The following is a 72,089-nucleotide window of genomic DNA, read 5'->3' as shown; positions in this document are numbered from 1 at the left end:
TGCACTTCATAACCCTTCACTTTCTTGCCTTTTAAAAATTAACTGTATCATTTCGAAATACATGTCTTTAGGGTAAATTTTTTCTATGACCGTCAAACCAACACGGTGTTTGTCCGTTGACAAGTCGTAATGATTATGTTTGGTGCATGCAATATGGGCACACTAAATTACCATGAGTGCTCCATCCGGACAACATTGCATAAGCAGGGAAGTCACTAACTGTCCATAGAAGTACAACCTTCATTTGAAAATTGGTCATTCGATGAGCATCATAAGTTTTAATGCCATCTATGAGCAACATCTTCAACTCTTCCACCAGAGGTTGTAAAAAAACATCCAAATTTTTCCCGGGACTCTTCTTCCCAAGAATGATCAATGGAATTTGTATGTAGTGATGTTTAAAAGCCAACCAAAGGGGTAGGTTGTAAACAATGATAAACACTAGCCAACATGAATAGGGAGTTGTGTTTGAATTATTACGACTAAACCCATTAGTGCACAACCCGAGACGAATGTTGCGCGTCTCATTTGCAAAATCAGGATATGCTGTGTCAAAATGATTCCAAGTTTTACCTTCACTGGGATGTATCATCTTTTTTGGATCTATTGAATGATTTGCATGCCAAGTTAAATGTTTGGTCGTTTTCCTTGAATAGAAGAGCCTTTGAAGTCTCTATCCAATCGGTATGTAAGTCAAGACCAAATTAGGAACTTTCCTCCCTCTATCTTTGTATCTATTTTCACCACCTACTACACACTACACACTGATCCAGATCAGCAAACTGGCCCCTAAATAACATGCAATGGTTTATACACACATGAATCGTTTTGAAGGCAATTTTAGTGGCTTCAACATTTTCTTGGTCTCATAGAAGCTATTAGGAAGCTTCTCGTCAGATGGTAGAATGTCTTTAACAATCGAAAGTAGTTTATCAAAAGACGTGTCTGAAATATTAGATTGTGATTCCAGTCCAATAATCTAGTGGTGGCGGCGAGTGTGGAAGTTTTTGTACACCCGTCCCATAAAGGCTCACTCGCTCGTTTCAAAATTTTATAAAAATTTTGGGCTTCAAGATTTTGGTGGTGTGGTGTTTGTTGATAATAAGAAGCCTCAGGTTGATGCATGCTTTCAATGACCATATCCTCGTATCTACGATAATCACCAAAAGGCTGACCCATTTCAGGATTTGAACTTTGAACCACATGTTGAGCTGATATTAGGTTTGAACATTGACCAATCTCTAGTGTTGGATATTTTTCGCCATGTAAATACCATAGTGAATAACCATTCATGAATCCTTGGGCAATAAGATGGTTAAAAACTAATTCTCTCGGGTGGTAATAAATATTTTTGCATTTCACACACGGACATCTAATTTCAAAAACTTCCACCCCTTCCCTAATACTACGTTAGATGTTTGTTGTGTTCGTGTAAGCAAAATCCAAAAACAAATTGACATAATGTGGCCATTGCGGACTAAAGAAACGACGACTATCGAGTCTCTTCGTATACATCCATTCTCTATTAGACAACATTTTGATCTAAAACTACATTTTGATTTAAAAATGATAGAACACTAACATTTCAATATAATAGTGTAACATCTCATTTAATCTAATATGTATAACTAACGATACATAACATACTACACATTTCAAGTTACAAAAATCCATAAAAAAAATTCATAACATACTATAAGCCTAACATTTCAACAAATTATCAATATCATAATATGCATTTTAAATTAACTAAAAATCCATATATAAACATTTAACTAACATTTTTAACAAATTAACTTAATATTTTTTATATAACATATATATCATATTGAACAAATCTAAAACCTCAAATTCAACCTATATTTCATAGTTAACAAATCTGTAACCACACATTCAACAAAGTGCAGGAGGAAGTAATTTTAACAAATCTTAAACACCAAAATCAACCTAAAACCTCAAATTCAACAAAAAAAATCAACCTAAAACCTTACATTCAACAAAAAAATCAACCTTACCAACTCACATTCAACAAAATCAACCTAAAACAAAGTAATTTTTAAAAAGAAACAAAAAAGAAAAAAACTAGGGTTTACGTTTGTTGGCGTTGACGACAGGAAAATGCAGCATGGAAGAAGCATCGGCAATGGCAGTGCCGTCGACGACGGAAAAGTGCAGGAGGAAGGAGCATCGCCACAAGGGGAAGAGCTTGTCGGCCACTAGAGAGAGAGAGAGAGCAGTTCGTGTTTTTTGTGTTGTTGTCTTAACAGATAGCTACGAGAGGGGGAAGACAGAAAAGGCAGGGACACGTTTTTCATTTAAAAGACACCTACGACGTAGCTACGAATTAGCTACGGCCAGCAAAAAAATGGTGCAGCAGGAATCGAACTCTAGTCTCACGCGCATCTAACCAACATTCTTACAACATGGCCGTGTATGCCACATCCTTAATAAGTTGGACTCCAATTAGTTTTATTTTGTTTCTAGAAAATAATGAAAAACGGGGTGGGGTAAGAATCAAACTCGCATCGCGGGCATAACAAACAACACACTTACCATCCGGCTGGACATGCCACATCCTTGCTGAGTTAGTCTCCTATTAGTTCTACACGCTTTCTTTTTTCGATTATTATTATTATTATTATTATTATTATTATTATTATTATTATTATTATTATTATTATTATTATAAGAACAACCACCATTCCAGTATCGATATGCCACCTTTTGAGCTTCTTTATGGGAGGAGGTGTCAGACCCCCATCTGTTGGGGAGAGGTGGGGCAGCGAGTGATCAGTAGCACTGAGATAGTGTTAAAGACGATTGAGCAGATTCAACAGGCAGCGAGTGATCAGTAGCACTTAGAGTCGCCAGAAGAGTTATGCGGATAGGCGACGATCCGAGCTTGAGTTTCAGGTTGGAGATTTCGTTCTCCTGAGGGTATCCCCGTGGAAAGGGGTGATACGGTTCAGGAAGAGGGGAAAGCTGGGGCCCCGCTACATCGACCCTATCAGGGTGACCGTTAGAGTGCGTAAGGTAGCTTATCCTTTAGAGCTACCTGCGGAGTTGAGCCAGATCCATGACACTGTAACACCCCGTTCTAAGAGTAACTATTCCTGGATCCCCGAGACCAAAAGTAAGGGCGTTTCGGTCTTTTATGGGAAATGGGTTTTATTCGGGAAGGCTTCGGGTCCGGGAGTGTTGCTAGAAGCGCAAGACTTCTCGCCACCTTTTCGTGGATATAAAGTCTGTCGGAAACAGACTTAGAATAAAGGAGTTATGGCACTTTGAAGATAGTGTCAATATAGGCCCCTTAATGGAAAAGTTGTCAAAGGAAGGCCATGCATGCATTTGGGACATGCGTGGGTACGCCCAACGTAATGGAGTAAATGAAACGCAGAGTTCCTCGACGTACGCCCAGCGTACGTCCAGTGCCCAGAAACCCTAATTTTAGGGCGAGCCACTATATAAGGAACATTATGGTTCCAACCCTAGCCACCATATATGCCCTCTTACCCTCAGTAGCTGTTCTTCTTCCATTGTTGTGGATATTTGACCTTGGGGAGCTTGGTTTGGCAAAGGAGAGCCTAGAAGAAGAAAGAAGCAGTTGTCAAGGAAGAAGTTGGGTGGCAGGAGCTCATAGATCTGGGAAGCCATCATCTTCTGGAGCCCTTTTGAGGTATAAAGTCTCTTGCTTGACAATTAAATTGTGTAGATCTAAGTGTTATGAAGTTTTGACACCATTTCTTGTCCTAAAACCCCCAAATTAATGCATGATGCGAGTCGGTTGAGATTAGTTGTCCTTTCAGACCTTAGGAGAGGTCTTGAGTGAGAAAAATGAGGTCTTAATGGCTTTGGTTATCTCATGTGTGATGTAGGTAGGTCTTAATGGATTAAGACCTTGAGTTAAGAGCTTTATTGACGTCCCAAGTAATAAAGTTTGAGACTTTATGAATCCTAGGAATATTTGGTCAATGGATCTGAAGTTTGGGCTTAAGAGCTTAAGCCATTAAGAACTTATGAGGAATTTTAGTTCAGCGAGATTACGCCCAGCGTAATTTGATGTACGCCCAACGTAGTGGGTCAGTGTCCCGTTTCCAGTTCGCAAGAATCAAAGTATGCCCAGCGTACCAAGAGGGATACGCCAGCGTACTCCCTCTGTTGGGCTTTCAATCTTGGGCCTTAAGTGATTAGGCTGTTTATGGCCTAGCTGCGCTTGGGCCGTGACTGAATATTATGGATGAAGTATTTTGGACCCAATAATTATTATGTACCTTGGATCTAGGCCCGTTTGGAAAGGTGGGCGCAATTTAGTAAATTTGGCCAATATTGGGCTTTGCATGAGGATTTGGTTTTAGGTCTTGACCCAATAAGAGGAGGATGGACTTAATGAGTGTTGTGGGCCCTTGGCCTAGGAAATCATGATGGTTTCTAATGTAATGATTTTTCATGTGATAGTTGGGATTTCCGGCGAGTCAGCAGTCAAAGAATTGCAGGATTCCAGCAGTTGCAAGGTGAGTTATCCTCACTGTACCCAAGGGTCTAAGGCACCAAGTCCGGCCCTTTGATTTGTTGTTTAGAGCTTATTATGGTGTGTGATGATATGCTTGCTAGTATCCTAGTATATAGGATGAATACATGAGGATATGCCTTGTTAGCTTAGTATCCTAGAGAAATGGATAGTTGTGTGATGGCTAGTTCTGTTAGATCAGCGCCCTGGTAGTTGGGTAGTGGTTATTTATAGACTGATAGTTGATCTTTCTTTATATACGCTGGTAGGAGGCTACCTGCGGGTTCTGTATGTTGACCTGTAATAGAGGGTATTCCATCCCGAAAGGATGATAGGGCCCTAGCATGTTGGTTCTGTAGAGTATTATGTGGTTGTATGTTATGTGTGCATCTTTCTTAGTATAGATTGGCATTCCAACTCGGTGGTTGTGGGCCAGGAGTATTCCATCCAGATAGGATGATTGGACTCATAGCATGTCGGCATTCCAACCCGATGGTTGAGGGGCCTGGGGTATTCCATCCCGAGGGATGATTGGACCCATAGTAGTTGTAGTAGTTACCGTATGTATTGGAGGTGGGGCATTCCAACCCGATGGTTGTGGGCCAGGAGTATTCCATCCCGATAGGATGATTGGACTCATAGTATGTTGGCATTCCAACCCGATGGTTCAGGGGCCTGGGGTATTCCATCCTGAGGGATTATTGGACTCGTAGTAATTATTGTTGTACGTATAGGTGTATGGGCATACCAACCCGATGGTTGAGGGCCAGGGGTATTCCAACCGGAAGGTTGATTGGACCCGTAGTATGTTGTTATTTGTTGTAGGCGTATGTTTATTTGTGTATGGGTACTTTGGGGGAATTCACTAAGCTTTCGGGCTTACAGTTGTGGTTTATTGTTTCAGGTGTTTCAGGAGATCGTGGCAAGGCGAAGGCGTGATCGTACCGCTCCTCATATTTTATGATTTGTGTGATATGGTTCTGGGGAAATACTCTGATGTTTAAACTATTTTGAAAACAAGATGTATGATTTTAATCGTTTTTGAATGAATTAAAATGTTAAAATTTGGTCGAAATTTTTGGTCGTTACAAGTTGGTATCAGAGCCTTGGTTTGAGTGAATTGGAGGAACATTCGTGTGAATCTAGTCTCAAATCAAGGAGAGGTTTTCAAATATGGTTTTCAAAATAAGTAAAGGAGGACGCAGAGGGTACGATCAGTCGGAGCCAGTAAGTTACCCCAAAATACCATACAAGTTATTTGTTTTTGAGATATGTTAGAACAACATGCTAGTACTAGGCTAGGGATCTTCAGGAATTGCATGATAGAATTTCCTGATTTGTGATGCCTGCTAGCCTAGGGTTTCCTTGTTATGAGCTATTTGGTATTCCTCTAGGGAAGAGGATTGAGTGCTTGCTATGTATGTTTGTGCTTAGGGTGTTGTGGTGATACTTGAGACAAATATGGGTAGGTGTGGAAGTTAGTATGTGCCCGTACTACTTAAAGCACATGACCCATATGCGTGTCAAGGAAGTCACAACCCCTAGGTTGTTGATTTGAGATTAGTTCTCGGTGGTTATGCGAGGAATCTGAGATTTTTGATGGTTCATTTCATTATGGCGGATGCGAGATGTTTGGAGGCAGGATCCGGTTTGGGATTGGGATCGGGAGAGGGTGGCCAGGATGGACCAGTATCACCCGAAGTCATTGGTCAGATGAGTATGGATGCTAGGATTCATGATATCCTGCATGATGAGGTTGCTGCTATGTTCCGAGCTGAGTTGTCGGAACTGTTTGGGTCGATCAAGACCGTCATGGCTGAGTATTTTGATGAGCGCTATGCAGCTCTTGCAGAGACAGCGGCCGCGGTAGCCGCAGCGGCTGTGGCAGCGGCAGGGGGAGGAGCCAGTCGGGGTTTTCAGTATCGGGATTTCGACAATACGAAGCCCCCTACTTTTGATGGATTTCAGGATCCGATTGTTGCTATAAGGTGGTTATTAGATGTGGAGGGTTTCTTTTTCACATGTTCATGCCCTGCGGATCAGGGGGTGAGGTGTGCAATGAAACTTTTAAGGCTCGGGGCGAAGGATTGGTGGAGGTTGACCACGGGATCTTATTCTGATGTACAGCGGGTTGCGGTTTCGTGGGATCAGTTCCGAGAAATGTTCAGTACTCATTATGTTCCGCAGGTTGAGAGAGAGAGAAAGAGAGGTTTGCTCAGAAGCTCCTGGAACTAAAGCAGGATTCAGAGTCAGTGACGGAGATCACCAGGATGTTCACTGAGATGGCGATGTTTTGCCCGGAGTTTGCTTCGGAAAAGGCTCAGATGTCTTGATATCTGAGTATGCTCAAGAGGGACATCAGGCAGTTTGTATCCACGTAGAGGTGTAGTACCTTATTGGAGTTACAGGAAGCCGCTAGGCGGCGCGAGTTAGAGCTTGAGCTCCAGTTAAGAGAGCAGAGGCAGGCTCCGGTGCAGTCGCAGCCTGCACCGAAGCGGATGAGGCCCGCTGATTATCTACAGAGAGGTTAGAGGAGTCCCACTTGCGGGAAGTGCGGCAAGGTGCACGAGGGTAGTTTCCGTTCTTCTTCAGGGTGCCACAAGTGTGGCAAGGAGGGCCACATAGCCAGGGATTGCAGGCAGTCGACTCTAGTGGCAGGAGTCCGACTTTGTTATTATTGTGATCAGGTAGGCCATATGAAGGCCCAGTGTCCTCTACTGGCTGCCAGGTCAGTGCAGGACCCAGCGCCATCCACTTTGAGACTTACTGACGGAGGTCAGGGTCAAAAAGAGCCTCCGAAGGCTCCGGGGCATGCTTATCAGCTTGTGACCAAGGAGATCAGATCTAAGCCAGAGGTTTCAGTCGGTATGTTTTCTGCCCTATCTTGTTTATTTTGTGATTATGAGATGTTGTTTCTTGCATGAGATGTTTTTAGTGTTTTATGTATTAGAGGAGAGCGAGTATTGAAGGTTCTTAGAGGGTTAGCATCCAGTGTGGAATTCGTGAGAAAGAAAGGTTATAGTTCGAGAATTTGAGAACATTCAGTAGGAACTTAGTTTCCTTGAAGTTCGGTGTATTAGTGGGTTTGATTGAGCAGCATGTTAGCTTCGCCGACAGCGAATGGTGGTTAGTGGCCTAAGAGGGGGAGAATTAGAAATTCTCGGTTAAGATGTTGGTTGTAAAAGGTTTCCTGGCGTGGCTTGAATGTCGATTATTGGGGTGGTGAGATGAGGCGGTTCAATTATAGTAAGGGCTTGCATGTGTCGAGGAAATGTGGCAGGCTATGTATGGGCTGTTGGTTATGCGATCAGTCTCTGAGTACTTATGAATGATATGAGATAGCGGTGGGCACCGCTAAGGGGTGTGGTATAGCAAGGATCTGTCGCTGTGACAATGTTGGATGATGCATGGGCATGTTTTCAGCCTCCTTAGAAAAGGAGGGGTATAGTGGATCCAGGTTGGAGGTTTGGACAGAGGAAAGTGAGATAACAGGTTAACAGACTCGAGAGCAATCTGGACCGGTGATGAGGACTGTGTAAAAATATTGTAGTTGGAGGGCAAGGACCTAGAGATTGTGATAGGGAGGTATAAGTGGGGTTACACTCAGATGTGGTGAACCGAAGGGTTCAAGGGTGACGCAAGGACAAAGTCCTTGGTTCCGAGTATGGTGATCAGTTTGAGTTAGGTATATGAAGGTATTCCAATCTAGGGTATTCCATCATGAGGATGATCAGACCCTATGATTGATTGGACCTGATGTTTTTGGTATTCCAACCCGAGGGTTGATTGGGACAAACATGTGTAGGGATATGAGGGTATTCCATCCTAGGGATGAGCGGACCCTTCCTAGACATGCCTGGTATTCCAGCACGAGGCTGATTGGGCCAGGCGTGAGTATTGGTTTTGGTACGAGTATCGATGTATGTTCGTTTGAATATGAGTTAAGAGAGAGAACAAGTGTGGCCGACAGCAGAGTATGACTCGTGGTTCGGTTTTCAGGTTGGGAATTCAGGTTCCCACGGTTGAGTAGTTTTTCATAGCAATAGGAAAGGGGATGGTTAGTTTGGACGACCTGTCTGGGAGGCGGATCCAATCTAACTCTCCGACTTCAGGGCCTTCCGGAGAGGTAAGTATTGAGACTGCATGAGAAGAAGTAGGTATCTCTTCGAGGAGGAGTTCCAGTGGGGCTAACCTCCCTTAGTGGTCGTCACGCTTGAGAGGCGTGAATGTGCTTTTCACGGTTATGGATAGCCAGAGTTGGCAATTGGTGATTACGAGGGCAAAATCATATTTAAGTGTGGGAGAATTGTAACACCCCGAGTAACTATTCCTGGATCCCCGAGACCAAAAGTAGGGGCGTTTCGGTCTTTTATGGGCAATAAGTTTTATACGGGAAGGCTTCAGGTCAGGGAGTGTTGCTAGAAGCACAAGGCTTCTTGCCAAATTTTCGTGGATATAAAGTCTGTCGGAAACGGACTTAGAATAAAGGAGTTATGACACTTTGAAGATAGTGTCAATATTGACCCCTTAATGGAAAAGTTGTCAAAGGAAGTGTTAGGGCTTAAACCTTGTAATAGTCGAAGAGTCAGTTAGATTGTTTCAAAGTATCTTTTGTCTTCGTAAGAAGGAGTCTTCGGATGTAATGTTATTTTTACTAAGGCATTATAAAGAATAGTCTTTACGTCTAGTCCTTAATATTGTTATGCTTTTGTTCTCCTATAAATAGGGGTCTGTACTAAGTGATAAATGATGAACTTTTCACACAGTCTTTACAGTTTATTCATTGTATTCTGTAAACACAAAGGCATAATATGAGCTGAACAAATATTCTACTTACTCTCGTATTCATCATTAATACTTTACTGAATTCATACTAGAATGTGATTCAAACTCGATTCCAAAATTCATCAATTGGTATCAGAGCAGGAATCCTTTCTGTGATCTGATTTTCATACGTTCAAAAAGATTTTTGAATTTACTGTTTGATTCAAAAAGTTTCTGTTCTTTTTGTGTGTGAAAATTTCTTCTTGATCTAGGTCTAGGATTTGATTCTGCGAACATATTTGTGAATCGAGTGTTCGTTGTGTGATTCTGATTTGAAATATACAATTTGATTTCAAAATTCTCAAAGTTTTCATATCATTCTTGAAGTTTTATTCCGTACAACAATGGCGTCATTCAATGTGAACTCCATGACATCATTTTCTCATTTGCTTGGTTCATCCACAAAGATTCCGATGCTAATTCCAGAATATTATGATCAGTGGGTTGATCATATGCAAGATTACTTGAACGGATTGGATGAGGAATTATGGAATTGCATTTCAGGTGAAATTAATCCACCTGCAACAGTTCAGCCAATCGATGTGTCTTCAAGCAGTTCAGAAGTTGACAATCAATCCAATCGTCTAAAACAACTGGAGAAGAAATGCATGAGGGAATTAAGAGGTGCTTTGCCTCCTGTTGTGTACAATTATGTCAGAACATGCACAACAGCTAAAGAAATCTAGAACAATCTCAAAGATAAATTTCAAGGCAGTGAAAAGACAAAGATCATGTCTGTGAAACAATGTCTAGTTGAACTCAAGGATTTCAAACAAAAAGAATCTGAATCCATTGAAGTATACTATGATCGATTTAACGAGTTAATCTACCGTTGTAATCGTTATGGTATCACAAGGTCATCAATGGAGTACAACTTGATATTTGTAATGGGACTTCGAAAGGAGTGGAGGAGTGTGAGTATGATGGTGAAAAACCAACAGAGTTTTGATACTTCGACTTTGAATGACTTATACAATCAATTGAAATCTCATGAAAATGAGGTTAATGAAATAGCTGAGGAAGCAATAGCAAGTCTTGGTGGACCATTGGCACTCGTTTCGAAGGTTTCAGAAAGAGAGAATGAAAAATCGAAGTCTGATGAAGAAGAAGGTTTTCTGATGAATTCTGATGATGAGGCTGTTGCATTTTACTCAAACAATTGAGTAAAGGAATTTTTTAAGAAACCTTTTAATCCAAACAACAAGTCATCAGATTCGAAGGGCAATCTTGAGAACAAAAATACAGTGGATGAAAAGAAGAAAGAAGTGAAGACAGATTCGAAGAGTGACATGGAGCAAATGAAAAGGATGTTGAAAGGTGATACAGGGATTAATTGCCATTATTGCAATGGTGCAAATCACTTGGCAGTAGATTGTTTGTTGAGAAAGAATGAGGAAAAGAAAAATAAAACAAAGGATGAAGCATATTACACTGAGAAGCTGGAGGAAGTAAAGTCGAAGGCAAAGAATTTGTCTTTGTTGGCTCATGGAGAAACTGAGTCAGATGGGACATATCAAATATGGTCCTCAGGCTCTGACGATGAAGAAATGAAGAATCCAACACACGGAGCCATGTATGCAAAAGTTGAAGAAGATTCGGATGAAGAACAGACTTACGAAGTGCGTGGGCAGTGCTTCGTATCGAAGTCTACCGACAGGTCGCCTATGACAACGAAGGTATGTAATATTCTTGAATCCTTTAATATTCCAGTTTCTGCATATAATTCTGAATTAATATCTCTTGATGAAATTGTTCCTTACTTTGATTCAATTGTCGTGTCTACTAGCAATGAAGCGAAAAAGTTAAGTGATCAATTACTAGAGACAAGAAAGAAGTTAGAATCAAAAGTCACTAGGATTGATTACTTAGAATTGCAAGTTTCGAATATTATGGCAGATAGGGAGAATTTATCGAAAGAAATAAACTTGTTGTTAGCACAGAGAAATATTTTCTGTAATTCTGCGAAAAGACTATATCGAAAATTAACTGAATTACATCATTCGAGTGAGATAAGTAAGGAAAAACACAGAAAATTGCTACCATTTTTAGCATATGATAGAGCTAAGGTAGATAGTGTTTCATATGATTGTGAAAAAGAAATTTCTAATTTTAACAAAGTTCCAGATGATAGGTATAGATATGGAATTGCTAAAGTTGAAGATTATCTTGATGCTAATGATTTAGTTAAAATTGTGAATGAGACTTTAACTAAATCAGAACATATTCGAATTTTGAAAAAGACTGAGAATTCTATATCTAATTTTCAATCTAATTTCGCTGATATTGAAGATGATTCTGATAATATTAGTGAAATTAGTGATTTAGAGGATGTAGATTGTTCTCAATTGTCTGTAATAATGTAGCAAATTCTTTAAAAGGGAAAGAAAAATATGAAGATTTATTGGTAAAAATTGACACTGATAAACCTTCAACTTTGAAAGATTGTGATATGGAATTTCTGGAAATACATGATAGTCAAACCGATGATAGTGATAATGAGGAAGAAAACACAAATTCGAAGATAAATAGAAGTTCGAAAGAAGTTGAAATTCCTCGAGTGGTTGTTGATCAAGTTTATATGGATACACAAGAATTTGAGAAAATTCTTAGTGAAAAAGGTGCTCATTATCTTGAATCGAATACTGTCGTTTATCCAATCTTCAAATGCACTGATATTGTGTTCCCAAACCAAGTCTTCGTAACAACAGGCAATGTTGAAAATATAAAGGCTGAATTCAAAAAGTTGGTTGAGGAAGACAATAAGCAAACTTCAAATGAAGGTTTCTTTTCGAATCAAAGCGCAGTTGAAAACAATCTAACAAAGAATTCATATATATTTCAACGTCAAAAACCAAAAAGAATATGGGTTAAAAAGTCGAAAGTTGAAAAGAAGATGGTTAACACAACTGAAAATCTGTTCGAAAAGCACGAAGGTGTTAAACCAGAGTTTAAAGAAGTCAACAAGGCAATTAAATTGAATTCAAAAGAGTTTAAAGCTCAAGTAGAAAAATTCTCGAAGGAAAATAATATTTCAAAACGTCAAGCAAGAACAACAATTTTTTGGCAAATTATTGAGTCATTAAATAAGAAATCAATAAATTTTTCAAAAGGAGGAAAAGTTTTTAGAAGAAAAACAAAGACTTAAATTTTTGAAAAGAAAAATGCTTCGTTTTCAAATATTAAAACAAACGTTTCAAATGCAACAAAAACAACACTTCCAAGAAAAAGTTTTCAGGAAAAGGTTGAAAAACAGATTTCAAAATCACAAATCAATACAACTTATCATGAATCTTATCTATCGAAACCAAAAGTGGATTATGTTCCAAGTTCAGCAAAATGTTATAATCCTCCGAAGAAGCAAGCTGACAAAATCTCAAATGCAAAAGGTATAACTACTAAAAGAAATATTGATCATTGGTTGGAAGGAAAGGGAAAAATGTATCAATCAAGTAAGTTTTCGAAAGAACAGATACATGAGGCATATGAAAAGTATGTAAATCCTTCCATGAATGGTAGTTCATCATCCAAAGAATCAAACATTTCAGTTAAAGTTTGGCAGCCGGTCACGAAAGCGAAAAGTGAAATATCACAAACTCAAAATGCAAAGGGTATTATCAGTGAAAATTTGAAAATAATAAAAACTCATATATCTGACCCTTCGAATGAAAATGTTAAATTTGTTAACAGTTTCAAAACAAAAGTTTGTGATTGGATTAATGGTTATACTTTACAATTGAAAAACAAATCTAATATGAAAGGACCCAACAACTCTTGGGTACCTAAATTTTTTCAATAATCGCAGGTACTTTGTGACGAGTAATATGATAACAAGTGGTATATCGATAGTGGTTGCTCACGTCACATGACTGGGAAGAAGGAAAACTTGTGTGATTTTCGAAGCTTAGAGAATGGAGGAGTGGTTAAATTTGGAAATAATCACAAATGCAAAGTCAAGGGTTATGGAAAGATAACGAATGGTACTTTCACTGTCAATCGAGTTGCATTTGTCGAAGGTTTACAACATAATTTGATAAGTGTTTCACAACTTGTTGTGGGCACTGGCAATCAAGTTCTTTTTAATGAAAAAGGAAGTGTCATTTCGAATGTTGAGACAAAAGAAGTTTTACTCAAGTTGAAACGAAAAGATCAAGCAATTGATGCAGAGAGAAATGCACCCGATAATCAACAATCAGAAAATTCGAAGCATGATAATGATTCAATTTCGTTTTCAAATCTAAACACAATTGAACAATCTGATGGTCCAGTGGAGGGGGAGCACTTGGATTCGAACAGTTTTGTTGAAGGCGAGCATTCTTGCGAAGGTGATAACATGTCAACTAATGTTAATGTTGAGGGGGAGCCAATTAACGAAGCAGAGCCTATACACGAAAAGGAGCCAATACTTGCGAAGGATCCAATTCTTGAAGAAGAACATTTCGATGATGTTGAGGATGCATGTTCCACAAATGGATCAGAAACAGATGCTATGTTCGAAGATGCACCTTTGGATTTTGATCCTGATTATCCACCATTGGATAAATGGACAAGAAATCATCCAAAAGAACAAATTCTTGGAGATCCACAAGCAGGAGTAATGACAAGGGCTCAACTTCATGCAAGAAATGAGGTATTGAATACTCATCAAGAGTTATGCATGTTTAATGTTTTCATTTCTAAAATCGAACCAAAGACAGTTAAGGTTGCAATGGAACACTCTGATTGGGTTGTTGCTATGCAAGCTGAATTGTCTGAATTCGAAAGAAATAAGGTTTGGAGATTAATTCCTAAACCTGTTGATGTGTCAATTGTTGGACTAAAATGGATTTATAAAAACAAAACTGACCAAGATGGAAACATTATTCGAAATAAGGCTATACTTGTTGTTAAAGGATATTCTCAACAAGAAGGAACTGATTACGAAGAAACATTTGCCCCTGTCGCAAGACTCGAGGCTGTTCGTATTTTTCTGGCTTATGCAGCTCATAAAGATTTCGACGTTTATCAAATGGATGTAAAATGTGCATTCTTAAACGGCGAACTCGAAGAAACGGTTTAGGTTTTGTAAATAACGAACATCCTGATCATGTGTATATTTTAGATAAAGCTGTGTATGGGTTAAAACAAGCACCACGAGCATGGTATGCAACATTAACATCATTTTTGAAACAATCTAAATTTAAACAAGGGTCAGTTGATCCTACTTTATTTCGAAAGAAAATTGGGAATCACCTGATGCTTGTTCAAATTTATGTTGATGATATAATTTTTGGCTCGACTGACCCTGCTTTATCTAAAGAATTCGAAGACTTGATGAAAAGCAAATTCGAAATGAGTATGATGGGCAAAATTAATAATTTTTTGGGTTTGAATATTCGTCAAAACATGGAAGGCATCTTCATTAATCAGGAGAAATATACGAAGAATTTGTTAGAAAAGTTTGGAATGACGAATAGCACAAAGTTACGAGTACCAATGGCAATGGGCATAAAGCTAACCCCTTCGTTAGAAAAATCCGCTGTTGATATCACTCTGTATAGAAGCATGATTGGGTCATTATTGTATTTAACTGCAAGTCGACTTGATATTATGTTTTCTGTTTTTAATTGTGCAAGGTATCAATCAAATCCACGTGAACCACATCTAACAGCGGTGAAGAATATTTTTTGATATTTGAAAGGCACTCCTTCGTTAGGTTTGTGGTATCCTTCGAAAACAGGGTTCTTTGTACAAGCTTATTCGGATGCGGATCTTGGAGGATGCAGTCTTGATCGCAAAAGCACAACTGGTGGGTGTCAATTACTAGATGGAAAATTGGTTAGTTGGCAGTCAAAGAAGCAAACATGTGTTTCGATATCTACGGCTGAAGCTGGATATGTTGCCGCAGCTGCGTGTACATCACAAATTATTTGGATTCAAAGTCAATTACGTGATTATGCTATTAATATGAAAAAGATTCATTTATATTGTGATTCACAAAGTGCAATACGAATTTGTCATAATCCTGTGCAACATTCGAAGACTAAGCACATTGCTCTCAGATATCATTTCATAAAAGATCATGTGGAAGAAGGAAATATCGAAGTTCATTTTGTGAAAACAACGGAACAATTGGCAGATATTTTCACAAACGCATTGGATGAAAAATCATTTCTTCGTATATTGGAAGGATTGGGTATGGTTGATGGAAATTCACTTACATGTGATCAAAGTGAAGGATGATGGGTTCGAATGTTTTGGTGTACTGAAAGTTACTGTTCATGGTCAACGCTTCGAATGCTTCGCATTCGGAAGATTTATTCCTTGTTGCAGTACATACTCCGAGATTACTGTTCAAGTCAACGGTTCGAATGCTTCGTGTTCGTATGCTTTGAAGGTATTTCTAATTCAATTCTTCGCATTCGTACACATCTCAACTAAGGTTAGAATTCTAATTGGAATATTTTTTTATTTTATTTCTTTTCGAAAAACCTGAAAAATCAAAAATATTTTCTTTTGTTATTTTTTTTGAAAAATTAAAAATCCAAAAAGATTTTATTTTTGTTTGTAATTTTAAAAAAAATAAAATTAAAAAAAATTAAAAATCCAAAAAGATTTTATTTTCGTTTGTTATTTTTTTTTTTGAAAAATTAAAAATTCAAAAAGATTTGATTTTGGTTTGTTATCTTGGTTTTAACATTTTGTGTATTGTGAGTTTTGTCAAGCCTTAACTACGAAGGGTTCATGTGTGTGTCTTCTATGGGAAGGTATGATCTCGATATACTTTGGATTAGTTAGGATGTCCCTAGAAGCATGATGTTGCATGTTGCCTTAAGCCTCATATGACTCTATGTGTGAGAAATGAAAGCTTTGATGAAATTATCTCATGAAAGTTTCTTCCCAACAAGGCTTGTACTCGCATAAGTCAACAGAGCTACCTTACTCTTCTCAAACAAGTTAAGAGTTGTCTGTTTGGTCCATATACAACAGAGGTACATTCGATTCGAAAACCAATCTTTTTCATCCTAAACTTCTTTACACCATTCACACACAATGACGTATGTCCAAGAGATTGTTGATCAAAACAACTTGCAATCTAGATATACAAAAACTCTGAGTTTATGAACTAACATCATGAGTCCGTGATGGAAGCGAAACCCTAAAAACCAACAAATCTAGGAATTGACGGAGAACTATGTTCCAAAACTTACGAAACATTTGTTTCAGTACCTTCTATACTCAAAATCATATTCATTTTTTTGAGTGGTCTTAATCAAGCATTCGAAACCTACGATGTTTGTTTCCAATAAGATCCAGCATAATATTTTTTTCATGGATATGATTTCTGTGTGAGTATATCTCGAAAATCCTTGTTACTTTGAATATCATTCGAAACCGATTTGTCACTGACTACATTGGTCATACAAATAATTTTGATTACAATTTATCACCTTATGTTAAGGTCGAAATGTAACGAAATTTTCGAAGCCACCCATTTGCCTTATAAAAGAAACCCTTTGAAACTTCTCTACAAGTTATCGATTGTAATTCACGGGAAACCAAGCAAGCTGTTAATTATCTCTCTTGATAATTTTCGAAGAAAGCTTTGCCCGGGATTAAACTGTTTGAGTCAAATTAAATTTTTGACATCACAAGTTTCCAAAAAAAAAAATTTCATTCGTTTCTCATCTAAATTTTTTGGAACGTAGCACACACGAAATCCTTGAGGTTTGAGTAATACCAACTTAAACTGATGATTTCAAAACTCTGGCATATGACTTCGATTTTTAAACCCCAAAAGTGAAAGAGCATTACCTCTATTCTGAAGGAATCCGACGGTTACAATTCTCTTGGGTAATACCAAACAGTCTTGTCTCTTGGTGACGTATGGTATACGATAAGCGTATAAGGCGTGCTGACAATTACGTTTGTTACTTTTTGATGAGTGAAATCCGTATTTCAAGGTGCCATGTCAGCAAGCATTTAATGCATCCCGCTTCAAATTCAAAATTCTAGGGTTACATATAAAAGGGGAACTCAGGAGTCCATAACACTTTACGTGTTCAAACATTCTCTGTTCTTATTTTCAACAATGGCGACTAATGTGAAAGACTCTGTTACATCTCACCAACCACAGACGAAGTTGTTAGTGTTCCGATTCTGAAAATCCAGGGTTCCAACTACCAAGTGGAATCTGATTTGTCAAAATATCTGGAGGAACTTCAAATGCTGGTGGTTGCTTTACAGAATTCGGTTCTGTCTAAAGCTATGTTCGATTCTTTTGCTGTTCCATGTCTTGGTTATCAAAGGCGGGTTCCACTACATCATACAACAAGGAGACAGGTTGTGTGGAATTCACTATGGTGAATGTCACACCCCCAAACCAGAAAGGCGGAAACGTTCGGGGGCGGAGGACGTCATATTCAGTATCATAACAGTTCATAGAAAGGAAAGTACACACCACCATATATAAATATATTTGAAAAGTTTACATAATTGTATGTGTTACATGTTTGCAAAAGACATCAAATACAATATGGTGATCCAAAATATGTTACTAACGCCAGCGCGTTAGTCTTCAAAAGTAGTTGCTACCTGGTCTAGCGGTTTCCTGATAATACAAGTTATTTCAAAGAAAAAGTGTCAACATTTAAGTTGGTGAGTTCATAAGTGGTGTTTTGAGAAAATGTATGCCATTCGAAAGTGAGTGTATGTTTTCCAGAAAATCCCTTATTTTCTATTAGATGTATGAAACGAGTTTGAAAGATTGTTGTATGTACTAAATGTATTTGAACCAGGAAAATCCCTTATTTTCCTAAAAGTGAAATGCAGTCTCAAATGACCAAGACTGTAAGCTATATGACATGCTCAAAAGAATGATGTTGTAAATCATTATTGTACAAAATGAATGTATTTGAACCAGGAAAATCCCTTATTTTCCTAAAAGTGAAATGCAGTCTCATTGTTAAGTAAAACTAGTTGTGGAAGTGTTTTAAACTGAGTTTTGATCATGCCGATAATACCCTAGAATATAGTTATTACCCCTCGAGCATGATTGAGTTAAGTATTACTACGTGCATGAGTCATTGTTTCCGCGTGTTGTGAGTTCCTCATAACCATACTAGACGTAGTACCTAATGTTGACATTTGTCACCCCAATGACGGACTGTAGCTAACAGTCAGGGTGCGGAGTTGTCAGCCCCGTATAGATCTATACACACTTGTCACGCTCTCCCTCCAAGAGACTCGGGTTATAGGTGGGGACTTTCGTTTGGTACAAACAAAGCCATATGCCATCACATGATTGCTAACAACAAGTTCACGAGTAATATGATGAAAATCGTTCGTATGAAATGATTTCGTTTTCTACCGTGTTACAAAAACGTGATGATGAGTTGAGTTTTCTTGTAAAAGCATCATGTTATAGTTGAAATGGTTGCTCTTGATATGACGTAGTATGCAAAAGTATAAATAAAACCTATTTCTATTTATAAAACATATTGTACCCTAAGAGGGTAAAGTGTGTTGTGAGGTGTTTTGCATAATAAAGACTTCATAAGACAGTTAAAACAACAGTATGAAAAGTATAGTAAAGATCGATGTTTCACACGATTTTAGTCATGTGTTTGCTTGTATTCCCCCCTAAAAGAGTATAAAAAGCATTTAAAAACGTATTTAAAGTGTGTTTGCAGGGGTATGAACTCACCTGAAAGTTTGAAGAAAGCGAGCAGAAAATCGGGCAGAGTTTCGTCTCGGGAAACGGATTTTTCTCAGGATTCTCGGGAATCTCGGGAGTAAAATCGACCCTCGGGATTTGAGCAAAAAGACCAGGGCTTCGGGTTTGAACGGGCACGGAAAACGAGGCAAAACGCAAGAGAAAAGAGGAGAATTGAGCAAATTTCCCGGAGACCCTCACATCCCTTTCATAGGGGTGCTGAACCGCCTCGGTACGCTGGGCATACGAGGGTACGCAGCGCGTACTGGGGCGTCATCGCTTACGCACTTCGGATGGGACAGCGGGTCGGACGGGTCGGTAGCTTCGCATAGGGCGACGTGGACGATCTGAGGCCTTTGATCTGAGTACGCGGGGCGTACGAGGGTACGCAGGGCGTACGAGGGTACGCAGGGCGTACTCCGGTCCTATCCGCTGACTCCCCTTCGGATAATACCGGGAGTTTTTATTTAAATTTATATTTAATTTAAATAAACTTCTAACATTCATATCTCTTTCATACAAACTCCGTTTTCGACGTTCTTTATATCCACGCGAAGGTGAGACTACGATCTACAACTTTCGTTTAGATTCCGTCGGCAAATTATGAAATTATTTTTATTATTTATTTATTAAAATGACGTGATTAAGGAATTTCTTTAAAAATTCATAACTTCTTTATCTGATGTCGGTTTTTGCCAGACTTTTTACCACTGAAATACCATTGTCGAGACCTTCGATTCTCGTTTAGGTCATTCTGGCCAAAAGTCGTTCGATCTCCGATTCGAGTTTTTACGTAACTTCGTATTGCCGGTTTTTGGTTGGAAAACTTAGAATGGTCATAACTTCTTCGTTATAACTCGGATCTTAGTGTCCTTTATATGTATGGAAATTGTTACAATATCTACCACTTAGTATACTTGATTACGGTTCTATAAAAGTTTAAATTTTGACCTGAATTTTTGTTGTTGTTACAGTGAATGATACTCGTATTAGGGTGTTCAAGCGTTTGTTTTGCAAAATTTTGGGGATTCCAAATTCTGTTCCGTATGATGAAATTTCTTCTTCTCAAGTGGTGTTCATGTTCAATGAAATGGGACATCAACCTCCATTGACACGTATCAGTGACTTTAAGAAGTCTAGATTACCTACGGTATGGAATTTTTTATTTGGAATTTTTCTTCGATGTCTTACTCGAAGAACCGTGGGTCTAGACAAAGGAAGGATGGAAGTATATGCAATGGTTGCTGGATTGTATTATGATCTGAAGGTGGATTACTCTGAACAGTTGTGGACAGAGTTTTTAACCAGTATTTCAAAGACGAATGCCAAGCAGGGAATTTCTTGTGCTCGATATTGGAGTCTGATTATTCAGTATGTTTACCACAAGGAAAGGGTCGATGTTCCGGAGTTCGAAGAAAAAGCAACATTTCACATGTATGGTAGTCCGAAGGAGGTTGCTGATGATCCGGATATCTTTACATCAATAGCTCGCATTCCGGATGCGATGCTCAAGAAGGTGGATCCGACGAATGCAGTTTTGGTGTCATATTTGCAATCCATTGACACAACTGTTGTTACAGGGGTGTTACATGAAGGTAAGAAGAAGAAATCTAAAAATACGAGGAAAACAGATGTTGGGTCTTCGGAAAAAGTGGTGAAGGAAGAGAAGAAGAAGAAATCTCTATTGGTTAAAGCTGATACAGTCGAAGAGGTATCTCCAATTTTAACCTCAGTGGTTGATACACCAATAATCGAAGCGTCTCCATCGAAAGAAACGGTTCCTTCGAAGACGGGTGTTTTTCGACGTATCAAAATAAAGAGAAAGTCTCAGCTTGTGAAGAAAACGCAAATTTCGCATCAGGGGGTAACAGTTCGGGAAATTCCAGCTCCGGTGTCACCATTGTCTGAAAAGAGAAGAGTTGAAGATCTTGCAAAGTTTCTCAAAAAGAATCAACGAATAGAAGAAGTCGATCAAGTTCTAGAGACACTAGAAATTCTAATTCAAGAAGAAGCGAAGACCAGTCCGCCTGTTGGTCTTTCGAAGCATGCCGATTCGAAGCCTCTTGAAACAATTTCTATACCCCAGGTTACATCGACTACTGATTCTCCCACATTTCAATCTATCATGGATCAACCATTCACCACCATATTTTCAACTCAATCAACTGATCCACCCCATCCATCCTCACCTATTGATGAAACTATGGCTGCTGATGCTGAAACCGATAACGAAGGCTTTGGAGGAATGTTCGAAGCTCTTCATTTTGATCAAGCTGAAGAAGATTTCCCAGACCACATGCTGATGACAATGAAGCAATTCAAGATTTTGAATTCGAAATTGAATTCTATCTTGCAATCACAAGCAGATGTGGGAAGTGGTGGGATTACAAGTTTGGAAGTGGATTCGTTAATGAAGATGATGGAAGGACGGGTGATTTCGAAGGCATCTGGGCTGATTAGGGATTCGGAGAGCTGTATTTTAGAAAAAGTTGATCAGAATGATATTTCTACAGAGAATCGAATCAATTTTCTAAGATCTGATTTTGTGGCGGAATTAAAAGATATGAAAATTGTTACGAAGGAGCGTCATGTGCTCTTCATACAGGAAGTCAAGAAAGTGCATGAAGATGTTAATTTGCAGATTCGAGAACGTCGTGAAGATATGACGAAGGAAGTTCAGACTGTTCAACAAGATTATGCTTCAGCAAATCAAAAAATCGATATTATTTGTGACGTTGTTGCCAAGTGTGTAAAATTGTTTGAGCAAATGAATCCTCAACTGACAACTCTTTCAGTTAAAGAAGAACAGAATTTTGGAGAGTTGGTCAGATTGTTGAAAGAATTACAAGACTTATCTTCGAAGTCTATGTCTTCAATCATTTCTCAAGAGTTTCTTTCTCAAAAAATTTCCCACTTCGAAGCTATCCTACACAAGAACTTAGCTCCACTACTTCGCATTTCCAGCCTTTTACCGCATGTTTTCGATGCCCCACCTGCTTTCACAGGGGTGCAAGGGGGAGAAAAGATTGATCAAACAAAGGCTGGGGAACAAATGAAGTCAACAGAAGATGCAAAGGTAGTTGGAAAACTTTATCCTTCGAAGGTGGTGGCAAAACCAAGTGTTGTTTCAGCAGGACCAGTCACTTCGACTGTGATCACAACAATTCCACTTCCAAAACCAAGTTCAAAAGGTGTTGTAATTGGGAAGCAAGCTGTTGTTTTTTCATCTGAAAAAAAGGTTTTGTCAAGCGTCAAAGACAAGGGGAAAGGAGTTTTGATTGAGAAGTCAAACGAAGAGAAGAAAGCTGAGGTGGAAAGAATGAGGCATGTACAAAGCATAATGAGACAAAGAGCTTTGGATGGATCGAATATTGACAAGGGTGATCCAACAAAAGTTTATAACTACGAAACTATTGAGTCCAGAGTGATGTTTGATTATATTTATTCATTTGAGAAGGTCCCTAAAAAGAGCTATGTGGTTACGAATACAGACTTTGGCCAACTCGATTTTCCGGTCAACGAAATGATGTTTGTTATGCCACAATTCAAAGCAGAAACAAAGTCATTGGATACCGAAGAGGAAAAGAAGATGAAAATAAGATTTCATGCAGTTTTAGCGAAGGCTCAAGAAGAAGTGTGGTTCTCGGAGAAGATTAAGAAGGTGATATCTATAAAAAGGGATGTCATATTCGAAGGGAAGTTTGAAAATTTGAAGTACACTGTAGTGAGAGCAAGTGGAAAGTTACAAGAATTCATAGTGGCAGACTTTCCTTTGATGAATACATATGATCTAATCAACATTGCCTTGATGCTCAAAGACAAATCATTTTCATTTCTCCAAGACACCAAACCGGATGTTTTTAGCCTTGGGTACAAGCACATAAAGATATTTTTGGAGAATTATTTTGAGTGCTTGGCTCAAACTGATGTCGAACTTGCAATTGTCAAAGGCATCGACATTACTGCACCAATGGCGCCATCGAAGAAGCAGAATGAGCTGAACAAATACGAAGATGGTGAAATTTATTTAAAGCCATTGGGAATCGTTTTTGTAGGAAAATACAAAGTTGGAAGAGCTAAACGGTTCTTATTTCAAACTTGCGAAGTGGAGAGATACACCAACTCGCAATACACGAACTTAATTATTCGTATGAACCACTGCAAGAAAAACTCGGAAGGAGATAAGAAAGAGATAAAGAAAGTTATATCTTGGTATATGGAGATCCAAAGAGTGCTGATGTATGCCGTTCAATCACTGACGACTTGAAGACTTCGACCTTGATTCCAAAGGGGGAGATTGTTAGGACTTAAATGTTGTAATAGTCGAAGAGTCAGTTAGATTGTTTCAAAGTATCTTTTGTCTTCGTAAGAAGGAGTCTTCAGATGTAATGTTATTTTTACTTAGGCATTATAAAGAATAGTCTTTACGTCTATTCCTTAGTATTGTTATGCTTTTGTTCTCCTATAAATAGGGGTCTGTACTAAGTGATCAATGATGAACTTTTCACACAGTCTTTACAGTTTATTCATTGTATTCTGTAAACACAAAGGCATAATATGAGCTGAACAAATATTCTATTTGCTCTCGTATTCATCATTAATACTTTACTGAATTCATACTAGAATGTGATTCAAACTCGATTCCAAAATTCATCAGGAAGGCCATGCATGCATTTGGGACACGCATGGGTACGCCCAGCGTAAAGGAGTAAATGAAATGCGGAGTTCCTCGATGTACGCCCAACGTATGTCCAGTGCCCAGAAACCCTAATTTTAGGGCCAGCCACTATATAAGGAACATTATGGTTCCAACCCTAGCCTCCATATCTGCCCTCTTACCCTTAGTAGCCATTCTTCTTCCATTGTTGTGGATATTTGACCTTGGTGAGCTTGGTTTGGCAAAGGAGAACCTAGAAGAAGAAAGAAGCAGTTGTCAAGGAAGGAATTAGGTGGCAGGAGCTCGTAGATCTGGGAAGCCATCATCTTCTAGAGCCTTTTTGAGGTATAAAGTCTCTTGCTTGACAATTATATTGTGTAGATCTAAGTGTTATGAAGTTTTTGACACCATTTCTTGTCCTAAAAACCCCAAAGTGATGCATGATGCGAGTCAGTTGAGATTAGGTGTCCTTTCAGACCTTAGGAGAGGTCTTGAGTGAGAAAAATGAGGTCCCAATGGCTTTGGTTGTCTCATGTGTGATGACGGTAGGTCTTAATCGATTAAGACCTTGAGTTAAGAGCTTTATGGACGTCCCAAGTAATAAAGTTTGAGAATTTATGAATCCTATGTTGGATTAGTGTCTAAGTCCATAACTATTTTGGTATGAACTTGACCCGATGGTGCATAGTCCTTTTGGGTTGCCTTCACCAAAGCAACTTGATAAGATGAATTAAGGAGAGATAGGATTAATTATGATTTATTAATATATTATGAGAATAATATATTAAAGGAGAAATCATATTGTTTAATTAATATTAGTCAATAATTAGTTAAGAATTAATTTTGTGGCTAAAAGACATTAATTAAAATTAAGGGACTAGAACTATCAATTGTATGATATTTGAATATTGGACTAATGGACTCCATATTAGAGGGGTGGACAAATTCTATGGGGAAACCCAATAGAAATCATCATAGGCCTCTAAGGTGGGAGTCCATGGGTTGCTTAGGGCCTAAGCAGTCAAATTAGGGTTTCATTGTTAGATAACCCTAATAGCCTCACTATTTAAGGATCCCTAGAGCACCAAAAACGTGGCTAAGAGTTTCCTTAGGGTTTCCACACATTTTTGGGTGCCTCCTCTCTTATCATTCTTCATCCTCTTCCTCTTGGTGTTTGTGAGCCATTAGAGTAGTGACATTTGTGACTCTAAGTTTTCTAAAGCCATTACAAGGAGGATTTGAGATTGTTATTGCTACATAACAATCAAGGTAAGATCTAAACCCCAATCTTATGTTAATATGATTAATTGTATGCTAGATCTAGGGTTTAAAGTTTTGGATGAATTACATGTACAATAGAGAAACCTAGATCCAAGCATTAGGGTTTGCATGAGCACATAGAATGTTCTTATGGCCAAAACCCATCAGTGGTATCAGAGCCTTGATTGGTTTCTATTGAATTGATGCCTAGTATATTCATTCTTGTTGCAAAATCAATTTTTTGGCCCCCTGACTGATGAACTCGACGAGTTCCAATGTGGACTCGGCGAGTAGCTCCAACTCGGCGAGTCCATAGAGGAACTCGGTGTGACATCCCCAAAATCTCGGCCAGAAAAGACCGATTTTCATTTATGCTTTTAAATAATTTCAGAGTAAATCCTTTTGATTTGAAAGAGTTGCGGAATTTGTTCCCAAAACAAAACATGATAAAATAATATTTATCAAGCATTTCATCAAGAGATGCATTTCATTATATAATCAAAACTCGGGATGTCATGTTCCGATACAGACCATAAAGCATAAACGATAAACATTACAAGTCATTCAACAAATATATACATATACAGACTTGTAAACAAAACAACAAGATGATCCATCCATCTTACGCCCTTGTGCCACTTCCTGTAATACAAATAAAACTGAGTGGGTCAGGCTTGGGAGCCTGGTGAGCATATAGGGTTTTCAACCCACAATAAATAAATTATATTTAATTTCACCAACCAATCACTATCCCGATTACTCATTCCCGTTATCCTCACTTTACGTCCCTAAAACAACAACTATCTCAAGGGACCTAATCTAGGATTTTCATCGGGACGGACATCACTGCGAAGGGGTTTCCTCAACAATAGATATCCTAAAGGCAACCATGAGGGGGATAGAGTACACCGGTGAACACATCGTTAACAACACCTATAGGTTATGAACCTGCTAGCGTTCCACTGGATTGTCTAGAAGGAGTCCGTGGTCGTTATCCATACTCTGCTGAATAACTAGATCAACAACAACAACATCGAGGCTCTCATCTGTTTATCACACACCAACTATCTACCCATGTTCTACCCAACATATTAGTAGATAAGAATATATATTTTCATACATAGTTAAAACATGCATATCGTTTTCATTCAATATATATTCCACATAACAGATGAGGCATACCACATAACACGTATTTCATAGAAAGCAATTCAGATCTATGAGATGGAATAAAGTGAATATCCATTCACGCATACAATCACAAAATATACACATAACAAGTATATCGTATAAAATACTTCATAGTTACTCGTTAGAAGAAAGTAACTGCACCCTCACACATATAAACCACAATTTACTTAATACACTCAAACCGCACTTGTATTATTATCGTGTTTATGAAAGGTAGTATACACTCACTTGATCAGAAGATGATCGGACAGCACTACGACTTGCAGAAGTAGTAATCCACAGCAGATCTGGAAGATCTCCTCAAAAATCGAACTTCTCGCGGGCAGAGCTTTGGCTCGGGAACCGCACTTATCGGGATCTTCGGGATCTCGGGACTTGCCTCGAGGCTAGAGTATGATACCGGGGCTTCGGGGTATTTCTGGCATGCAAAACGATGCAAAACGGGAGAGAGAAGAGAAAAAATTGGCAAAATAGCCGGCTGCCTTCGGATTCCTTTTATAGAGGCTGAGCCTCGCACGTACGCGGGGCGTACGCCAGTACGCGGGGCGTATTGGTTCGAGAAACGTCATCGCTTACGTATCCGACGCCACTTGCTGTGATGTCGACACCTTCAGAGTACGCGGGGCGTACTCGAGTACGCGGCGCGTACCTCGGATCAGATCGATGACTCGCATTCGGATAAGCCTTCCGAATTTTGATTTAAAAATAAATACAAATTAATTAATAAACTTCAGAAATTCATATCTTCTTCATACGAACTCCATTTTCGACGTTCTTTATATCCACGCGAAGGTGAGACTACGCTCTACAACTTTCGTTTAGACTCCGTTGGCTAATTACGAATTTATTTTTATTATTTATTTTTAATAGGCCGCGACAGAAAAACTTCGTTATAAATTCATAACTTCTTCGTTTGACGTCCGTTCTCGCCTAACTTTTTATCGCTTCGATACCAACAATGAGATCTTCGATTCTCATTTAGATTCCTTCGGCTAAAAACCGCTCGATCTCAAATCGAGTATTTCAGGCTGCACACCGCTAAGTCGAAACTTCGATAAATCATAACTTCCTCATACGAAGTCAGATTTGGGTGTTCTATATATATTCAGAAACCTCGTTTCAACTACTACAACATTAACCAAAGATATTAAGTTTATTTTACACTTAAATTTTGACGCTTATTTTTATTCTTAATTAATCAGACCACATAATTAAGCAATTAAGCACAAAACACATAATACTCAAATAATACATTCTTATTATTTCAAAATGGATTACAAAGGTTAACCTAGACTATTACATTGCTAAAACCGGCAAGCCCGGAAACACAGGCGTTACACTCGGCGAGTTCGAGCGTCAGTTAGGCAGATTTTGGGGATTTTTATCTATTTTGACTTAGGATAATTGCCATAATTGTTTAAAATTAATAAAATACGAATTTTATTGATCCCTTATGATTAACTTTGTCAAAATAAAAGATTTTGGTCATTTAATTAGATAATTGTTACCTTATTTGATAAATGTTAAATTATTTGAATTATTTGATCATTATCTTGCAAGAATTTGAACTAGATCTAATTAGATAACCACCAATTAATTGTTAATTGCCTTATTTGAATTATGTGATCTAGAATATTCTTGATAAAGTTTGGAAAAGTATCAAATTAAACCCCTTTAGGTTTTATAGTTTAAATTTGAGCTCAAAAGTTTTGTTTTTTTTAAATTTAAATAGTTGAAACCCTAATGTTTTGAAATGTTTCAAAACTTGCCCACAAGTTATAAAATTTAAAAGTTGATTAAAAGTTAATTTAGAAATGTGAAATTCTAAAACCCTAGTATTGTTTTGAAAAGTTCAAATCACACCCTTATGGTTTTATTAATTAATTAAAGTGTATAATTAAAAGAGGTTTAATAAATCCATAAAGTTTTGGTTTACAATTTAATTAAATTAAAAGTATAATTATTAAATTGACCTCCTAGTATTTTAAAAGTGTAAAATACACCCTATACTATATATAACATTAAAAGTCTAATATTATATATATATGTATGAGTAAAAGTCAGTCTTACCGTTAGTAGGCCTCATTCACGAAGCTGGTCTATAAGGGGTGTTTAAGGAAATTGCCTATAAAATGGCGATTGAATGGGTATCCATTCTTACCCACCGCACTCTTGACTAGTGGAGGGTCTTAGCCGAACGGGTAGGATAGGACAGAAACCTTCCATTATAAGTATAATGAAGTGCAAAAGTAACTAAATGCTTTTACAAATTCTCAATCTTAGTTACTTTAGGTAAAAGTGAATTGATGCAATTCCATGAAATTACACTTTGTACCCTTGCGAAGACGTTAGTGGAGCGTGTGTGGTTAACCGGCACACTAAATGGTTCTAAGCAAAGGTAGCAAAGGGTGACTCAATGTTTGTCATAGTTCGGTGGAGCGTGTGTGGTTAACTAGCACATCGAATTGGTAACTGTAACATGTGGGGGCACCATGTAAGTTTGCATGGTTATTCACACCCGCTTTGTGATCCTCGGTATCGAGATTTAAACATGCCATTGAAAAGTTCAATGAATCTCTAAGGATCTAGGAGTTTTCATAGATTTAAAACTTAAATTTCTTTTTCGTTTTTCATGGTGGAAATTGGTAAATCGTCATTTACCTACCTTCAAATATTCTGCAACTAGATTACGGCATCCCTTTTCTAGGTTGTAGCGTATTTTTTTGGGTCCTAGACTTAATATCTCATTTGGGTGATTTATTAAGGACTCAATCAATCAACTAACTTGAATCAGTTTTCTCCCGTTTTGTAGATGTCAAAGTATGACAACTATGGTATTCCCAAATCTCGTGGAACAAGCTTTCCACATGAAGATGATATTCCACTATTCGATCAAGGAACAAGAGATCATGCTTCACTTCCTCCACCTCCTCCAATTATTCTCCCTAACCCACAAGTTCAAAGGCTTGAAAAGTTCAAGCTCACTCAAGCCCTTTTGGCAAGTAAACATGAAGAAGGAAAGTCGGTGTGTGCACACGTTCTAGAGATAAAGTCACACATTGATAGAATAAGAATGTTGGGATCCGTTGTCTATGAGGAGCTGGCTGTTGATTGGGTTCTTCAGTCACTTCCTAACCCATATAATGAGTTCGTAAGAGAGTACTATATGATGAACCACGACGTGACCCTTATAGATCTCACCTACATGCTTATTACTGTTGAATCAACAATGGTTTGGCACACTGGAAAAGCAAAGTTGATTGGTGAATCTACCTTCGAGACCTCTATGGATATAGGCAATGGCAACGAAAGGCATGCCATGATCGAAAAGTTTGATCATAAGAGAAAGGCAAAGTCTGAAGTAGTTCCATGTGCTGTTCTAAAAGAGTCAATTTGCTTTTATTGCCAAGAGAAGGGGCATTGGAGACGAAGCTGCCCTATTTACCTAAGAGATCTAAGAGATGGGAGAGTCAAAACGTATGGCTCTACTTTAGGTAAATTCCATTAACTAACTCTTTTGAGTTCCTATTCTAGATTCTTAATACATGATGTGATAAGATTACAATTGTTGTTTTGTAGGATCGAAGAAAAGAGAGGAAGCTTAAGGGAAGAAGTGAGCGGAATCTAATCGTGAAGAAATGGATTTCGATCGCATTACTTGAAGATTAGATTCTTGAGCTACTACTTGGAGTTAGAACAAGATTGCTAAGAAATATGTATTAGCATAGTTTTTCAATGAATAGCATTGTAAGGACAAATTTTTCCGCAATAAAATAAATTTTGATTTTATATTATCCTTGCAATGACGTGTATGAAAAATTGATGTTTGAATGTTTCTATTATTAGCAATAATGGATTTGATTCTTAATTGTGTTATTTGTGGAAATGTCAAGAATCTACCAAATAGGGAGAGTTTCTCATCGCCCAAGTTTCAAGTGGACAGAAACTTGGAATCGTGCAACTTGGTTGCATGATGAATGAGAAATTTCATATTTGGAAATTAGACTAATTCGTTGACAAAGTGTCAAGTGAAGGACTAAGAGATCAAGTACACAAAGTTGTGTGTTGATCAAGTCCACCACAAAAGTAACAAAGATATTTGTCATGATTTACTAAAGGTTTAGTAAATATGATTATACTTATAAGATTAAGTGTAATTCTTAATTGATTGAAAGAGTTTAAATCAATAGCAGAATGAATAAGAAGAATCAAGTAGGCAGAAAGATAAAAGTTTCTCTATTCTAAGAAGAAGGGAGAGTACCTTTTATTATGTTTTATGATAGGTCTTAATGATTAAGAACCATATCTCAATTGATCCTCTAAGTGAGTCTTAGTACAATTGTATGTCTGAGAAGAGGAATCAAGAATTGAAGAAATGGTTAAATCAAGAAGTCAATCATACTTCATTCCAAAACAAGTCTTAGAGTCAAGATTGTGACATTGAGTGACAAGCCTTAAGAAGGTTTATAACATTCATCAAATGTGGAATTGAAAAAGGTTTTCTTATTCTCGCACATTTGAAATTGGAAAGTTGTGATGTCTTGGATAAGAAAAAGACCAACTAGGACTAATTTTGTGAAGTGTTTTGTCTTGATAAAAGCTACACTAACTCTTGAATATTTGTTTGTCGAGAAATGTTTATTGACAAGAGAATCTTATATGTCAAGGAGTCAGTGGGAGTCTTAATGGTCTTGAAAGATTTCAAGAACAAATCAAAAATAAACCTTATCGATCATCACTAGCACACGACTTGAGGTTTATAACCTATTGTGTTGACACTATTTTGTTTTCGTGCCATTCCAGTTGAGTTAATTATGCATGTGAGTTCTATGAGTTCTCATTTGAATGCATAAAAGGCAAGGACCTTGATCAATGAAAAGTACATTGATAAGAAAGGGTGAGCTGCTTAACTACTTGGAAGGCATGGTGGGCACTCGTGTTACCATAAGGCAAGAAATCAAGATTAAGAAAGTTCAGTCCATAATAGTTTGGATTTGTCGCAAACTTTGGTTTTGGAAAAATTCGCATGGATAGGAACACATACACCATTAAAATCTAAGTGTCATAAGATTCCCTCCTTCATGAAGATGACTGTGAGGAAATGCTTTCACTAAGAGAGATTTTAAGAAGATAGTGGTTGTGAAAATTGGATTCTAGAATTTGATTATGGTTACGGTATCCCTTCCATGATTCGAATTGTGAGATTTAGCAATTAGTTTGAATTGTTTAGACACACATATGAGCTATCTAAGGCAAAGGTGTATAAGCTTAGATAAAGGATTATCGAAGCATCTGGTATTAGAAATCTGAAAGTTCATCTTATTTGTGAATACATGTCAAAGTTAGTGGGAGCATAAGTATTATGCTTATATGATAATAATCATCATGATAGTGGGAGCATAAATGTTGTGCTTGTATGATTATTAAGGCAAGTATTGCAAGTTAGCAATATTAATTATAGAAAACAAGAGTTATACTTTGCAAAGTCGTAAGGGTTGAAAAGTTGTTTTCCTATAATTAAGGGAGAGAATATTATGCTTCATTTCAAATCTAAAGGCTTAGGTTGTGGAATGTTAATAAATTTAGTCAAGGATACATAATGCATTCTCAAAATTCTGATTATGATTATGGCATTCCTCTTCATAGTTCGAATTATGAGAACGTAGCACATAAAATATTATAGCAGAAGATTGATAAAGTATCAAATCTTTATGTAAGACATTATGCATCGTGTCCCATACGCCTCGGGTATAGGATCGATTGCAAATGCTATAATATTTGACCATTCTAAAACTTTTCAAATGTCTAGCGCATTTAGAGGGAAACAGGACAAGAATCGATTTTGACTAAGATAATTAAACAACTATCAAAGGACAATCCAAAGTTCGTCGATGATTAGTCGCTTGTGAGTAGTTGGAAGTATAGTATTGGATGGACCATATCGACATTATTATGAATAGATAAGATTCTATTAAGAATGAGTTGTCATATGGAAAATATGGAAACGTATCCATATTGGGAATTGAATATTGAAAATCTATGTCTAGATTAGAAACTTTTATGCAAAAGTATGTTCAAAGGAATGTACTTTGAGTGAGAGACATCATATCTAAGGAATTGTCTTGTAATAATCTCCGATAGAGGACTTTGAAATATCATTGGCAATAGTCATTGTGACTTTTGTGCTATGACATTACGAAAGGATCATTGCATAAAATGTTAGAATCTAGTATATTCCATAAGTGGCAAGAATTTGATATTCTTACACTTGTGATAGGGATTGGGAGTTGTGAAATGAGTATGATTTGAAATATGTTCATTTGATCTATTTCACAAAGTAAGGACCATAGGTAAACATTGTGTGCATGCTAAGAGCATGGGACAAGTGTAGTAAAAAATTCAAGTAAGAAGTTGATTAACCGAAACAACAGATAATGAGTAATCGATATGGTGATAAATAAAAGGCGTTTTATTTATACTCAAGGGTTTGGGACCATATAAGATTAGTATTATTCTTGTGTTTCACTTTGCATGTTTTGACTTCCTGAATAATTAATTATTTCAGAATAATCGAATTGTTCGAACGGACCACAGTCGTTCATATGTTGGAAGTAGGTATGAATGAAGACTGTCGTGAATTGGTGTGTGGATTGTCTAAAGTGTATTAGACATAAGCAAATATTAGCTGCAACGTTCATGAGTGCTTATGAATATGATTTGAGCATTGATTAAACCCACGCTCACTTGGACCACTTCATGGATTTTCACGAGTGATTGGTGAGACGATAATATCTTATATTCTTGAAACCGAGATGTGTGAGTTGTATCTTGCGAATCAGTTACACATTGATAATATGTAAACACACCAGTAACTTGGTGTTATAAAACATCTTGTTGTGTGTGATTCGGTAAGTGAGTGCAAGCAAGAATTGAATCAAAGTTTATCCGTTCCTTTTATCCAAAGTAGGATAAAAGCGATATCTTTGGGCCCCTCGATGATTTAGTGATGACACCCTAAGTGCTTCGCCAAGTCGGGACTAATTTGATGTGTTCAATTGTAGTCTGTTGTCAGTCTTCGTAAATCGGAAATCGGGAAACAAAACATAGATAGAGAGAATGAGTTAAATCCATGTCTCAGTCTATACGATATCTAGAATGAAGGAATATATGATCCATTATCTAAAGGACGCGTATCTGATAAGATCAGAGTTGACAACGGCTTTTGAAAGCTATGATTGCGGATCAGGATCTGAAGTTATATGCATAATCGTTATTAGACTTATCCAAGTGGGAGACTGTTGGATTAGTGTCTAAGTCCATAAATATTTTGGTATGAACTTGACCCGATGGTGGATAGTCCTTTTGGGTTGCCTTCACCAAAGCAACTTGATAGGATGAATTAAGGAGAGAGAGGATTAATTATGATTTATTAATATATTATGAGAATAATATATTAAAGGAGAAATCATATTGTTTAATTAATATTAGTCAATAATTAGTTAAGAATTAATTTTGTGGCTAAAAGGCATTAATTAAACTTAAGGGACTAGAACTGTCAATTGTATGATAGTTGAATATTGGACTAATGGACTCCATATTAGAGGGGTGGACGAATTCTATGGGGAAACCCAATAGAAATCGTCCTAGGCCTCTAAGGAGGGAGTCCATGGGTTGCTTAGGGCCTAAGCAGTCAAATTAGGGTTTCTTTGTTAGATAACCCTAATAGCCTCACCATTTAAGGATCCCTAGAGCACCAAAAACGTGGCTAAGAGTTTCCTTAGGGTTTCCACACGTTTTTGGGTGCCTCCTCTCTTATCATTCTTCATCCTCTTGCTCTTGGTGTTTGTGAGCCATTAGAGGAGTGACACTTGTGACTCTAAGCTTTCTAAAGCCATTACAAGGAGGATTTGAGATTGTTATTGCTACATAACAATCAAGGTAAGATCTAAACCCCAATCTTATGTTAATATGATTAATTGTATGCTAGATCTAGGGTTTAAAGTTTTGGATGAATTGCATGTACAATAGAGAAACCTAGATCCAAGCATTAGGGTTTGCATGAGCACATAGGATGTTCTTATGGCCAAAACCCATCATCCTAGGCATATTTGGTCAATAGATCTGAAGTTTGGGCTTAAGAGCTTAAGCCATTAAGAACATATGAGGAATTTTAGTTGAGCGAGATTACGCCCTGTGTAATTTGATGTACGCCCAGCGTAGTGGGTCAGTGTCCCATTTCCAGTCCGCGAGAATCGAAGTACGCCCAGCGTACCAAGAGGGGTACGCCCAGTGTACTCCCTCTGATGAGCTTTCAATCTTGGGCCTTAAGTGATTGGGCTGTTTATGGCCTAGCTGGGCTTGGGCCGTGACTGAATATTATGGATGGAGTATTTTGGACCCAATAATTATTATGGACCTTGGATCTAGTCCCGTTTGGAAAGGTGGGCACAATTTAGTAAATTAGCCCAATATTGGGCTTTGCATGAGGATTTGGTTTTGGGTCTTGGCCCAATAAGAGGAAGATGGACTTAATGAGTGTTGTGGTCCCTTGACCTAGGAAATCATGATGGTTTCTAATGTAATGATTTTGCATGTGATAGTTGGGATTTCCGGCGAGTCAGCTGTTACACCCCCGAACCGGACGGCGGAAACATCCGAGGGCTCTTGTGACTCAAATTGAATATCATCACAATGAATATACATGAATCATAACATAATTCATCACCATGCATTGAAATATTACAACTGATATCGTTTACATTCAGTACATTGTTTTAGACGTTACAATTTCATAACATAAACCATTCGATAGTAAATCTAAGCAAAACACCATGACATCACTTGGTACTTATTCTTCAATTTACCTGTTACCTGAGAATACAAGTTATTTTGAAAATGGTCAACATAAAAATTTTGGTGAGTTCATAAGCATGTTTTTGAAAATGATCTGTATAACTTTGAAAACGACCAGAAAATCCGATATTTTCTGAAAAGAGTATTGTTTATAAAAAGTGTGAAGATCCGTAAGTATGCCTGACGATTTTTGTAAATATGTATAATTGTTTAACTTTGTATACATCACATAGGTAAAAGTGTTGAACTCCCCGGGAAAACCCGATGTTTTCCTAATACATAAAATTACGTGTCTTATTTATTGTTATACCGATACGACGATTGTTTTCGATAATTCCAGGTGACATTGGATTAATTATGGGTTGTGAGTTGTTATAATCACATATTAATGAAAATGACTAGTTTATAACTACCAATTACAAACGATCCTTTAGACGTCGTCCGTACTACTCACTTAATCCAACCACCCTGACTTCTCTTGATTTACGCCACGAATCTGTCTACTCGATAATTCCAGGTGACATTGGATTAATTATGGGTTGTGAGTTGTTATAATCACGCATTAATGAAAATGACTAGTTTATAACTACCAATTACAAACGATCCTTTAGGCGTCGTCCGTAAGACTCACTTAATCCAACCACCCTGACTTCTCATAGCCCCACAACCGAGGAGAAAGGAGGATACGAAGCCCTCTTTTGTTCCACAAGTTGTTCAAGACTATTGGGAATGCGAAAGGCACTTGGCCCGACTCGCATTTGACTTCTCGACTTCGCTAACAGTACCAATGGACCCTTGGAGTCCAACAACACAATAGAGCTATTGAAAGTCCTTTTACATGGAATTAGGTCATAGAAGGCCCAATAACATGTAAGCACGTTCCCTTCGAGCCTAAAGATCATGTCATTGGGCTAGCTAGGCCCAACAAGCACGATTTGAAACTTTCAAGCCCAAAGATTGAATATTGACTCCTTGTAGATTTCGCGTGTTTATTGAAGTACTATTGTTTATTGAGCTTTGATTTGTTATTGACTCGAGACCGAATCAATTCGTTTGGTAACGATATTGGTGTTAAAGGTGTATTGGTTATTACGTTTCGCCGGTAGTCGTGGATCTCGTATTTTGTTTTAAGGGATTTATTTGTTTAAAAGTAAGATTTTTACCTTTTCACGACCCTTCTTTTATAAAAAGACGTTCTTAGCCCAATAAGCCAAAAATTTAGGATTAAGGCCCAATTTTTGTAAGAATAACACTTTAGTCTCCATTTTGTTCAAAACTTGTTTTGATAACTATTTTGTATTAAAAATAGCATTTTAAAACCCCCTTTTGTCAAAAATAGCATTATTGGCTTGATTTTTGTGAAAATGCATGTTTTCTGATTTTTGAGCTTTTCCGACCTAGTTGTTTGAAAAATTGTAGAAAAATCATCGTAAGTCGAAATTTGGATCCGTAAACTCTCAAAGTTTATAAATTTTGTATACTTTGTTCATAAATTTTCTCATAATTTTTAATGGCTTCTAACAAGTGTGAAATTGCTCATCTCCACAGGTTGGTCCGAAATTATTTCAAATATGATAGGCAGTTTTGTAAAATTCGCCAAAAATTGTAGAAAAATCATATGAAAACGTGCGAGTAGTCATTTTAAAGGTATAAACCTGAACTTTATCCATGTAAAACAGTTTTGAAAAATACTTCCATTTGGATGGTCAAAACAGTCAGAGATTGGACCAAAACTTTCCTGTCAAGGGCTGTTTTGTGAGTTTAGTTTATAGATCTTTGAATACAACACTCATTTTTGCTATATCAAGTATACAAATCCCAGATCTACAAGTTTAAATGTATTATATGTGATAAAACATACTTTTCTCATGATTCATATGAAGATCCTAGTGATAAACTTCATGTTTCTTAACATATTTTTAGATTAGTGAAGTATTCAACACATAATCATCAAATGTTCAAGAAAACACACATAATCATGCATATACACATAGATCTACACAAATCAACTTGTATTCTCCCCCAAAAACAAGTAAAAACCAAAAACAAGGGGGTATGAACTCACCTTTGCTTGTTGTTCTCGGTTTTGAAGAAGAAATGAAAGAGGTTTCAGTTCTAGCAAGCCTTCCTTGAATAGATCTCAAACTTATGGGGGTTCTCTAATTTTATGATCACAAAAATGCTTAGAAGGAGTGATCTTATCATAAGAATGAAGTTATAAAACTTAGATATGTAAGGACTTACCAAGGAAAGATGATTTTTGGTGGAAATCTCCTTGAACAACCCTAGATCTTCGAAATTTTGGAGAAGACAGGAGGTTTTCTAGAGAGGGTGTTCTTGAAAGGTTTTGGAAAGAGAATGATGTGGTGAGGAGGCCTTATGGCCGTGAGTTTGAAAAAGGGAGGGGAAGAAAGGATTTTTCTTGCCTAGATGCATGAACTTACCTTGTTGTATGGTGGTTATTGTGCATGGATGACCACCATGCAACATTGAGGTGGCAAAGTTAGGATAATTCATCTCTTTTCCTCTTTTTTTTTGTTTTGTTTTTGGGCCGAATATGGGCTAGAGAGAAAGGTGGTGGATTAACTTGGCTCATTTCTAGCCTTGGCTCGAAATTATGAGGCCCATAAGAAATATTTCGGCCCATTGGCCTCTTAGGGAGGCTCACGGCCTAAAATGGCAAAAAGAAATTAGTTTAGGGCCCATTAGGGCTAATTAAATCCTTTATGGCCCATCATGGCCCAAAATGTTATAGATTTATAAATTGGGTCCAATTAGAACATAATTAGGGTTTTTAGGCCGAAAGTAGTTAACTTGGATACTTATTGGTCCATTAGGCCCAACAAGAGAATCCTAGAACATATTAAACTTGAATCGGGCTTTCTAGGGTTTCCAACCCCTATTTGAACATATGAGATGTATTTGAACGAGAATAGAGTATAGGATTTTACAACGGATGATGCTTACATGGGAATAGAATTTCCTAGCAAAATGCCAGTTGTGACATCAGTAGTCGGAGATTTGCAGGATTCCGGCAGTTGCAAGGTGAGTTATCCTCACTGTACCCAAGGGTCTAAGGCACCAAAGCCGGCCCTTTGATTTGTTGTTTAGAGCTTATTATGGTGTGTGATGATATGCTTGCTAGTATCCTAGTATATAGGATAAGGACATGAGGATATGCCTTGTTAGCTTAGTATCCTAGAGAAATGGATAGTTGTGTGATGGCTAATTCTGTTGGATCAGCACCCTGGTAGTTGGGTAGTGGTTATTTATATACCGTTAGTTGGTCTTGCTTTATGTACGCTGGTAGGAGGCTACCTGCGGGTTCTGTATGTTGACCAGTAATAGAGGGTATTCCATCCCGGTAGGATGATAGGGCCCTAGTATGTTGGTTCTGTAGAGTATTATATGGTTGTATGTTATGTGTGCATGTTTGATAGTATAGATTGGCATTCCAACCCGGTGGTTGTGGGCCATGAGTATTCCATCCAGATAGGATGATTGGACTTATAGCATGTCGGCATTCCAACCCGATGGTTGAGGGGCCTGGGGTATTCCATCCCGAGGGATGATTGGACCCATAGTAGTAGTAGTAGTTATCGTATGTATAGGAGGTAGGGCATTCCAACCCGATGGTTGTGGGCCAGGAGTATTCCATCCCGATAGGATGATTAGACTCATAGTATGTTGGCATTCCAACCCGATGGTTGAGGGTCCTGGGGTATTCCATCCTGAGGGATGATTGGACCCGTAGTAGTTATTGTTGTACATATAGGTGTATCGGCATACCAACCCGATGGTTGAGGGCCAAGGGTATTCCAACCGGAAGGTTGATTGGACCTGTAGTATGTTGTTCTTTGCTGTATGCGTATGTTTATTTGTGTATGGGTACTTTGGGGGAACTCACTAAGCTTTCGGGCTTATAGTTGTGGTTTATTGTTTCAGGTGTTTCAGGAGATTGTGGCAAAGCGAAGGCGTGATCGTACCGCTCCTCATGTTTTATGATTTATGTGATATGGTTCTGGGGAAATACTTTGATGTTTAAACTATTTTGAAAACAAGATGTATGATTTTAATGGTTTTTGAATGAATTAAAATGTTAAATTTTGGTTGAAATTTTTGGTCGTTACAGACACCTTCTACGTGTCCCAGTTGAGGAAGTGTATGGCCGATGAGACGACACTGGTGCCACTAGAGGACATTCAGGTGGAGGCGGACCTGAATTATGTTGAGAGACCGATCACAATTATGGATTGAAAGGTGAAGGTTTTTAGGAACAAAGAAGTACCCCTGGTTCAGCTTCGGTGGCAACATCGGAAAGGGACCGCGATGAATTGGGAGTCGGAGTCCGAGATGCGGGATCAGAATCCGGAACTATTCGAGGAGCATGACTTCAAGGGCGAAGTCGGATTCTAGCGGGGGAGATTTGTAACATCTCGAGTCCAGGTATACCTTGTGAACCCTGATCTTTCGAGTTGTTGTCTATTTTGGTCCTTATTATATCAAGAGTGAAAAACGAGTGCGTAGGGCGTACCTGAGGTGTACGCTTAGTGTACTCGTCAGCGTGCATGTGATGCGAAGACCACCTAGTACGCTGGGCTTACTAGGCCTAAAGTGCAAACCCTAATTTACGGTGAGTCCCCTATATAAGGGATATGATGGCCTCATTCTTGGCCACCATCCCCAGAGAGAAAACCCTAAGAGTGCCCTAACCCTTGTTTTAGAGCTTGTGTGTGTGTATGTTTGAGCCTTGAGAGTTTTTGTGTGGTTTTGAAGATAAGAGGAGGTATTGAAGAAAAAGGAGTTGGAGTCCAAGCTTCTAGATCCGAGCAAATCTGAGTAGGGAGCTTCTTGTTGAGGTATAAAGCTTCAGACTTTGCCTCTCTTTTGTTATGAGCATCTTATTTGAGTATTTTAGGGTTTTGCCCCAAAAAAGGTGGAGACTTGATGAGATCTTGTACTCCAGAGACTAGGACCAACCCCTTTTGAGCATATGGGTAGTGTATTGTCATCAAAATTCAATCTTGGATGTTGAAATCATTCCATGCATGAGTTATGAGCTCCCATGAGGCAAAAGAATGTATATCTTGGATGTTGAAATCATTCCATTCATGATTTATGAGCTCCCATAAGGCAAAAGAATGTATATTTTGAGGTTGGTGACCTTTTTAGCCATGTAAAGGCTTAAAGTCACTAACTTTATGGGTTAAGAGCTATTAGAGAGTCTGGATCTATGAGACAAGCTAAGGTCTTAACTGTTTAAGACCAAAAGAGTGAGAATGAGGAAACTGGAGAGTACGCTGGGCGTAAATCCAGTACGCGCGGCGTAGGGATTGCGCATCCCCGATGCCTGCATGGCAGCCGAGTACGCGTAACGTAGGGATCGAGTACGCGCAGCGTACTCCCTGCGTTTGACTTTTGTTGACTTTTAGGGTTTGGTCAAGTTGTGATCTATTGAGCCTATGGAGGGGTAAAATGGTCTTTTACCCTTCTGTGAGTGTAGAAGGGTGATTCTAGCTTCTTGAGGACCGATATTAATTGGGGATAATTATTATGTGATAGGCGGAGGCTAGACCGGTGGGTAGAGTTCGAGATTTCTGAGTACGAGGTTTTCACTTGCTAGCTTACGAGGTGAGTCTTCTCACTAAACTTACCTTGAGTGGTAATTTATGTGTGACCAGAGGGTCTTATGTGTATGTGTTGTGTACTGAGATATCATGTTATTTGTTTTGTGATATGCTTAGTGTGAATTATATTGAGTTGCTGAGTTGTGGGACCGGAGGGTCCCACTAAGACACATCGACCGAAGGGTCCTACAAAGTTATAGCCTCGAGTAGCAAATGTGTTGTATGTGGTATTTTGGGGAACTCACTAAGCTTTATGCTTACCATGTTATGTGTTATGTGTTTCAAGTAATTCCGAGGATCGCGACAAGACACCGACATGGTTGTACACACTGGCGAGAGATTGTTTTTATGATTATGGGATTTGTGTTTTATTTGTAGACATTTTGAGACATATGTGATTTTGAGAATTATGAAATGAGTTATATTATGTTTTTAAAATGAGAAAAATTGTTTGAAAACTTAAGTCGTTACAAGTAGAGGTGTGAAAAAAAACGTAGCGAAAAAAACGACGTTTGGTGTGCGAATAATCGAAAATACGAAGCATCCGTAGCTAATTAGCTACGGATTAGCTACAAAATATTCTTATTTTTGATTTTCCGGGTACCAAACTTTGTTTTTTTTTGCTCCGTTTTTTGAGACCTCTATTATACATGATTATCTATATTTTCACAAACTTATAACTATTAATATCATTTATAAAGTTGTGTGCACATACGGGATCCATTACTCGTTTAGCTGTTTAACACTATAATGCTTATGAATACGTTCACATACATCTCACAAACACGTATACATACACATATACACGTACACATATACCATAACTATTCATGTATATATATATATATATATATATATATATATATATATATATATATATATATATATATATATATATATATATATATATATATATATATACAAACATAATCCATCACAAGTTGGTGAAAAGTATATGCATTACCATGTTAAACTGTGAAACTCACTGATCCCGAAGGGACACACAACTTTATGAACGATATTAATAGCTATAAGTTGGTGAAAATATATTTAATCATGTATAGTAGAGGTGTAAAAAAAATGAAGCGAAAAAAACGACGTTTGGTGCCCGAAAAATTGAAAATAAGAAAAATTTGTAGCTAATCCGTAGCTACTTAGCTACGGATTAGCTATGAAATTCCAACGGAAAGCATACTCCGTAGCTAATCTGTAGTCATTCCATTGCTAATTAGATCTAATTAGCTACAGATTAACATATGTAGCTATTCCGTAGCAAATTAGCTACGGAATAGCTACCGAGTAGCATCCGTATGCTACTCCGTAGCTATTCCGTTACTAAATTAGGGCATCCCATTCTGTATCTGATCCGTAGCTAATTAGTTATGGAAATTTTCCTTAGCTATTTTCGGTAGGAAAACCCCATGTTTTCTAGTAGTGAATTTTTTAAAACTACATTCATAGTTTTATTGTATTTTACAAAATCAAAATTTATAACATATCTACAAATACAAAATTTTGATGAAATATTCAAATTATTATGATTTTGTAGTTTCAACTTATCATTATATTATTATCAAATTACAGATAAAACATTTATATTTACAAATTATTTAATTTTTTATTCTCATCAGTCAACAATTAACTTATAATTTAATTAAAATTAATTTTATCTTTTTTATCCGTGATATGCATTATAACCAGTAAAATAATAAGTAAAAGGAGGACATAATCGCATAACGCAATCTTTTTCAAAAGGGAAATACAACGTATTAAAGGCAATAAAATTTGTCATTTAAAATAAAGCTACACCCAAAGAAGAGCCTTTTCTTTTCCACCCAATTCCAGCTTTTCCAAACACACATATTCCGTTCAAATTCGCTTGCAAGTTACAAGTAATTTATCGGATCGAAGTGTTTCTTTACTCGATTCATCGCATCCAAAGTTTCTTTACAATCATTTGGCATAAACTTCGCCAACAAAGATTTGATTTTTGTTAGGATCCATCGATCAAACCTTCAAATGGCGTCTTCTTCAACTTCATCCCTTGACAAGAGCTTTAAATATGATGTATTTTTGAGTTTCAGGGGCGAAGATACTCGTACGAACTTTATTGATCATCTTTATCATGCTCTTCAGAACAAAAGCATCCATACTTATAAGGACGATGAGAAAATCAAAAAAGGGAAAAACATCAGTGATGAGCTCATCGGATCCATTGAAGACTCCAAATTTTACATCATTGTTTTCTCCAAGAACTACGCCTCTTCATCCTGGTGCTTGGATGAACTTGTTAAGATAATGGAGTGCCACAGGACAAACGAGCATATCGCTTACCCTGTCTTCTATGACGTGGAACCTTCAGAAGTCCGCAAACAAAGCGGGCCAGTGGCGGAAGCGTTTGCAAAACATGAAAAGGAAGAAGCTGCTGGGAAATGGAGAGAGGCTCTGAAAGAATCAGCGGATCTCTCTGGATGGGAGTTGAAGAAGACTGCTGATGGGTAATTCTTTGATCATTCCCTGCAATATTATTGTTTGAATCTTTTGATTTAGCATATAACCTGGATATAAAATCTCGTACATGGCATCTTAAATTGTCAAATTTCAATTCAAGTTTTAAGTCTTGTCCAAAGAATAACCATGGAATATGATTATGTAACTATGTTATTTTTCATGTGGGGCTGTATGTTATAGATCTGAAAGTGACCGGTCACATGGGATTTTGAGTAAGCTAATCGAATCTTTTTTAAAATACAGGCATGAAGCTAAATTTATCAAAAAAATAGTTGAAGAGATATCACTAGAGTTACGTTCAACCAGTTTTAACATTGATGGAAAGTTGGTAGGAATGGAGACCCGGATCAAAACTCTTGTACCAGCTTTAGGAAATGGTTGTGATGATGTGCGCATGATCGGGATCAAAGGGATGGGAGGTGGTGGAAAGACAACTTTGGCAAGAGCTGTTTTTGATCACATATCCTTTCAGTTTGAAGGTAAAAGCTTTGTTGAAAATGTTAGGGAAAATGCTTCTTTGTCGGGTTTAAAGTCGTTACAAAAGCAAGTCTTATCAGATGTCTTAAATGAAGACATATGTGTAAGTAGTATTTCTGACGGAAAGTACTTGATGAAGAGGATGCTGCCTGATAAAAAAGTTCTTGTTGTTCTAGATGATGTTGATCATATAGACCAGCTTGAGGCTTTAGCCGGTGAGCTTACTTGGTTCAAGTTGGGAAGTAGAATAATCATTACAACAAGAGATGAGCAAGTGCTTGTAGCACACCGAGTGGAATTCATTCGTGATGTCAGTTTGTTATCGGATGAGGAAGCAATTTGCCTCTTCAAGACTTATACATTTTGGAGAGAGGTTCCATCTCCAAGGTATGAAGAGTTATCAAGACAAGTTGTACGCTATGCCGCTGGACTTCCCTTAACGATCAAAGTTTTAGGTTCGTCTCTTTGTGGTAAAAATGAGCTTGAATGGGTAGATGCCCTAAAAAGACTAGAAACAATCCCGTTAACGGAAACTTTGAAAAAATTGGAAATTAGCTATATCAGTCTAGACGACGATTACAAGGAAATATTCCTAGATATTGCTTGTAACCTGAAAGGTTGGGAGAAGGACGATGCAATCAGAGCACTTGAAAGTTGTGGATTTTGTGCTATAATTGGTTTACGAGTTCTTGAGCAAAAATCTCTCGTAGCTATTTATTGTGATTCTTATGGTGATGAGCGGGTGGGGATGCATGATCATGTTGAGGAAATGGGTAGGAATATTGTTCGTCGCTCACATCCCGATGAGCCTCATAAGCATAGCCGATTGTGGAAAATCGATGAAATTGAAGATGTATTGGCTAATGATTTGGTAAGGATTAAGTTTATTTGTATGTTAGGAAAAACCAACACATTTATAGTTATTATGATACAAGTTTCACGGTGACTTCTTTTGGATTGCAGGGTACTAAAGCAACAAAATATATACAATTCCACACAAAGAAATTCGGTCCGCATATTTATTTAAAAGGACTGAGAAAGATGAAGAAACTTAGATTTCTTTCCGTTTCTGCAGTCCAGCAGTTAGATTTTTCCAGTAATTTGGAGTTTAGCATAGTCGTTCCAGCTGACTTCCCAAATACTTTACGATATCTGCATTGGAGCTGTTACCCTTTCAGGTCTTTACCCACAACATTTCAAGCAAATAATCTTGTTGCACTTAGGATGGATGACAGCAGAATTGTACAACTTTGGGAAGGGGGAGAAAGAAAGGTAAAATTATGGTTGATTGATCATTTTGCATGATTCATTATAATGTTTTGCCTACATTGTTTTGTTATTACACCATATTCATTTTGCTTTTTTCTTATTTTAGGTTCTTAACAAGCTCAGATTCCTTGACCTTAGTCGTTCAAGGTTGAGTACCTTTGACCTTGGGCTTTCTCCAAATCTTGAGAAGTTGACTCTTAAAGATTGTCATAATTTGCTAGAACTCCACATGACTGCTGGATGTTTAAAGCTGACATCTGTCAACCTTGAAGGTTCAAGCTTGATGACCCTTGACCTTGGGCTGGCTCCAAATCTTGAAGAGTTGATTCTTCTTGAATGCAAATATTTGCAAACACTTCACTTTCCTGAAAGCTGTCTAACTCTAAGATGCTTACTACTCACCTATTCAAATTTGAGGACCCTTCACATTGGGATGACTCCAAACCTCGAGAAGTTAGATCTTAAAAAGTCTTATTGTTTGGAAGAACTTCACATGGCCAATGAATGTCAAAAGCTCACCGAACTCATCATTACCCATTCAAATTTGAGGACCCTTGACCTTAGGATGACTCCAAATCTCAAGAAGTTAGATCTCAAAGAGTGTAGTGGATTGGTAGAACTTCACACTCCCGTTGGATGTCTAAAGAAGCTTGCCCATGTAGACTTAAGTGGTTGTTTGAGGTTTAGATCTTTTAACTTTAACATAGAGGATTATACTTCTTGTAGTGTTGATGAATCACTTGAGGTTGGTCCTTTAGCCGAGTTACATCTGTTTGTACAGTCTCTAGAAAGATGTCCACTTCACCCTGACAATAACTTGCCAAAGTTTCGGTTTGACTGTGATTATAAAGAAGACCGTCCCTCACTGACTAGAAATCTTGAGATGCTTTTATCTATAGGTATGTGTTCTTGCACAAACCTCAAGACTTTTTCACAAAGCATTTGTGGGTTACAACGTTTGAGAAAGCTTGAACTCAAAGGCAGTTTTGTAGAGGTGATCAAGGACCTTGACCAGTTAGAATCTCTCGAGGAGCTAATATTGTTGTCTACAAATATAAACCATCTTCCAGACAGCATTTGTAAGTTGAAACGTCTGAAAACTCTTAAACTTGATGATTTACGGCTTCTTGATACGTTACCTGAGGATCTTGGCCAATTAGAATATCTAGAGGAGCTTGGTTTGTTGTCTGCAGATATTAAACACCTCCCTGATAGCATTTATATGTTTAAACATCTGAAATCTCTTGAACTTAGTTCTTGTGTTTTGCTTGAGACATTACCTGATGATCTTCATCAATTAGAATGTTTAGAGAAGCTAACTTTGTCATCTAGAATGATTAAACGTCTTCCGGATAGCATTTATATGTTGAAACATCTGAAATCCCTCAAACTTACATCGTGTTGGATTCCTGAGAAGTTACTTGAGAATCTTGGCCGATTAGAACACTTAGAGGAGCTAGATTTTTCACATACAATGATTAAAGATCTTCCGGGTAGCATTTATAGGTTGAAACATCTGAAATCTCTAAAGCTTCGATCTTGTTTGTTGCTTGAGAAGTTACCTGAGGATCTTGGCCAATTAGAATGTTTAGAGGAGCTAGATTTGTCATTTACAAAGATTAAACATCTTCCGGATAGCATTTGCATGTTGAAACGCCTGAAATATCTTATACTTTCTAATTGTTCGCTGCTTGAGAAGTTACCAGAGGATCTTGGCCAATTAAAATGTTTAGAGGAGCTAAGCCTTGGGAAATGTGAATTTTTACAAGATATCCCGAATAGCATCTGTGAGATGAAACGCCTCAATTTTTTCAGTCTCCGAGATTGTATTCGAGTTGAGAAATTGCCTGAGGAACTTGGACGTTTGGAATGTTTAGAAGAGTTATATATAGATGGTACAAGAATAAGTCATCTTCCCCGGAGCATTCATTTGTTGGAAGGTCTGCTAATTGTTGGTCCCGGAAAGCTTCTTGAGGCGTGTGGGTTTAAATCCAAAATACACCCCTTAAATCCAGATGCATTCTGCTACGTATAGGTGCCCATGCATATAATGCATTAATTAGTCTCCTCTACCCTGATCCAGGGATGATTTTGAGAAATTCTGGAGGCATGGAACTATTGTAAAATGAGGTACTTTCTATTGATGACCCTACTTTGATCTGATAAGGTGGTTTTGTTGTTGTTGATGATGCCAGTAATTAAAGTTTCAGCTAATCCTAATCCGGTGACTTGTAATATACTGTAAAACGAAATCTTTCCGCCTGTAACTTTCTTCATCTTATTTTATAGAGAGGCAAGCTTATCGTCGCATGGTGCTGATAGAATTGGACATGAAACATTACACACGTTTATTGTGGAATACAAGAAACATTAGAAGGTGTCTTTGTGTGTGTTTATATATACAAGGAAACATATATATATATATATATATATATATATATATATATATATATATATATATATATATATATATATATATGTTTCCTTGTTACCATATTGGCTGACTAATGAGTGTGTGAGTGTTGTAATACAGGTTGTGATCTGATTGACAAAGCATGGGAAAGTTATCATGATGTCAAATTGAAAGATAGAAGCTTGATATGGTAAATTCAATTGGACTTTTAAGATTTAGTGTTTTTTATTTATTATGGTCTGTTTTGGAAAGATGTATTTATGTGAAGTCATATGTCAGGAACTCTGACTTGCTAGAGACGATAGAGTTGGAGAACCTTTTGATTAATGCATGCATCACCATGCATTCAGCTGAAGCCAGGAAAGAGAGTAGAGGAGCTCATGCTCGTGAAGATTTCACGGTTTGCTCACTTTCATATCTTCTTTTTCAATTTCATTCTTCTCTTCGATTCATCTTTTCTCATAAATATTCGATTTGATGCTTTTTCAGAAAAGAGATGATGAGAAATGGATGAAACACACACTCGGGTAAATATCTCTATTTCTCTCTTAAATTCAAGAGATAACATCTTACTTTTTTTGATCATGACATTATATGATGATCTTAAAATATGTGCAGATACTGGGAGAATGAGAAGGTGCGACTAGACTAGAGGCCGGTTCACATGAACACTCTTGATGATGACGTGCAGACTTTCCCACCAAAGGCTCGAGTGTATTAATAAAATCCTCGCACATGGATTGAATTTGCTGGGTTACTATTATCAAGAATTATTTTATTAATTATGCAAAATTTTGATAATAAATTGTTGTTGCATTCGTCATTTGATGCAAAACCCCAAAAACCTGCACATAATTTCTCTGGTAGATTGTGTTTGTAAGTTTGTTTTTTTAGACTTAGAGCGTAATGATTTATGCTTACTGCTTTGACTTGTCATGGATAAAGCCAAAGTGTGTCTCAGTTGACAATAAGATTGTAGTTTATAAAGTTAAAGATATCTCATATGCGTGTATGAAAATGGTTATATATGGTAATAATTACATCTTATAATTATGTTGAAACAAAGTATGTGTGAATGTCATGCAAAACTCAAGTTTATAACAAGAGAAGAAGTTGCCATTGTTGCTTGATCACTGTTCTTGGGTGTTGCTACGAAAAAGGATCTTTGGTTTGGGATCTCGATTCATCGAAGGAGAAAGCAAAGGAATCGACTACAAAAAGCAAAGGAATTGACTACAAAGAGAAGTAATTGATTCATCTCTTGCTAGTTTAATTTATGGTTGTAAGAACTCACTGAATATGTGATCATGATGGATTTGGTGTTATGAATGCTTTGGTTGATAAGCGTTTGACTGAGACAAATGTTGTCACATCCCACCCACACGGCTGTTGGTTAGAAAGCCTCAAATCTCACTCACTAAACACTCGTGTGTGTGTGTATATATATATATATATATATATATATATATATATATATATATATATATATATATATATATATATATATATATATATATATATATATATATAAACTTGGAGAAGAGAATAAAGATTTTTAATATGAAGTATAACCGGTGTACTTTTGTAGAAAAAACTCACTGTATTCATATCAAAGAAAGCCATACATCACGTGGGACAGCTAAAACAGAAAAATGCTAATCTAATCCTAAAGAAAAGGTACATGGTATGACTTCTTCTAAACCCAAACGTGTAAAACCCCAACGTACATATCGTTGAAACAGTCAAACCCCTTTACCCATTTTCCTTTATTCAAACTTTAAATAACTTAAACTATTGATAAACTATTAACTAAAAACCTTAAACTTATTAAACTAGCAGCCATGCATCTAAACCTGTGAATAAAACCTGATTAATCCCAACAATCACCCCCTTAATCAGGTGGATTATTCACAGCAGTGCCAGTTCCTCATCCTTGCACCGGTTCAAGTTTGCTTCTTTTTCCCACTTTGGACATTCGTTGTTGTAATGACCGACTTCACCACATTTGTAGCATTTTACGTGACTCTTGTCACGAACACGTTCGTTACCATCTTGGCTCCTCCCGGACCCACGACCTCTTCCCCGTCCACGTCCAATGCCATCCCGATGTGAATCGCCACTGCCACAATGCATACAACCATCCGACTTTTCTTCTCTTGACAACAACAACCCACCATGAACGTCCTCCACCTTCTCCGATCCTTTGATGCGCTCATCATATGCCTTTAGTCTACCGACGGCTTCATCAAAAAGCATCGTATCCAACTCAAAGCATTGCTCAATCGACGCCACAATTTGAAGAAAGGACTTGGGCATAGAATCAATTAGTAACCTTTTCACCAAGTCAACTTCTTCAAGTTCATGTCCGAGACTCCGTGCTTTCGAAGCTAAACCACTCAACTTGGCTGCAAAATCATCAACGGTTTCTCCCTCCTTCATACGCAAGCTTTCTAGTTTCCTCTTCAAAGTTGCTAATCGAGCCGTTCTTACCCTATCCATACCCAAATACCGAGTTTTTAATCCTTCCCAAACCCTTTTTGGATCGATGTAATCGGACATTTGCAACACAATCTCTTCTGGTATTGCTTGAAACAAGAAAGCAAGAGCTTGTTTCTTCTTCTTTGGATCCGATTCTCCACCCAATACCTTTGCTTCAAGTGTCTCCCATATGCCATGCGCATCCATGATGGACTTTACTTTGACTGCCCATACTGGATAGTTGGTTGGGGTCAAAACGGGAATCTGATATGACATTGAACCACCATCTTTTACTGCCAACGCCATTTTTCCTTTCTTGTGACAGCCCCAACCTCTTCCGATCTCACCTGTTCCAGGAGCTTTTTCCACCAGTCAAGAAAACAAAGCTTCTGCCTATCACATTTTCTTTTACCCAGCAAGCAAGCCAAACCAAAATCCCACCCGTTTTGATTTTTTTTTTCTGCTTGTCTCTTCCGCTTCTGGTTAGGCTCCTCTAACACTGAACAGATGGATCAAGGATGGAGGCTGCAATTTTTTCAGCCTGCTAACAGAAACGAGTTACACCCCCTTCACCAGAACCGTGGGGCTCTGATACCAAATGTTGGTTAGAAAGCCTCAAATCTCACTCTCTAAACTCTCGTGTGTATATATATATATATATATATATATATATATATATATATATATATGTATATATATATATATATATATATATATATATATATATATATATATATATATATATATATATATATATAAACTTGGAGAAGAGAATAAAGATTTTTAATATGAAGTATAACCGGTGTACTTTTGCAGAAAAAACTCACTGTATTCATATCAAAGAAAGCCTTTATATAGGCTTACATGCATACATCACGTGGGACAACTAAAACAGAAAAATACTAATCTAATCCTAAAGAAAAGGTACATGGTATGACTTCTTCTAAACCCAAACTGTAAAACCCCAACGTACATATCATTGAAACAGTCAAACCCCTTTACCCATTTTCCTTTATTCAAACTTTAAATAACTTAAACCAATGATAAACTATTAACTAAAAACCTTAAACTTATTAAACTAGCAGCCATGCATCTAAACCTGTGAATAAAACCTGATTAATCCCAACAACGGCCACACCATCTCTTCATATAGTCGGGAAACCTTCAAGGGATTTCCAACAACTTCCATTATGCAAGTACCCTAAAACTAATGCATTAAATCAAACATCTCCCGAGCAATACTCAATAACTCACTTCCAACATACCCAAAAACCATAGCATTCCAAGAACATAGTCTCTTGCATTCTATCGAACACTTTATGGGCGTACTCCATGTTTTGATGTTTGAACACTTTATGTGCATCTGGATTAAACAATTCATAATGAAAACAATGTGTTCGAATTCGGATGCAATGATATGTGCATGCACTTCTTTTCCATGATAACAACCTTTTGATGTGAACATTGTTGGTAAATGTAGGAGAATGTTCTTTTCACAGAGTTGTTTTTTTTTAATTTAATTTAATTTAATTTATTTTTAAATAGGGCATATAGAAAATTATTTTAAAAATAGGACCGTTTTATTTGTCTTTCAAAATTTTGGTGATCTCATCAGGGCATCCATTATTTTTAAGGAGTTGTACTTTTAACCTTATCAAATTTTAAATTTAACCCTTAAACTTATTTTATATTTTCAGTTTACAACTTTTAATTTTAAAAAAATTAGTTTTTTATATCAACTTATATTAAATTTTATTATGAATATATAAACCATTTTAATTATATTTTTAGTCCTTCAACTTGTTTTAATTATATGAACTATATAATTTTATTTATTAAAAATATCTGAACTTATTTTAATTAAATAACATATATAATTATAATTTATACCAATATTGAATATAATTTTTTAATTATTGAATTGTCATTTCATAAGAAAAGCAAAGTCACTATTCACCCCAATAATAAATAAAAATAATTCTATTAATTGTCAAATCATGTCTTTTTAATTTTATTTTTACTTCATAAATTTGTCTCACTGAATGGAATAATATTTCACACGTTCTTCACAACCTTCACCGTTATTTCTTTATTTTCAATTCTTTCATCTCGCATTCACATTTTAATATACAAAAAATCACGTTCCTTTAGTATAAGGTATATATTTTTTTTTCTAAAAATGTTTGCATGTATTGGATTTTAAATATTATATATGGAATAATAATTTATCTATTATATGTTATGAATTATCATGTAACAACATTTTTGTATATATTATTATTGTGGCTCTAGATTGTCCATTTTTCTTTTGTCAATTTATATTGGGTGTGGTAATATTGAATATGTGAATGGATTAATAAAGGATGATCAATCAACTTTGTATTCTTCAAATATTGCTATACTTAGAATGGGCTACGAGGAATTTAAGGAGTTGATTTATGTACATGTTGGAGTTGACAAGATACATTATGATGCAAGTGACTCGATAAGTGATACATTATGATGATTTGAGTGAAACTCCAGTTGTGAACTTTATGAATGATATTAGAGATGCAGGAAATGATGGCATAGCAAATTTTGCAGACACGGTTCATATGGATATTTGGAAAGAATTAGAAAAAAAAAATAAGGTTAGAAATGCTATTTGGAAGTAGGGAAGAAGTAAAAAAAGCGGTATCACTTTGGTCGATCTCACAAAATAAAGAGTTCAAAGTATATGAAAGTAAAATTAGATTATGGTATGTTTGTGCATTTAAGAAGAAAAATCTTCATAATGTGAAAGATTACATGTTGGATGGGTGCACACAATTGTTTTGGTTCATGTATAGGTAGTAATAACAGTTTGAACTCTGAAACTATTGCCTCATACATAACCCACTCAATTGAAAAGGATGTTTCTTATCTAGTGAAACAGATACAAGCAGATATTAAAAATGTTTTGCATGTTGATGTTTTATATGGGAAGGCATGGCATGGTAGAATAAGAGCCATTGATAATATTTATGGAACTTGGGAAAGTAACTTTGTTGAGTTGCCTAAGTACATTGCAACTTTATAGGCTTCCAATCCTAGTACAATTGTTAAATGGTTTCATAATACAAATGGCTCATCAGATGTAGTAACATATAAATATGTTTTTGGGGATTTTGGACCTGCTATTCGTGCATTTCATCTATGTCGACCTGTTATTTTTGTTAATGGTTTCCATTTGAAGGGGGAAAAATGCTTGTTGATGTTACAAATTATGCCAACAATAATATATTACTGATTGTTTATGTTATCGTTGATGAGGAGACTTCACATAGTTGGTGATGGTTTTTATATCAATTTAGGCAATATGTTTCTCAAGATAAGCAACTTTGTGTTATTTCAGACAAACATCAAGGAATAATCCATGTAATAAAAGATATGGATTAATGGAAAGAGCCATTACCATACCATCGCTTTTGTCTCCAAAAAGTTAGAAGTAATCTCATAAAAAAGTACAACAAAGTGAGTCTAAAAAGATTTTGTTGGGCTATGAGAAGCACGAAACAAAAAATAAAGTTTGTCAAGTGCATCAAATAACTAAAAACAATCAATCTTGAAGCTTGGCAATATTTAAGACAAATCATAAAAGTCAATGGTGTCTTTTATATGATGAAAATCGTCGATGGGATTTGTTAACGACAAATATCTTTGAGAGTATGAATAATGCATTGCGAGGTGTATGACAATTACTGATTAGAGCATGTATTGATCTTACATTCAATAGAACTGTGCAACTATTTTGGAAGCGTAGTGCTATTGCAATGAACTATGATAAACCTCTACCATCACATATGTGGCGTCTTTTCTTGAAACGTGAGACCCATACACAAATCCATAATATGACGGAGTTTGACTACAACGAAGGTGTCTATGTAATTGTCACAAAGTTTCAAATCAATGGAAAAGGAGGGAATACACATACACACCATTATTTTCAACCCGCATGCACATGTGGTAAGTAGAAGATGAAAAGATTTCTATGTTCACATGGTCTTTCTAACATCCCAAAACTATGATAAAAATTTTCATTTTAAAAGACATTTCAATAAAACGATAAGGTAGTCAACAGTGTTTTCAAATCATATCCATAGAAATCAGAGTATGAAAATAATCTCTCAACACATAAATCAACTGGGGGATGTGTACGATCACACATTCGCCTTGCCCTAATCCTCATAAGTACCTAAAAAACATTTAAATCCACAACTATAAGCCAAGTCTTAGTGAGTTCCCCCAAAATACCCCACACAACAATACATATACAATGCATGCACACCAGGCCAACAGTATAAAATTGGATTGCCCCCAGGCCCACAGTTATCAGACGGGATTGCCCCCGGGCCCATAATCATAAGATTAGATGTCCCATGGGCCCACAATCATAAATTTGGATGGCCTCTGAGCCCAAAATCATAAGATTGGATGGACCCCGGGCCCACAACACATGGCTAGATTGCCCCGAGTTTGTTGGCCAACAGCACAAAGTCGTACTGCCTCAACCCAACCGTACTATGTCGACATATGCAAACAAATAAACAATAACCAACAAACACATGTAATCGAGATGGGCTAAATGAGAAATCAACCATCAACATTGTGCGTTCAAGGAAAATCAGTTTATTTTGGAGATGACGCGCCATCACGGAGTTTTTGGCACTTAATGTTTAATTCTCTTTTTATTTCTCGGGACCATGGGCAGAACGTAATGGGGGCTTAGAAGGGCCATGGCCTCCCCATTTTTTTGTCTTCCATATATATCTAATACTATTAAACATCAAAAATTATTTGTTTTTACTTTTTCTTTGGCGGTTGAAGAAGAGAGTAATATTTCCTTTTTAAATTGCTTTAGCTGATTTATTATAGCTTAGGATCTAGAAAGAAAATAAAGGTCAACAAAAATTTTTACTTTCCATTTAGGAGCCTAACGATCTAATTCTATTTATTTTATATATTTAGTGTTTCTCAATAATTACTTAGCATTTATCAAATACAACCTAATTTTTAGTTACTTAGAATACATTTAAAACCTGCGTTTTTAAGGGCTTCTGTGACAACCCGAAGTTCGTTCCGTCGTCGTAACCCGATACGTCATTAAAAATTCGTCGTCTTAAATTGTTTCCGTTCGTTTCTAAATTAAGTCATTTATTTTAAGTTTGTTATTATGACTTAATAATTGTCCAAATACGTTAAAAATCCATGGAAACGCTTCAATTTATTAATTTGAAAAATAATTGGTTTATTCCGTCAAGTTATAAAAATAATTAAATCGGGTACGACCAAAAGCCTCACTTGACGACAGTATCGGGTAAAATTACACCGTGTCCCAAACTTTCAACATATATAAAGTTGAGAGAGCCTCATTTGAAGCTTTTTCCACTCTCTCTCTACTCTCTCTTTAAAATCCGATTTTGAGCCAAAAACATCCAAATCAAGCTTCAAAACATCAAGGTAATTATCCTAGCTTCTAGTTTAACACCTTTGACCTTGAAATTCGATATTTATATGAGGATTAGGACCATTAGCATGATTTTATGGTCCTAGAACATCCCTAGTCCGTGAACTCATGTAAATGGGGTTTTTGTGCCATAAAACCCTTCCAAACCTCATTTGGAGCCTAGATATGACTTAAAGACCTAGTTGCATGTACGTAGAACACATTAGACTCATTAATTGGAGTATAAACATGAGTTTACGGCCCAAGCACATGCTTGGACCGTAAACACCAATTCATGGGGAGTAAACTCATTTTTAGGTGTTAGTTTTCCCCTAAACACCTCCAACAAGCTTCCATGAGAGTGTAGAACCTCTTAACCTTTCAAGAAATGCTCCAAAACTTACACAAAGGGGACAAGCTTGAGTTTACGGCCCAAGAACATTCTTGGACCGTAAACTCATCTTCTTAGACCTTAAACTCATTTTTATGTGTTAAGATGCCACTTAAACACACCATAAGCCTTAGAAATGAGTCTAGAAGCAACCACAATCAAGTTAAGGACCTTAAATCATGCCAAAACCACATTCATGGATGTTTACGGTCGTAAAACTCCCAAGAACATCTTCTTAGGCCGTAAACTCCATTAAATGGTCCATATGTGAGTTTAATCCATTCCTAAGCCCTAGATTTCATCCTAGTTAATTTTCCCAAGTCATATAAGGCCATTTAGCACCATAGAACACCCCACCATGAGTTTACAGTCGTAAAATCATGGGGAATGGGTCATTAGAACCGTAAACCCTCTTATGAAGTTTACTCTTGAGGAGTAAACTTCATATCCGAGCCTTATATGTCCCTAGATGTCACCCGGGTCACTCCAAACACTTGATTTGAAGTGTTTTCGCGTCTTGGAGTGTATAATCATATCTAATTAGTGATTTAAAGTCTAATTAGATACATTTGTATATCATTTCATATTACATAGGAACCTCACACGTTATCAAGCCCCGAACCGACACTTAGCATCCAATTCGACACGTTTCTCGACCGGTGAGTTCATACCCCTACCCTTTTTCAAATGTTTTTAGGGGGGAATACAAGAAAAAGTACAAGGAAATCTTGTACTCAAACTTATTATTTTCACCTTCAAATATCTTTATTCTGTATGTTTCTAATATCGAAAAATGTGTTAATCAAATAGTTCGAATTATGAAGTTAGCTTTCAGACTAATCATAGATTTCTTGATAAAGTGTTACAATCTAAATTATATTTCATAAGCTACGAATAATTCATACTAATCATCAATTAGAGCTAATACGAATACGAATGCAAATACAAATGTGAATACGAATGCGAATACGAATACGAATACAAATAGGATTAGGAATAGGACTAGGAATACGAATATGAATGCGAATACGAATGCGAATACGAATACGAATACGAATACGAATAAGATTAGGAATAGGACTAGGAATACGAATATGAATGCGAGTATGAATACGAATAGGAATACAAATATGAACACGAATACAAATATAAAAATACGAATATGAATATGATTAAGAATAGGTATACGAATACGAAGGCACACATCTAGGTACATTCAAGTGTAACACAGTTAGGATATCAGAATACCTATCTAATATGACAAGTATGATAGATAATCAAACATTACATTGGGATTCAATAACTAAACTTACTTTTAGGAAAATATAGGATTTTCCTGGGATAACAATTGTACATAACCAGATTCGTGTAATAAAACAGTTAATCAAACTTTACATATAAGAAAATATGGGATTTTCTTGGATAACAAACTCTTTCGAAAAACCAAAAGGAACTTGTTCATTTTCAAAAACAAACATCTTATGAACTCACCAGCTTTATGCTGAGTTTCAAACTACTTGTATTCTCAGGTCCATATTAGACAGGTACCCAACGATCCTTTTGGAGAAGACGGAGCGTACAGAAGACTCGTCTTAACTTTTGTTCATATGATATATGTATAACACTTGTAACACTTTACTTTTGAACAAATGTAAATTCAAATATGTAATGTAATGGTTGTTTACTTTGCTTACTATGTACATTGGATTTGATACTCAACGTGGAGTCCGCCCCAGAAATGTTTCCGCCTTAGGTTTTCGGGGTGTGACAGCTTCAAAAAAAATCAATACAACTTATTATTATTATATTTTAAAACAATGTATATATCGATTGTTAAATGTTATTTGATTTATTTATTTTTGCTTTCATCCTTTTTTTTTTTCAAAAATGACGATATAAAATTTTAAAATGTTATTTTATGTTGTGATTTTTAATAATAAACATTAAAACAATAATCCATTATTGAGATATTTTAAAATTGTTAGTTTTTTTGAAAAACACAACATAATTGTTAGTTAATTTTGTTATGCTAGGTCATCTTACATAAAACCTCAATTAGGCCCCTCTAGTTGTATTGTTTGTGTTCCGCCCCTGCTCGGGACCAACAATGTTGAAAGTTTTGGGATGTGTTTAGTGCATGTTTTACGTTAATTAAATACATTAAAAAAAACCTATTTTTACCCCTAATTTTAAAAAATTTACATGGTTTTTGAGCTTTCCTATTATGAAGTTCAAAGCTCTTAAACGAATTGACGACTCATTAACTTGTTTTTACAAGTTCGCCTAAGTTACTTAGGTCCCCACTGCCTATCCGACGGTTATTGGTGGGAGTTGGTTATCATCTCACGAAATCAAAATATAGCTTTTCACAAGCTACTTGATATGAATTGACAGCTTACATAACCACTTGTCATCATAAGTGCAACCCAAGTCTTTCGGGTTCCCCTCCGCTTATTCGACCGGTTGGTGGGAGTTGGTTTTCTTTTTATGAAAATCAAAATATAAAATGTTGTGCTTGCAATTGAATTGACAGTTTTCTTTCACTTGTTATTTCAAGTGTAACATGTGTTTCATGGGTTCCCAACTGCTTATTCCACATATTTTGGTAGGATTTAATCTTCTTTTCATGAAGTCTAAATTCTTTTTATAACGAATTGACGAAATTTATTTCACTTTTTAAAGCAAGTGCGACCTACTTTGGTGGGTCCCCCATATCCTATTCGACGGGATGATGGAAGTTGGAATTCTTTTTATAAAGTCCAAAGTTTTCTAAGGAATTGAAGGTGCGGTGGTCTTCATTTTATGAAGTCCAAATATGTTTTTAATAAGGAATTGACGGATTTGGTTCAGACGCTCAAAATTCTATCAATGATGTTTTTCATGTTGGAGATCTTCGGGTTTGGTTGAAGACGTGATTAAAATAAAATTATTTTGCAACCATTCCACAAATACATACAATGAAGGTTAGCTTATCATATTACAAGATCAAGGAGCCCAACAAAATGCTAGTCCATTGTTTTAACCTAGTTTAAGTCCATTTGATTAAACACACAAGCAATGTGACAAAAGAAACATACAAAAGCTGAGTATTGAAAGGTCAAATATAAAAATTCATTAAGGAAAGTCTTCATCCATCTTTTGGTTTCTTACACATGTGCATTCAAGAAAATAGGAAATAAACAAGAGTTTGCATCTAATAATGAAGATTAAAGGAGATTTTGATTGTATCTTGTGATTTTATTGGTTGCATAAAAACAATCACCATCTTCTCAATTCCACCACCGTGACCACCATTCCCTCCTTCACCATCCTTCTCCATTACCACCATAGCCTTATCTTTAAACAATCCACCACCGTGACCATCTTCATACATATTCTATCACCAAACACTGTTAGAAATTTAGGGTAATAAAAGGCTTGGAAATTCTGAGAATCGTGTTTACACTTTCAAATTAAAGTATTTGGGTGGTACTCTAAATCTTTAATCGGATAAGACTCAGAAAATTGAGAGAAACAAAAGAGAGAATGTTCAAGATGTTATGAAGAATAAGTGTACCAACAACTAATTTCGAATATGATCATATAACCAGAAAGACTTCTTGTCTTAAAACTACCACATGATAGTTTTATGTCCTAAAACTGTACAAAAATGGTCATAAACCAACTTAAATCTGGGTCTAGAATATGGATCACAAAACCGAGTATATTTACCAAAAATCTGGATTTCTGAAGCATTTTTAATACATCAATATAACCCAAATAAAAAATTTCAACCCCAACCATGGGCTCTGCCCCTTGGACCCCACCACGGGCTGCTGCCCTTTGGACCTCGCTCCCAGGGGAGTTGTCGCTAGACCCCCGTTGGTTCAGGGGCTTCCCCCCTAAATAACAGTATACTTTCAACAAAGACAAAATTAAACAAATGTTCACTCCGCACTATACCGATTTGTTGAATAATTGTCAAAGTGACATTGATCAACAAATTAACCCCATTTCACTTAAATAACATTAGTGATATAAAATCACCAAAACACCACCCTTATCTCACTAGTTACCAACCTCACCATTCATCCTAACCATCATAATCACCCAAATCAGCCATCTTTATTAATGATCCAACCACCCTTAACAACCATAACCCAACCATCATCTATCACTCCAATCCATCCTCACAGCCAACCCCTTATACCTCTACATATTCATCTACCATATCCTAACCACCTTATACCTCCGTTAAACACCACCCAACTCCACCATTCTCCACCCATATGTCCCACCTCCTTCCATCCATATAAACCACTAAAATCACTGATACGCTTCCACTACAAGCACACCTACAAATAAAAAACGAATCTCGATTCAAAACAGAAAAGAAGAAATAAGGGTAGCTTGGTGCGATTTGAATCACAAAGGGAAGAAGGGAGAGTGAGAAACAAACAAGAAAGCAGTAAAATTTACCTATTAATCGATCCACAGTAGGGGTGGCGATGTGTTCGATCGATTGTAAGATAGGAGGAGAGCCGCAATTTTTGGTGGGTGTGATCGATTTCAAGAAAGCAACAAGAATTAGGAGGGTGTTTAGGTTTACTTTTGAAATGAATTTTTGGCTTTTAACTTTTCCAAAAAATCAAAAAATGAAAAAAAATGTTTGGGAAATACAAAATTTCTTTTCAAAGTAACTTTTTGTAAAGAAGAAAAAATTTCAAAAGTCAGGAAAGTATGAATTTTTTGTGACTTTTAGCCTTTTAAAAGCTAAATTACACTCAAAAGTCAAGAAATGAAACCCAAACACTTTTTAAAAACAACTTTTGGGTTTTTCCTTCTCAAAAGCTAAAATCAAAAAGAACTTTTACAAAAAGAACGTTTGAGCTTAAAAAGTAATCCCAAACACCCCCTAGGAGTGAACCTGGTGGATTTTTAAGCTATGGTCGTTTGAAGCGAGAGCGAGAAGAATAAAGAAAGAGAAAGGTGCGATTGAGTTTGAGGAGAGGTTTCGAATTCCTCCTATTGCTAGGATAAGACGCACACGCTGACAGATACACGAGTGGGCTACTGGTCTTATTTCTTTTAGGCTAAATATTCGGATGTGTATTTCTTTTTGTTGGGCTACACTCAAATGAAAGAACTAAGGGGAGTAATCTTATTTCCCTTAACATTATTTTGTGCTAACTATTATTAAGTAAGATGACGATGTTTAAAATCTATTTCTTGATTGCTATCAATTTTAGTTTTAAAGAGTAGTTTATTTTTGGGGTTTAGTTAACTTGAAAATATGGTAAATTTTTATGCTTTAACTTAATTAGCATAATGTGTGATAATCATTAGATGTTTAAATGTGTGTTTGATGCCAAAATTATTTTATGAATTTTAATTAACTAATTGAATGTTTATTATCTAGCCAATAATAGATGTTAGATGTTAATTTGAATTTCATTTTTTAATTAATTGCAACTTCTGGCTTTGAGAGAAGCTTTAGTTGGGAAATCATTTAAACATGGGTGTGTGATTTCTTGATCCCACTTAAAATCAACATAGACGTGTGTTGTACACTTTTGGTGCTTGTCAAGGCCAACAAAATTAATAACCCTAAATCTTTTACACTAAAATAGTGTATAATGGTAAAGGGATCGTATCCATGGAGATTGGTTCAAATTATGTCTCTATGAAAAGCACTTGTCCAAATACTTTTAAAACAAAAAATAAAAGTAAAATGGGGGGTTTAAATCTTTTTGATTGTTTGAGAAAATTAAAACTATGCTAGAATGTAGAGATGACAAATAAACAAGCAGATGATTTGATTTAAAATCAATGAAGGAAATTTGGTTGATTTTGGAATACATCACATGGATATCTTAGTTGAATTAGCATTAGATTAAATGGAACAACACTTGTGATTTAATTAAACCTGGCTATAGCAATTCATAAGCACAAATTACCTCAACTCTTCTTTGTTATTAAAATGGTTAGAGGATCTCAAAACACATTTCCTTAATTAAAGCAACAAAACCAATGAAGCATATAGTCTTGTGGAAATCAATTAGCATTAAGCTTTAAGATTCAGTAAGTCCAAAAGATAATCAAATGTTTACATTATCATTACGGAGGAAACATTTCCATGGCTTAAATGAAATGAAAACAAACATAGAAACCATTTGTTTCTTACTAATCAAAGCTCATGATCAAAGATAAATAAACACAAGGAGATGTTTGACTAGAAAACATTTCCATAAATTCGAAACACAAGATAAGATGAAATATTCAAAGCAACTAATCATACATGGGTCAAAACCTAATCAACCAAACATAAATCTAGCCAAGCATGGCCAGAATGAAAGAAATACAAAGTGGTTTAAAGGTACAAAACATTGTTCAAGATGTAAATATGAAAGAAAAATGATCTAAGCTTCCAAATCTTCAAGGTCTTCTAGAGAGCAAAAAGTGTATTCTTTCTTTCTCGAGTTTTCTCTTTTTCCTTCCTAAAAAACTCTAGTAAAAATTCAACCAAACTCGGATCCAAAATTTGCCCAAAAGTATCCCACCAACTTTCCCCAAATATAGGCTTAATGCAAAAATTCGGATCCTTCACAGTGCGATCCACGCAGACCATTTGTAAATCCATGCGGACCGCGTGGATTCTGCTGAGTGGGCCATTTGACCCATTTGAATGGCCTTTTAGTTTGCTCCTTTATTTCTTGGTCCAACCCACATGTAAAGGTTCTTGATAGCCTAATTGTGTCTTCTTGACTCTCCCAAGATGGTCCATTGCTCCATTAATCTTCCAAAGATCGATTTCTATTCACTTCATCATCATTCCTTATCTAAAAATTAAGTGCAAATCGCTCTCTTGATCAAGTTGACAACAAGCCTAATCGCACCACTTCAACTCCATAAGCAAACCGCAAGCCTCCAAAGGTCCCGCACTACTTCTATACCTCCAAGTCGAATAGTCTTTGGTAAATCCTCCAATTAAGTTTAAAAGACTAGAAAGTACCTGATAAAGGTGAATAATAACAAAAAGGGAAAATATCCATATAAACTAACTAAAATTAAATGGAATGAACTAAAATAAACTAGTAAAAGAAGTAATAAAATGAAGCTATCAACTTTTAACAAAACCACTAAACTTAATGCTTTTTAATTTCATGAACTGCGTTGTAATATCCATAAAAATCATGCCAATTTAAAACTTTTTAAGCATTCAAAAACCATTTCTTATTACAATGTTTTCAAAATATTTTCATATCAGAGTATCCCAGAAATCAAAATCATAACATGCGAGGATGTGTATGGTCACGCCTTTTCCTTCCCGTAATCATCAGAAGTACCTGAAACAATAATCGATAAGTGTAAGCTCGAAGGCTTAGTGAGTTACCCCCAAAATACCAACACCATACAAACCAGATCAATATCCTAACAACAACATGCATACTGAGCTATTAGCCTGACTAGAACGCCTCGCGGTGCCTACATCCTATCTGGACCGCTCTCCATGCCTTCAGCACGTCTGGACCACCTCACAGGGCCGACAGCCTATCCGGACCGCTCGTCGGGCATTCGGCATGACTGGTACACCTTGCAGGGCCTTCAGTCTATCCGAGCCGCCCTGGGTCTGTTGGCCTTCAGCACAAAGCAGGACCTCCTCAACCCACCCCCAATCACACAATCAACACATAAATATCATTCACTAGCTAGCATGTACAAACAGTCAAACCGATCTAACAAAATGTCAGGTAAACCCTAACCAATTCGTCGAGTTGTCTCACTAACTCGTCGAGTTCATGCAGAATCCAGAAAGCGGGAAATCCTCATCCAACTCGTTGAGTTGGCTATGCAACTCATCAAGTTCCTTCAGCCCTTTTCTCATTCAGACTCTCTTAAGTGAAACCAAGGCCTCAAACTGTAGATCTACGCTCCTAGGGTGTAGTTACCATGTAAAGTTGCTAACTTTACGTGCATGCAAGGCTCCAAGAAGCTAAAACACTCAATACTAGCCTTAGGAAGAGGTTTTGGACATGGAGGAGGCCCAAAGCTTCATAAAGATTGAGGCTTTATGTGCATAAGGGTCTAGAGGAGTCTAGATCTGAAACCATGCCCTTGTGACTAGATTAAATCCAAAAGTGACTCCATTTTGCACTAGAAAAGACCATTTTATTTCACAAGGTAAGATCTAAGCAATGAGAAGTCAAGGTAATGACTTTTTACCTTCAAATGAAAGCCAAGACGATGTAAGTGCTAGATCTACAAGCTCCTTCTCGTTCCAAGCTTCTCAACCTTCAAGCTTCTTCAATAAATGAACCAAAAACACACTTTTAGCCTCACACACTCAAAATAGGGTTAGCATCGATTAGGGTTTCTTTCTAGATAGGAAGGTGGTAAGGGAGGTTTGAGGGAAGGACTTAAGGTCCTTTAAATAGGGCCCAAAACCTAAAAATTAGGGTTTCCTCATCCAGCCTCAGCTCGTCGAGTTATTCTCTAAAACTCGTCGAGAACAGAACTTCCTACTCGTCGACTCTGAGGCCATCAACTCGATGAGTTCCAAGGGAAATTTTATCTTTTAAGCCATAAATATTATATTTGGAAATTAGGATGTCAATACTCTCCCCCACTTAAATTTGATTTCGTCCTCGAAATCATCCTTTGCCATCCGTGGCAAGCCGACACCCTGAGGGAAGCCTCCGTAACTCGTACTCTTAATGACATTCCCAAGACGATCAATCCTAGCCGAAATTTTTTCACCTAAGAGACATCCAAATCCATAAGTCCACATAGCAACCAATTCCACTTCATCTGAAATCTGAAGCCTGAAATCTTGAAACCAGTCTGACTCCCTAACAGACCGTTTCGTACTGAACCATTGCTAACTTCATTCCACTTATCCCTCAGACTGACTATCTAACTTCTGATCATTTGTGGTTCCCACCAGAAAATAGAATCATAGGTTACATGCTATTGCGACAATTCAATACCTCCTTTAACTCCTCAAACCAAAGTGCGTCGAACCTTCGGCATGACTGGACCGCCTGACTGGGCCTTCAGTCTATTCGGACCACCCTAGGTCCGTTGGCCTTCCATTCCAATCCTATCCTTCCTCCTGAGCATCCGTGGCTACGACTTACCGTCGGCCCACAATGGGTGTCTTGGCCTACCGCAACAAGCAAGACCGCCTCAACCCAACCAAACACAATATGTCATCATCTAGACAACCAATATGAAGTATGCACATAATACCGACCAACAACAATCATACCACTCTCTATGTCCTAGTAGTTCCCCATAACATACAATCATGCGGCCGATACCACAAAGCAACATGCTAAATACCCGAAGAAAAATCCAACTCGGTTCTAAAACCATCTCTCGAAATCCAAGGTTATACCATTGCATTTCATCCAAAATCTTTTAATTTATCGCAAACTCTCACTAACCTGGGTGTAAAGGTTCTCTCAACCGTTGCTGAGACTACCAGTCTCTCGTCTAGTCTAGCCACCAGGTTCCCAAAACGTGAACAATAGGACATTCTAACCTAGATAATCCTTTGATTACGTCATCACAATGACACTACACCCTCCGTCTGAAACTCATGTCTCGCGCCACAAATCAAAGGGTCCTCCATTTACGTTATAGTCTCCCAGAACACGGACCTTGTACGAATATGCTCATGATTTCAAATGCGAGTTTCCACTAAAGCCTGCTTGAAAGCGGCTACCCAAGATGCTTTCTCACGAAAACTTCCTTAAAACTGATGAATATCCATTCGGATCTACTTCCAATACCCAACTAGAGCATTACCAAATCCAAGAAGAATGATCCTCGAATCACTCTGACCGCTCACTTAACCCAAAATCAAGCCATATGATGAACCAAAACATTGGAAATCCCTTGACTCCTTGTTATGCCATTACCATCCTCCAAACCAACGAAAGAAGATGATCAAACCAAGAACTTCCATACTTCATCCTATCCCCTAACAACAATCTTGCAAATAACAAAAATTACGAGAGTCTTCAGCATCCTTTAGCAGCATGTTCAATACCAGAAGACAGACCTACTGATTACAATAGCATCGCAGCATACTCAATACCCAAACGTATTTCTAACAAAATACATTAGGAGTCGTCAGCATGAGTGGACCACCTCACCGGACCTTCAGCCTATGTGGACCACTCTCAGAACCTTCAGGATGTATGGACCATTCTCTGGGCCTTCGGCCTGAATGGTGCGCCTTGTTGGCCTTCAGTGTATCCGGCCCACCCTAGGACTATTGAGCAAAACCCGGGACTCATCCTAGTGCCCTCTCCTATATAGTCAGTTCTCCCCCACTTGAGGTTTCAAACTCCTAATCCAATCTGTAGACTATAATCCCGACTTAACCATGCATATGAGCCAATTCAACCCTAACCTCATGTTAGATCATCCAACCATTCCGGAAACCGTTATTCGAACCGCAACAAACAACACCTTGAATGGCTAACGCCCCATCAGATAATTCCCGATTCTCCCCCGCTTAAAACACCAACCACTACCCTCTTGTGGCGAAACCAATACACGACTTAACCGTCCCAACCAAGTATTACCATAATTCACCATAGAATGAATAACCCACACAAAATAATTCTCCTCACACAGAATAATTGAACTTCAAATGAATCCGAATTCCAACTGAAGACCTCTGAATTTCTGAATTACAACTACTTACCCTGAACTGGCGATTCTCTACCCTAACTTCTCATTCTCGAAAGCATCTCTGGATCCTAATCATCTACCATCATTTGACAACAAATTCCTTTCACACCTCCTATGTCCTAACGACTCATGAAAAAGGAAAACAAAAGTTCATAATACAATCATAAATGATAAGATAGGAGAAAAAGACATACCAGTCGCCGTATCAGGTATTGTCCTGGCCTCCTCAGCAGTGAGCTGGAAGGCACGTCCCTGAGCCCTCAGGGGCTCTATTTTACCCTGCCTCCCGTCCGTAATCCTCAGTGTAGTCGGCGCTGGAGCCTGTGCCGGCCGAGCAACGAGCAATGGACAGTTGGTATTCACATGACCAACCTAATTGCAGTGGTAACAGATCCTTATATCTTGAGTTGGGGCTAACTGGCGGCAATCCCTCGCAAAGTGCCCCTCCTTTCCCATTTGTGGCACACACCACCAGATCTACAAACTCTGGAATTTGTTGGATTAGTGTCTAAGCCCGTAACTATATTTCGTATGTACTTGACCCGGTTGTGCAGGGTCCTTTTGGGTTGCCTTCAGCAAAGCAACTTGACAAGGTAATTTAAGGAAAGAGAGAGAGAGAGAGAGAGAGAGAGAGAGAGAGAGAGAGAGAATATTATGGTTTATTAATATATTATAAGAATAATATATTAAAGGAGAAATCATATTTATTTAATTGGTATTGGTCATAAATTAATTAGGAATTAATTTGGTGACTAAAAGAGATTAATTAAATAAAGGGGCATAAATTGTCAAATGTATGATAGTTGAGTTTTTGGGCTAGGAAACCTAATGGATTAAGGGGGAACAAAATTATGATGGGGATCCATCATATTTTCGTCCAAGGCCTTATTCTAGAAGGTTCCTTGGGCTGCTTGGTGGCTAAGCTATCCATTAGGGTTTAGAGTGAAACCCTAGCAACATACAGTATAAATATGACCCCTAAGCTATCCATTAGGGCCGATTTTAGCATCTATCACCCTCTCTCATATTGCCTTCTTGCTTGTGGGGTTTGTAAGCCATTAGAGGAGTTACAATTGTGACTCTAAGCTCCATGAAAGGAGAATCAAGCTTCCATTGAAGAGGTAAACATCTAGATGTGATTCTATATGTTAGTTTTGATATATGTATGCTAGATTAGGGTTTATAAGTCTTGGATTCAAAGCATGTACAATATAGAAACCTAGATCTAAGCATTAGGTTTTTTATGAGCGCATAGGATTGTTCTTATGCATAAAACCCATCAGTGGTATCAGAGCCTTGATTGGTTTCTATTGTATGTGATGCTTTAACTGTTTGTTTGCTGAAAATTGTTTTTTTGTGCTAACTGTTTGATGAACTCGATGAGTTCCATGAGGAACTCGATGAGTTTAGCTGTCAGATAGAGGATATTTCGGGATTTTGTTGCTGTTTTGTCATGGGATTAATGCCTAAATCGTTTTTTGAAGAGAAATTCTGAATATTATTGTCATTGAATGATTATCCATGCCAAAATAATAGATAATTTCAAATCTTTTGAATAATAGTTTATTTATATGATAAATGTGGATTATTTATATTATTTGGTAATTATCTTGTAACTAATTGTTTAATTTAAATTATTGTTTAATTGTTTAATTTAAATTATTTGTTATTTGATCACTTTTGTTTTGAAAAGTTCAAAACTTGTCCTCAAGTTTTGAAATTTAAATTTTATGATTAAAAGTTTAATTTTAAGTCATTTAAATTTCAAACCCTTAGAGTTTTACAGGTTTAAAATTCAACCCTATACTATTATATTATTACAAGATTAATATATATGTATAAGATTAAAGCTAGTCTTATCGCTAGTAGGCCTCATTCACGAAGCCGATCTATAAGGTGGGTATAAGGTTGCTGCCTATAAAATGACGCTTAATAGGTGTACACTCACACCCACCGCTTGCTTGATTGGTGGAGGGTCGTTAGCTGAACGGATAGGATAGGGCACTTAATACCTCATTACAAGTATAATGAATATTGCAAAGTAACTAACATGTTTTAACAAATTCCCAATCTTAGTTACTTTAGAGCAAAATGTGAAAATGATGCTATTCCATGGAATTACACTTTATACCCTTGTCAAACGTTAGTGGAGCGTGCGTGGTTAACCGGCACATTAATTTGGGATTGGCATTGGTGGAAAAGGGTGGCTCGATGTTTATCATAGATCAATAGAGCGTGCGTGGCTAACCGGCACATTGATTAGGTGATAGAGACATTGGCTGCACCATGTTGATTCGCATGGTTATTTACAACTTGTTTGCGATCCTCGACACCCCAGTCGCAAATTTGAAGTGTATATCGAGATTTAAACATGCCATTGAAAATTTCAATGAATCTCAAAGATCTAGGAGTTTTCAAATACATTTAAAACTTAATCTCTTTTTCGTTTTTCATGGTGAGAATTAGTGAATCGTCATTCACTTACCTTCAAATTATTTACTTATATACTACGACATCCCTTTCTAAGTTGTAAATAATGTTATTGGGTCCTAGCCTTAATTTCTCATTTGGGTGTTTAATTAGGGACTCATTTCTAATCAAGCTTTGTTCCTTTTCTTTTTCAGATGTCTGCAAACAACAACAACAACAACAACGCTTTTGGGTCATTCTCGTTGATGAACCTATGTCAAAAGGTGACATTTGATGGGTCAAACTTCAACGGGTGGATGAAGTATATTCGCATGATCACTCGCTACGAGGACAAAGAATATGTCCTCGATGAAAAGCTTGAGAAGATTATCCCAGATGTTGCTACTCCTGAAGACTTGGTCGCCTTTGAGGCCCACGAGCGTGATGCTACGAAAGTTCATTGTATCATGCTGGCCACTATGAACCTCGAACTCCAAAAGTCCTATGAGGACATGTATCCGTATGAAATGCATCATGATTTCCTAGACATGTACCACCAAAGCGCGAGGCAAGAGCGCTATGAGATCATTACTAACATGATCACCGCTAAGATGGGGACTGGAGAATCCCTAACCTCTCATTTGTAGAAAATGCAGAGGTATGCTAATCGTCTTCTCAAACTTAATGTTAAGTTTGATGTGGATTTGGCTATCGACATAATCATCCATTCCTTTCCTTCATGCTACAACCAGTTCAGAATGACCTACCACATGAATAGGGAAGAGGTCTCCTTGAGCAAGCTCCAAGGATTACTAAGAACTACTGAGAGCAGCCTAAAAGACAAATCTGTTGCACCATCTCCTGTTGTGGCTACTCCCATGTAAGGGCCACCATAAGGGTAAGAACCAAGATGGTTCCTCTTCTAGTGGAACCAAAGCTGGTTCTGTCAAACCCTCTTCCTACCCCAAAGAAGCAGAGTGCTATTACTGCCACCAGAAGGGCCACTGGAAACGAAGTTGCCCTAAGTATCTGCAACACATAAAGGATGAGAAGATTAAGCCCACCTTCGCAGGTATGTATTCTATTAAATCTAATAACTCATCATTTGCTACTTCACGGGTTCCTGATACAGGGTGTGGTTACCACATTTGTTCTGATTTGCAGGGCCTAAGAAGAAGTAGGGAGATGGAACATGGGAAGATAAACTTGATTATGGGAAACAAAAGATCGTCGCCTGTGACCAGAGTCGGAGTTTATTCTTTAGTGCTGAGTAATGGGTTAGGGTTAGATTTAGAAAATTGTTATTATTTTCCAGATATGGCAAGAAACATTATTTCATTTCATGGATTGTTTAGACAAGGTTTCAAATATTCTTTTGATAATAGTAATGGTTCTATTAATGTTTATTTGAATGGTGTCTTTTATTTCAATACATTACCTTGTAATGGGATTTATGAATCTGTGATGGTTGTTGATAATTTAGGAAATGATGTATTGAATATTGATTCGTCTACTAGCCTAGACAAAGCATGCTTGTGTCATTGTCGCCTTGTCCATGTCAACAAGAAACGCATAGCCCAACTCCAAAAGGATGGAGTGTTAGAGTCATTCGGCCTTAGGGATGATGACACGTGTGAATCTTGTTTGATTGGGAAGATGACCAATTCACCCTTTACTAGCACTTGTGAAAGGGGTGAGGATCTATTGGATCTCATACACACCGATGTGTGTGGGCCCTTTAGATCCACCACAAGGAATTGCCTCTTTTACGTGACTTTTACGGATGATTATAGCAGATATGGATATATCTACTTAATCAAGAAAAAGTCAGAAACCTTTGAAAAGTTCAAAGAGTTTAAAAATGAAGTGGAGAATCAGTTGGGTAGGAAAATCAAGATGCTTCGGTCAGACCGAGGAAGAGAGTACCTAAGTCTTGAGTTTCACGACTATCTAAAAGAATGCGGAATTGTTTCGCAGTTGACGCCTCCGAGAACGCCACAATTGAATGGTGTGGCTGAGAGACGTAATCGGACATTGTTGGACATGGTTCGTTCTATGATGAGTCGGACTTCGTTACTAATAGCTTTCTGGGGGTATGCCTTAGAGACTGCCCCCCACATCCTTAACTTAGTTCCCACCAAGAAGGTTACCAAGACTCCTCACGAGATGTGGACAGGGAAAGCTCCCTCGTTGGCACATATTAAGGTTTAGGGTTGCGAGGATTTCGTAAGACGAGAGACTCACGACAAGCTCGAACCTCGAAGTGAGAAATGTTATTTCATCGGCTACCCACAGAAGTCTTTTGGCTACATTTTCTATAGACCGGGTGACAATGTTGTCTTCGTTGCTAGAAGAGGAGTTTTCCGAGAAAGGGAATTAATAAGCCAAGAGGATAGTGGGAGGCAAATTGATCTTGAAGAGATTCAAGAGAAAAGCAATGAAGGAACCTCTAACATTGGCACTCAACCCGAGGAGGAAACTCCTGTTGAGCTCGTTGACGAGTCCTTACTTCTTAGACATTCTAGTAGGGTTAGTGTTCAACCCCAGTTTTATGGTTTTCATATTACTACTGAAGGGGATATGTTTATTAGTGATGACACACTAATGAATTTGGATGAACCTAGCAACTACAAAGAAGCCATGGCAGGCCCGGAGTCTGCTAAATGGAAAGAGGCGATGTACAACGAGATTCAGTCCATGTACGGCAACCAAGTTTGGAATTTGGTTGATAATGTACCGGGTCGTAAGACAGTTGGGTGCAAGTGGATCTTCAAGAAGAAGACTGACATGGATGGGAATGTGCACACTTATAAAGCGCGACTAGTTGCGAAGGGCTTTACTCAAACTCTCGGAGTTGACTATGATGAGACCTTCTCACCAGTTGCGAAGATAAAGTCTATTAGGGTAATGCTTGCAATAGCTGCGTCTCATGATTATGAAATCTGGCAGATGGACGTGAAAACCGCTTTCCTTAATGGGAAGTTGACTGAGGATGTGTACATGAATTAGCTAGAGGGTTTTGTTGATGCGAAGCATCCAAATAGAGTGTCTAAGCTTGAGAAATCCATTTATGGATTGAAACAAGTGTCTTGCAGATGGAATCTTTGGTTTGACGAGAAAGTTAAAGAGTTTGGCTTTCTGCGAAGCGAAGATGAATCTTGTGTATATGTCAAAGCCAGTGGGAGTATAGTGAGCTTCCTCGTATTGTATGTTGATGACATACTACTCATAGGAAATGATGTCCCAACCTTGCAAGAGGTCAAGTACTGGCTTGGGAAATGTTTCGCTATGAAGGACCTCGGAGAGGTTCCTTATATTCTGGGAATAAGGATAGTAAGAAACAGGGAGAAGAGACTGATAGGACTCAGTCAGGATACATACTTG

General features: G+C 37.2%; 1 protein-coding gene across 1 annotated transcript; it reads left to right on the top strand.

The window, feature by feature from the left end:
- The first annotated feature begins 42,404 nt into the window (after nucleotides 1–42,404).
- LOC111901870 (disease resistance protein RPV1) lies at nucleotides 42,405–47,680 on the top strand. Its single transcript, XM_023897732.3, has 7 exons — nucleotides 42,405–43,108; nucleotides 43,365–44,469; nucleotides 44,562–44,870; nucleotides 44,974–46,997; nucleotides 47,157–47,244; nucleotides 47,401–47,470; nucleotides 47,560–47,680. Exons 1-4 carry the CDS (start codon nucleotides 42,630–42,632, stop codon nucleotides 46,900–46,902), a joined length of 3,822 nt encoding a protein of 1,273 aa, XP_023753500.1. The 5' UTR covers nucleotides 42,405–42,629; the 3' UTR covers nucleotides 46,903–46,997; nucleotides 47,157–47,244; nucleotides 47,401–47,470; nucleotides 47,560–47,680.
- The last annotated feature ends 24,409 nt before the right edge of the window (nucleotides 47,681–72,089 follow it).

The sequence above is a fragment of the Lactuca sativa genome, chromosome 4, assembly GCF_002870075.4.
Source record: "Lactuca sativa cultivar Salinas chromosome 4, Lsat_Salinas_v11, whole genome shotgun sequence".
Taxonomy (NCBI): domain Eukaryota; kingdom Viridiplantae; phylum Streptophyta; class Magnoliopsida; order Asterales; family Asteraceae; genus Lactuca; species Lactuca sativa.
This window is presented reverse-complemented; position numbering and strand designations above follow the sequence as displayed.

Bases quoted from the DNA above. Each gene is read 5' to 3' on its own strand.
- LOC111901870 (XM_023897732.3), top strand. From the start codon at position 42,630: ATGGCGTCTTCTTCAACTTCATCCCTTGACAAGAGCTTTAAATATGAT. The intron at 43,109-43,364 runs GTAATTCTTTGA...TTTAAAATACAG, and splicing joins TTGAAGAAGACTGCTGATGG to GCATGAAGCTAAATTTATCA. The intron at 44,470-44,561 runs GTAAGGATTAAG...TTTGGATTGCAG, and splicing joins ATGTATTGGCTAATGATTTG to GGTACTAAAGCAACAAAATA.